The following is a 71,271-nucleotide window of genomic DNA, read 5'->3' as shown; positions in this document are numbered from 1 at the left end:
GTGCAATTTAAGTACCATTATCTATTAATTTTTTATTTTTTGTTAATATCAATATGTCATTGACTGTTTTCTGTACATGTCTCTCATGCTAACTGTTTTCTAGTATATATTAAAAAGTTCACATACTGCATCAGTGGCTCACATCTGTAATCCTAACTACTCAGGAGGCTGAAATCTGATGATCACGGTTCAAAGCTAGCTATCTCCAATTAACTACCAAAAAAGCTGGAAGTGGAGCTGTGGCTCCCATGGTAGAGTGCCAGGCCAGCTTTGAGCACAAAAGCTCAGGAACAGCACCTTGACCCTGAGTTTGAGCCCCAGCACCGGCACATACACACAAAAAAGTTCAATTACTCTGTTAGGGAGCATGCAGAGTTTACCTACTTTATTGCCAAGTCCCATTGTGTAACAAAATCCAATGCTTCACCCCCAAGCGGGGAGTGGGGGGGGTGTCCAACTGTTAACCAGCTCTTTTATCAAAATGTTACACATTTTCTAAACTAGGCACTGAGGGCTCACGTTGGTAATCCTAGCTATTCAGAAAGCTGAAACTTGGAAGATCCATGTTCAAAAGTAGCCTGGGAAGAAAAGTCTTCAAGACTCTACCTCCAATTAACTAACAAAAGTCTGGACTCAAGGCATGACTCAAGTAGTAGAGCATCTGCCCTAAGCAAGAAAGCTGAGAGTTTGAGGTCCAGAGTTCAAGCCTCATTACTGGCAAACACACGCAGACACACAAAATTCTAAGTATTTTTCAACTAATGGCAGCACATGGAAGCTCATTTTCATTTATGATCTTCTGACTTTTTTTATGCCCCTTGGCCACCCATGCCCATTCTTTTCTCCTAGTTTCTGTTTTTGTCATAGTTTTCTGTCCATTCTCACACGGGCTTCTTATTGATTTGGAATCCTAAATGTGCATCTTTTTCCAGTTACACATGTTGAAAACATTTCCTTCAGTACTTTTCTTTTCGATGTCTGTTATGATATTTTTAAATATCAATGAAGTTCATTTCTTGTATCATCATCATCATTATTATTTTGTAATCAGTTCTAGGCATTGAACCCAGAACCTTGTGCATGCTAGAAGAGTACACTACCATTTGACTATAACTCTCTGCCAGGAAGGAGAAAGATGAATTTGCCTCTGTAAATCAGTGAAATAGGGAAGTCAAAGTGTTTATACTGTTTTGTGTGTTGATATTTTGCTAGACACATGCTGTTAACACACAGAAATACACAATGGTATGCTTTGGTGGCTTACACTTGTAAATCCCCACGCACAAGAAGACTGAAGCAAGGAAGATCATGCGATTGAGGCCATCCTAGGCTTTATAATGAGGCCTTGTCTCGAAAAACAACAATAATACAAAGAGGTAATTATGGAAAGTGTGGGATCTGTTGCATTGCTTACCTGTAGTGATCACTGCCCTAGGCATGTTGAGTATCAGAACATGCTGTACCCCTCAAGTCCATGCAGCTACCTTGATAAAGGAGTCAATACAATTAATTCTGTTCTGGTGTTTTGGAAGCCTGAATTTAGCTGGCTTAAATATACATAGGCAAGAAAAGCTCCTGCATGAATTAATTGGGTCATTTGGGGGCTTGATCTTGGCACACTGAAGCTCACCTGTGTGTATGCTGCTGTTTCCTCTAGAAGAGATTAAGTAGAGGAGGGTGTGTGGACTTGGATATGTGTACTGTAACCTGGGTTCAGATCTGCCTCGGATCCATCTTAGAAATCTGCCTGGAAGCCGGGTGCTGGTGGCTCACGCCTAGCTACTCAGGAGGTTGAGATCTGAAGATTGCGGTCCAAAGCCAGCCCAGGCAGGAAAGACCCTGAGACTCCTATCTCCAGTAAACCACTAGAAAACCGGAAGTGGTGCATAGCTCAAGTGGTAGTGTGCTTGCCTTGAACTGAAGAGCTGAGGGGACAGCACCTAGGCCCCACGACTGACAAAAAAAACAAAAAAGAAATCTGCCTGGAGGCTGGTCACCGGTGACTCATGCCTGTAATCCTAGCCACTCAGAAGGCTAAGATCAGAGGATCACAGTTCGAAGTCAGCCTGAGTAGGAAAGTCAGTGAGACCCTTATCTCCAATTAACCACCAGAAAACCAGAAATGGTGCTGTAGCTCAAGTAATAGAGTACTTGCCTTGAGCTAAAGACTCAGGAACAGCACCCAGGCCCAGAGTTCAGGCCCCACAACTGACAAAAAGCAAGCAAGCAAGCAAGCAACAAGAAGAAAGAAAGAAAGAAAGAAAGAAAGAAAGAAAGAAAGAAAGAAAGAAAGAAAGAAAGAAAGAAAGAAAGAAAGAAAGAAAGAAAGAAAGAAAGAAAGAAAGAAAGAAGGGAGGGAGGGAGGGAGGGAGGGAGGGAGGGAGGGAAGGAAGGAAGGAAGGAAGGAAGGAGGAAGGAAGGAAGAAAGAAAAAAAGAAAGAAAGAAATCTGCCTTGAGCAAGAGACATAGCTTCTTTTTTTCTCAGTTCCCATATCTGTAAAACCAGAATGAGAATTGGTATCAAAATCACATGAGAGCCAGACGTCAGTGGCTCATGCCTATTACCCTAACTACTCAGGAGGCTGAGATATAAAGATCATAGTTTGAAGCCAACAAAGGCAGGAAAGTCTGTGAAAATCTTATCTCCAACTAATTACCAAACAGCCAGAAGTGGAGCTGTGGCTCAAGTGGTAAGAGTGCCAGCTTTGAGCAAAAAAAGCTAAGGAAGAGTTCTGAGGCCCTAAGTTCAAGCGCCAGTACCAGCACAAAATAAAGGAAAGAAAAAAGATTAAATAAGGAAACAAAGGTTCTGCAACACTTAAAAAACACTGATCCTCTTTTCCTCTTCCCTCACAGAACAAAAGACCTGGCATGGTTCATACGTTGTATACACAGAGTTCTTCTCCAGTGTATTATTTATTGTTCCAGGGTCACTGGCTCTCTTGAATTGGTGAAGTCTGATTTCTGGTTATGCACTCATTGTGGTAGAAGGTGAATGTGCTTTGGAAACTGCAACCTACTATACTATAATTACCAGTTTGGTCAATGTTTTTACATTCAGGAGTATTAGGAAAGCAAATAGAGGAAGTAAATTACTCAAATGATGAGCTATCTGCAGAAAGGTGACACCTTCCTATACAAAGATTAGCTCTGTCTGTTGTGTCTCACACAGGGCCCTCCAGCCTGTTATCACAGTGGTTTGCTTTGTTAATTATTCTCATTTCATTTAACAAATCAAATCACTTAAAAGGGCCACTGCACTGCTGGTTGATAGAATCATAAACAGAACAGCCCTTACCCCCGCAAAGCTGCAGAGCTCCAGAGAGTTTCTTCTCTGACTTCCTTTAGTGTGCTGAGCAACCTGCCCTAAGACTTCCCTTGTTCCAGGGTTTGGAGCAACTGACCCTTCCCTTCTCTTCCCTTCTCTTCTCTTCTCTTCTCTTCTCTTCTCTTCTCTTCTCTTCTCTTCTCTTCTCTTCTCTTCTCTTCTCTCCTCTTCTTTCTCTCTCTTTCTTCTCTTCTCTGCCTCTCATCTCCTCTTCTTTCCTTCCTTTCTTCTTTCTTTCTCCTAGCTCATTTTTTCTCTTGCCCCCCTTTTTTTTGGCCAGTCCTGAGCTTGAACTCGGGGACTGGGTACTGCCCCTGAGCTTCTTTTTGCTTAAGGCCAGCACTCTACCACTTGTGCTACAGTGCCAATTCCAGCCGCTACTGCCGCCCTCCTCCTCCTCGTCCTCGTCCTCCTCCTCCTCCTCCTCCTCCTCCTCCTCCTCCTCCTCCTCCTCTTCCTCCTCCGTCGGTTGTGGGACCTGAATTCTGGGCCTGGGTGCTGTCCCTCAGCTCTTCAGCTCAAGGCTAATGCTCTACCACTTGAACCACAGTGCCACTTCTGGCTACTTCTGCTTATGTGGTGCTGAGGAATCAAACCAAGGGTTTCATGCATTCTAGAAAAGCACTCTACCACTAAGCTTCATTCCCAACCCTCTCTCTCACTCTCTCTCTCCCCTCTCTCCCCTCCCCCTCTCTCTTTTTGTCATGGGGTTTGAACTCTGGGGCTGAGCACTGTCCCTCAGCTCTTCAGCTCGAGGCTAGCGCTCTACCACTTGAGCCACAGTGCCACTTCAGTTTTCTGAATCGTTTACTGGAGATAAGAGTCTCACAGACTTTCCTGCCCAGGCTGGATTTGAACCACGATCCTCAGATCTCAGCCTCCTGAGTAGCTAGGATTACAAGCATGAGCCACCGGCACCCAGCTTTCTTTCTTTTTCTTTCTCTGTCTGTCTCTCTCTGTGTGTCTCTGTCTCTCTCTGTCTCTGTCTGCCTGTCTTTCTCTGTCTCTCTTTCTGTCTCTGTCTCTCTTTCTTGTCGGTGATGGGCTTGAACTCTGGGCCTGGGCACTGATTCTGAGCTCTTCACCTCAAGGCTAGTGATCTATCACTTGAGCCACAGCGTCATTTCTGGTTTTCTGGTGGTTAATTGAAGATAAGAGCCTCATGGATGGGCTGGGAAGGTGGCTCAGTGGTAGAGTACTTGCCTTGCATGCATGAGGCCCTGGGTTCGATTCCTCAGCACCACATAAGCAAAAAGAAAAAAGCTGGAAGTGGAGCTGTGGCTCAAGTGGTAGAGCGCTAGCCTTGAACTGAAGAGCTGAGAGACAGTACCCAGGCCCAGAGTTCAGGCCCCACGACCGGACCCCCCCAAAAAAAAAAGTCTCATGGACTTTCGTGCACAGGCTAGCTTTGAACCGTGATCCTCAGGTCTCAGCCTCCTTATTAGCTAGGATTATAGGAGTGAGCCACTGGTGCCCAGCTTCCTCCTTCTTTCTTGTGCCTCCTGGGGCTTGAACTCAGGGTCTGGGTGCTGCCCCTGAGCATCATCTTTTTGTTGTTATTGCTCAAGTCCAGGACTCCACCATTTGAGCCACAGCTCCACTTCCAGCTTCTTGATGGTTAACTGGAAATAAGACTCTCACAAACTTTCCTGCCTGGGATGGCTTCCGACCGCAATCCTCAGATCTCAGCCTCTTGAGTGAGCTAGAATTACAGGTGTGAGCCACCAGGAGCACCTGTAGCCAGGGGCAACTGGCTACAACTGGCTTTTTCTTAATTATCTCATAAAGTTCCAGGAAAGACCAAAATCACACAGGACCCCTTTGAGGGTAGTGACAAACCCTGGAGAAAGGGCTCTGTGAAGACCTCAGGCACACCTGGAGAGTTCAAGATGCCGGAGACTGCGTGCCTGCCCCCAACCCATGCACATCACCTTGCTACAGAATGTGAATCTTTGCACCCACACACTTGTGGCTGCCAAACCTGGGTTGGATACATTGTGTCTCAGCTCCAGAAGATAAACAAGGCCTTGGGAAGATGTCTGCTGTGCTCAGAAATCCCCACTTCGGGGGCCAGGTGTGTGTGTGTGTGTCACAGGTGGCTTCCATGGGTGGCTGCTCTGTGACTCCCACACAGCCACACCCACATGCTGAACAGGGGGCATCAGGACCTGAGAGCAGTGGGTGCTGTCCACCCAGCGCTACTGCCGTGAGGGCACTGGGCACTGGGCACCAGGCCCAAAGCCATTGCATAAAGAGGAGGGCCCTAAGGCCAGCAAGTGCCACTAGCTCCACTGCGCCCTGCAGTGATAGCACAAGCCCCGCTCTGCCACCTTCTTGTAAGCACAGGGTTCCTGTCCCCCACCCCCCAGAACTTCCCACATAAACTCACAGCATTAACTTGGAAAAAAAGAAAATCACAGAGGCAACGGCCTCCAGTGAAGAAAGAATAGCCCCTTCAAGCTGGGCACCAGTGGCTCACACCTGGAATCCTAGGTATTGAGGAGGCTGAGATCTGAGAATTGAAGTTTGAAGCCAGGGCAGAAAAGTCTGTCAGATTCTACTCTCCAATTAACCAGCCAAAGGCCAGAAGTAGAGCCATGGATCAAATGGTACAGCCAGCACCAACCTTGAGTAAATAAAGCCAAGTAAGTGCATGGGGCTCCCCTGAATGGTCCAAAAGGCTAATATAACAGTGTACACTGTGCCATTCTTAGTAGAAAACTGGAGAAAATCTTCATAACCTTGGATTGAGAGATCAAAGAAAAAAATGAGGAAACTAGACTTAAACAAAGTTAAGAAAAACTTTGACAGTTTAGTGAAGTCAAAAGTCAGTCGATGAGTGAATATGTCTATGAATATTAGCAAATATGAATCTGAAAAGGTCTAATATCTATAAGATCCAGGTTGTCCACAGCTCTACTTGCAACTTGAAAGAGTCTCACAGACTTTCGGCCCAGGCTGGCTTTGAACTGTAAGCCATCAGCACACAGCTTTCAACTTGATTTTCTGATTCATCATGGTCCAAAACCAAGCTATCTCAGTAAAACTGTATTTTGTATTTTGAATTTTTTTTTTGCTAATTTTGGTTTGGTTTGCTTTGGTGCTAGGGATTGAACCTGGAGCACTTACTATGTGAACCACACATCCCTAGTCTCATGTTTTGAATTTTGATCTTTTTCCAGGCAGAAAATATGCCAAACACTATTCTCTAACAGTACAGGACAGTGGCCGTGAGTTATATTTCCTAGCAGCAAGATGAATGTGTTCTGTTGTTATTTAAAAGACAAAACAATTTGTTTAAACAGGTAAGCAATACCTTACAGTGTACTGTGTCCCTTAGCCATGACATTTGGTAGATTATTAAAGACATTTTCATTTGTTTTCTTTTCTTTTTTTGCCAGTCCCCCTGGTTTGAACTCAAGACCTGGGCAGTGTCCCTGAGCTTCTTTTTACTCATTACTTGCTCTCTACCACTTGAACCATAGCTTGAACTATGGCTTTTTCTGAGTTGTTTATGGGAGATAGGAGTCTCATGAACTTTCCTGTCCTTGCTGGCTTTGAACCACAATCCTCAGATCTCAGCCTCCTGAGTAGCGAGGATTACAAGCATGGACTCACACCAGATTCCAGGTGTTTTCTTCAAACTGGGTCTCACACTGTCTGTCTCAGCCTCCTGAGTGCTAGGATTACAGTTGTGCACCACCATGCCCAGCTCTTAGATGCATGTTTGACTTGTGATATTTTCAATTTATGATGACTTCATCTGGATATAATTTCATCGCCGGTTGAGGAGCATACATATGAGGCCTTTTCACAACATCACAAAACAAGCATCCACCGTGGTCCCCATCCAAAGCTCCTGTTGAAATGTCTTTGCCTTTGTCTCTGGGTGCTAGTGCACACCCTGAGCCTGTTCTCATGCAGGAGGGACTGCTGGCACCAACCTACTTCAGGAGCTGCGTCTGCTGAGTGCAGATAGCCAGCGATGCTTCAAGTGGAGAGCCCAATGCAAGGGACAGCAATGCCTGCTTCCTGTCAGAGTGGAATGGGCCTGGTCAAGAAATGAATGCTATTGATACAAAAATAACTGTGCTTACCTTTGTAGCGGTACTGAGGGCTGGCAACTGCAAGGCAATGAGGTCATGGGGGTGGGGCCGAAGCAGAAGCATGGCCAGCAGCCTCACCGTGGAGCGGGCGGTATGGAGGGGCGGGCTCTGGGAAAGGCACAAGCTCAGTCCCCTCTCCTCCCGGGTCTCTCAGGCTCAAATCCTCACTGTGATGTTCCCACAATGTCACCACACATCGCAGACACTGGCTCTGTGCTCTCAGCCTACCCGGCTTCCCCCACCAGGAGCCAAAGCAGCTCCTTATCTCTGTAAATCATGCTGTCTGGTGCCCTCTGTGATAGCAATGCCCAACACAAGCCAATCGATGCCAGACCAGAATAGACATTTTGCCAATGAACATGTGCAAATGGCCCCCAGGACATTCAAATATGCTTGGTATCATTAGTCATTAGGGAAATGCAAGCAAAACCCACCATGAGTTGCCCCTTCCTACCCATTAGAATTATGTGTTAAAGAAACACAGGCCATCCGGCTACTCAGGAGGCTGAGATCTCAGGATCATAGTTCAAAGCCAGCCTGAACAAAAAAGTCCGTGAGACTCTTATCTCCAATAAACTACTAGAAAACCAGAAGTGGCGCTGTGGCTCAAGTGGTAGAGCACACTCACCTTGAGCCGAAGAGAACAGGGACAGTGCTCAGGCCCAGAGTTCAAGCCTCAAGACCTACAAAAAAAAAAAAAAAGGAAGGAAGAAAAAAAAGAAACCTAAGTCAGGCACCAATGGCTTATGTCCGTAATCCTACCTACTCAGAAAGCTGAGTTCTGAGGATCTAGGTTCAAAGCCAGTCTGGACAGGAAAGTCTGTGAGACTCTTATGTCTAATGAACTACCAAAAGGCCAGAAGTCAGCTATGGCTCAAGTGGTAGAGCATTAGACAAGCATTAGACTTGAGCAAAAAAAGCTCAGGGACAGCACCATGGCCCTGAGAACTACCCCCAGAAGCAGCACCCAAAAAAAAAAAAAGAAAGTGGACAAATTGGAACCATTACAAATTACTGATATAATAGAAAGTAGCCTGGTGGCTGCTTCAAATGTGAAATGTGGAGAGGCTGGGAAGGTGGCTCAGCAATAATGTGCTTGCCTCCCGGGCATGAGGCCCTGGGTTCGATTCCTCAGCATCACATAAACAGAAAAGGCTGGAAGTGGCACTGTGGCTCAAGTGGTAGAGTGCTAGCCTTGAGCTGAAGAGCACAGGGACAGCACCCAGGCCTAGAATTCTAGCCCCACGACTGACCAAAGGAAAAAAAAAAGTGAAATGTAGAATTATCATATGACACTTCGATTCTACTCCTTGGTAAGAACCCAGTCAAACTGAGAACAGGTACCAAAGCAACTACATATACCTGTATGCTCTACCAGTATGGCAGCCAAACTGAGAACAGGTACCAAGGCAAGTACATATACCTGTATGCTCTAACAGTATGGCAGCCAAACTGAGAACAGGTACCAAGGCAAGTACATATACCTGTATGCTCTAACAGTATGGCAGCCAAACTGAGAACAGGTACCAAGGCAAGTACATATGCCGGTATGCTCTAACAGTATGACAACCAAACTGAGAACAGGTACCAAGGCAAGTACATATACCTGTATGCTCTAACAGTATGACAACCAAACTGAGAACAGGTACCAAGGCAAGTACATATACCTGTATGCTCTAACAGTATGGCAGGTGACCAACAGGTGGAAACAGCCCAATGTCCATTAGCCAATGAATGGACTGATAAGTTATGCATCTACCAACAACGAGGTATTTACTCAGCCATAAGAAAGTACTAATGCGTGCTACGGTGTAGATTAACCTGCAAAACATTATGCTAACAGGAAAAAAAAAAAACAGAAAAAGGTCACATTTTATAGGATTCTATTTTTATAAGCAATGTCCCAAATAAATGAATTCATAGAAACAGAAGTCAGACGTGGAGGATGGGGAAGGGAGAGCTGCTAGGGGAGAGGTAAGAGGGAAATATTTACATAGAGAAGCCTGCTTTGGAGTGATGGAAGTGTTTTGGAACTAAGCAGAAGTGGTCCTTGCAAAACATTGTTGTTTTCTACCATGAGAGCCACACCTCTACTTCTGGCTTTCTGCTAGCTAATTGGAAATAAGAATTTCTCAGAGTGGAGGTTCAAAGCCAGCCCAGGCAGACCACTGTGGATGCAGAGAAGCTGTCCCCTGATATCATCAGTCGTGTTTAAATCATTGCGGGGTTGGCTAAGCACTTTGCTGCCCTTCATTTTGTGAAAATCTGCAAATCGTTCCCAAAAGCCAAGTAAAAGTGAATGTGCTGCCAGCTGTGGCTGGCTCACACCTGTAATCCTACCTCCTCGGGACATTGAGATCTGGAGAGTGAGGTGCAAAGCCAACCTAGGCAGGAAAGTCCATGAGACTCTTAACTCCAACTAATCACCAAAAAGCTGGAAGTGGAGCTGTGGCTCAAGTGCTAGAGAGCTAGCTTTGAGTGAAAAAGCTCAAGGAGAGCACATAGAGTTCAAGCCCCAGGACCAGCACAAAGAAGAAAGAAGGAAAAGGGAAGAAGGAGGAGGAGAAGGAAGAAAGAGGAGGAAGAAGAGGAAGAAGGAGAAAAAAAGGAGAACACGAATCTGGCATCCACAGGACAGCCCTGAACTCTGCATCCTGATTGTGTGCAGTTCTTCCTCAATGGCGGTCCCCTTGGAACCATATCCCTCAGATTCTAAGAGTCTAGTGTATACTTAGTGCCACTGCTGTTCTCATTTAAAATGAGGTAATTTGTGTTATAGGAATTTCATTTCAGTACATGATTGCCTTTACAATCAGGAGAGGGACAAAGCTTCTGCTTAACAAACAAACACCCCAGCAATGTCAGGAGGTGAGCTTGCGCTCCAGATGACATTGGCTTTTCCTCATCTGGAAAGTGGAGAGGTTATGGTGAGTTTGCTTCCTTCAGCTGGTGGGAACATACATGAGTTAGTCCACATGAAGTACTTAGATCAGGATTACACTGATGAGTAATTTTTGCCCAAGAAAGTCACTAGAAAGCTTCCTCAACAAGTTCTGATATAATCACTTCCTCCATTCTTGAGAAGATTGTAAGAATCAACAGCCCTTTATTTGAAAGGAAAAGATACACTAAACGAACCTGAGTGTAAACTCCCCTGTGAGTGACGAGCCTGGGTGGAGACCCTTCCAGAGCTTGAAACACTACGCCACTCAGCTTCCACCTCTTGGGAGGGGGAAACAGTTCCATTTGGAAGCTGGGGAAACTGAGGTTCAAGAGGTTAAATAGCCTGACCCAAATCTAACAGCTAGTCAGTGGTAGATTCAGAATGCAAACCCACATCTTGTTTCTGAATCTCCCAAGTCCTGGCATGTTTTCTCTTTCTGAAATAAGATAGGGGCCACAGGTATGAGGGGCCACAGGTATGAGCAGGAGGTGGAGCAGGTCAAATAAAAGTCCCCCCTGGGGTACAAACCCCGCTGACAGAAAAACCTGCTGACTGATGGGTGTTCCTTACTCTACTTACTTTCTAAGCGGCTACATCCACACCTTTATTCCTTTTTGTTGTTGTTGGGCTTTTTTTGGGGGGAGGGGCAATCCTGGGGCTTGAACTCAGGGCCTAGGCACTGTCCCTAGGCATCTCTGTGCTCAAGGTTAGCACTCTACCATGTGAACTACAGCACCACTTCTGGCTTTTTCTGTTGATGTGGTACTGGCGAATCAAACCCAGGGCTTCATGCATGCTAGGCAAGTACTACTACTAAGCTACATTCCCAGCCCACCTTGATTCTTTTTCATGGTGTATTCATTCCATGTGCCAGACCAGGGCCAACTTGATGTCATCCTGTCTCTACATTAACCCACTTATTTGAAAGGCAAGTCTGAGACCTCTGTCTATGCTGCACACTCATCTCTGTCCTACTCATCTCTAAAGGAGAAGCAACCGCTGTATTCAAGTGGAAATCTCAATAGCATTTACTATATATGTGGGTATCTATTTAGGTCTGAAACATTTCTCTCACTCCAATGTAGACCTTCTTACCCAGCCATGGTGGATGAGGCAGAGGAAGGATCTGAAGACAGCTCTCAGGATTCTGTGCTTCCCACAAGGTAAGTGATGGACAATTGGGATACTCACTGCTCTTTGAGAGCATCAGAATCAATGCTTTTGTTCCTGCAGGATTAAGTTAGTAGTTCCCTGTGCTCAGATTTATTTGGAAGCCCTGGTTAAAGAACAAGAAGTGCCAGGTGCCCATGCCTTTTATTCATAGCTCCTCAGCAATTTGAGATCTGGGGATTGAGGTTCAAAGCTAACCGGGGTTGGAAAGTCCATGAGACTCTTATCTCCAATTAACTACCAGAAAACTGGAAGTGGCTCTGTGGCTTAAAGTGGTAGAGCACCAACCTTGAGCAAAAGAGCTCAAGGACAGCATCCAGGTCCTGAGTTCAAGCCCCACAACCATCACCACCACCACCACCACTCACAACAACAAAGAACAAGAAGAACACAAATGCCAGAAGGTCATTCCCATAGCCATCACAGTCTACCAATCTCTGCACAAACAGCCTGTGTCCCTCTAGTCCTGAGCTACTCATGATTCTCCTGGTTGCAAACTGAAACATGTGACTTGACCAAATTGTGAGTTTCACTACCTGCACCAGGACCAAGTCCAAATTCACCCAAGATAAAAATCATCTTTATCTCAATCACAGCTTTTCTCTCACCTACTCCTCCCCAGTCTTGCTTGGAGGACAATTCCTTGAGTGTCCTAAGGTGGTGTTGTCCCCCATTTCCCAGCCTTTGCGCCCTCCTCCCATGCCCAACACCGTCTATTTGCTTGCTGACAACTCAGATCTGCTGCTGTGCTGTGAGCCGTTGTGGGGTTGCTTTCTGTGCTCCCTTGTTCTTCCTCTGACTCCGGTCCTCTTATATCACCTTTTTAGAATCAATAAAAGTGTCTTTCCAATTCTTTTTTTTTTTTTTGGGGGGGGTCCAGTTGTGGGCCTGAACTCTGGGCCTGGGCACTGTCCCTCAGTTCTTCAGCTCAAGGCTAGCACTCAAGGCTACCACTTGAGCCACAGCGCCACTTCCAGCTTTTTTTTTCTGCTTATGTGGTGCTGAGGGCCTCATGCATGCAAGGCAAGTGCTCTACCACTGAGCCACCTTCCCAGCCCTGTCCAATTCTTTTCTAGCACCCAGCGCTGTGCTAAGAGATTGCATGCTAGAGATCAGTCAGTCCTGCACTCATTCCCTTGGGAGCAGGGAAACTATTTCCAGGGGGCATCTGATTGACTTCAAAAAAAATTTAGGGACAGGCTGGGCTCCAGTGTCTCACACCTATAATCCTAGCTTCTCAGGAGGCTGAGATCTGAGGATCACAGTTCAAAGCCAGCCCAGGCAGGAAAGTCCATAAGACTCTCTTCTCCCATGAACCATCAGAAAACCGGAAGTGGTGCTGTGGCTCAAGTGATAGAGTGCTAGCCTTGGGCTGAAGAGCTCAGGGACAGCACAGCGTCCAAGCCCAGAGTTCAAGCCCCATGACTGACAAAAAAAAAAAAAAAATAGGACTGGGGCATGATGTAAAGGCCTCAAGCCCCAGCAGCCCAAGTACATGCTGCCTGGGGTGGAGGACTTTAACCAGCCAGAAAACTTTCATCTCCCTGGCTTCTTTTATAGCCCTTAATTACCATCAAGTTTCCACTTGACTCACTGAGGAATTTGAACTCCAATGTGGGTCATCTTCAACTCTGGACTGTCAGAAAGGTAAACTGAGGCATGGTAAAATATTTATTTGCACAAACAATGTTTCATGAATCGGACCACTCTTAACCTGGTGATTCAGGGGCTCCACTGAAGGAAGCTAAGAGCACTTTGTAGGACCTGTGTAGGTGGGGTGTTTGCTTGGCTACTGTTATACAGTTGTCCTATTTGGTCTGCCCCATCAGAAAGTCCCTAGTGACATAAGTTGGTCCGCTCCTTCTGATTGAGCTGATACAAAGGACAAGTCCTATTTTTCTTCAGTGTAGACTTTTTTAAGGGGCTGAGGGGATAGCTCAGTGATAGCATGAATGAGGCCCTAGGTTCAGTCCCCAGTAACTAAGTAAACATATAGACAAACTAGCTCAAGTTGTATAAATGTGTGAGCCACTTAGGTCACTTACCCTAGACCTCCCTAGGTTTGTCTCCTAAGGACACTGATGACCTGGTCTCCCTTCTCATGGTGTAGATCATCCTCTCAACAAAGCTGAGAATTCAAATAATATGGCATGTATGCTGCAGGCACAGCTGGGAGGAAGTCAGGAGACATTATCAACAGTTCACTGGGGAGGTTATCACCTGCAAGGCCAAGCAGTGAACCCTTATCCAGAACCACAAGGTAATCGTTACCCCGAAGAACAAGACCGTTGACTTTTAATCCTGACGGCAATCAAACAATTCCCAGTACCTATCACTGGAAAGTGTTGATTCCTCTGAAAATAGGTAATCCACTAGGGATGGAACCACCATGACTTAAAGGAGAATAATGGGTCAAGAATGTAAAATTCCACTGGGTGTTGGTGGCTCACACCTGTAATTCTAGCTACTCAGGAGGCTGAGGTCTGGGGATTCAAGGCCAGCCAGGGCAGGAAAGTCCATGAGACCAATTAACTAGAAGTGGTACTGTAGCTCAAGTGGTAGAGAGCTGAAGAGCTCAGGGACTGTGCCCAGGCCCAGAGTTCAAGCCCCACAACCAACAAAAGTAAAAGAATGTAAAATTCCTCAGAGCAAAGAATAGCAGGAGAACCAAAGAACCAAAGAAATCAGTCAATGGAGGTGGGACTTGTCAGGTGAAAGATTTGCATTAAAGATCCATCAAATGCCATACATTATTTCTAATTATTAACATGGACACTACATATTTTACCAATAAGAGCACAGGAGTCTAAGTTGTTCATTTCAGATTGTATTGCTTGGCAAGAATTCAAGAAATCACTCTACAAAGAAGACAAAAGAAAGCCATTTGGGGTCTCCTTTCAGTCGAAAGGAAGGTTAGATGAGATTTTTAAATGTCCACGGAAGCATCTTTAGATGGTGTAATGAAGACAGGATACTGAGGCCTGATTGTGCTTCATTCTGAAAATCAAAGCAAGTATTCCTGCCCCATATTCCAGATGAGGAAACTGGACATGCAAAACATGAGCTACAGAATCTCAGTGATTCACATGTGAGCCAAAAGCCCTTATGTTCGCATTCAAAACTGGCATTGCACAATAATATAGATTCCTAATAATACCTTACATTTTAATGTTTCACTTAGCATAACACTCAAGAGCAGATTCCATGAAAAGTCAGGAAGGAAGAAAAAACAATACACTGAAGTAGGCCATAAATACACGTAGGACTTAGAGGTTCCACAGCTGTCCACGACGGCAGGTTGCAAAGTTAACTGAACAAAGAGAGCCTCTATTTTTATTCTTTGGTCAGCCGTGGGGCCTAAACTCTGGCCCTCAGCTCTTCAGCTCAAGGTTAGCACTCTACCACTTGAGCCACAGTGCCACTTCTGGCTTTTTCTGCTTACGTGGTGCTGAGGAATTGAACCCAGGGCCTCATGCATGCGAGGTAAGCATTCTACCACTGAGCCACCTTCCCAGCCTAGAGCTGTGCTTTCAGAAGGAGATCCATGAAGGCCCCTATATCCTTCTAAAGAAAAACAACTCGCTTGTCTGAGGTTTGATTCTTTTATTTCTCCCTTCCCACAACCAGTAAAAAAAAAAATACAAAACTGATACAAGGATCTCATTTTAAAAATCAGAGTGTAATGAAAGCCGCAGCCAATGCCTGGTTTTAACTTACATATTTACAGACGGGAGGAAGGCAAGATGGCTAAGGAGTCACATTTAAAAGGCAGCATTACAAATATACAGAGATGCTCTTTCACACAGGAGCCCTGCCTCATTTCCAAATGAGATACTAGGAAACAAATCACACTATTTACTATATAACTTATGAAAACTGCTGTACAGTTGCGTGACTATAAATATGGGGTAGAAACAGATGTGTTTGGGAATTGATATTTACATAGGGGTAGGGTCAGAAGGCTCAGCTGAGCACCCCACCCTGTTCAGATGGTGATGTTGAATGGGGGATGCATGGGATCTTTGGGGTCTAGCTGTCTCCTCCCTGCTTCCTAGGTAAGGCTGAGGCTCACCTGCTTGATGAGACAGGCGATGGTTGAGGCTGAGAAATGGTGTGAATGGGATTTTGAAGCCAGGTACCAGTGGTTCACGCCTGTCATCCTACCAACTCAGGAGGCTGAGATTGGAGGATCTAGGTTCAAAGCCAGCCCTGGCAAGGAAAGTCCATGAAATTCCTATTTCCAAGGAATCACCAGAGAAATAGAAGTGGAGCTGTAGCTCAAGTGGTAGAGCACAAAAGCTCAGGGACAGTGCCCAGGTTCTGAGTTCAAGTTCCAGGACTGGCACACACAAAAAAGGAAAACAAAATAGGGGATTCTAGAAAGTACCTGGGGTGCAGAACACATCCCCTTAACGACAGCTACCTGTGCATCCTGCTGAGCTGCACAATCACGGTTCAGTGGCCAGAACCCCATTTCATTCACACCATTTTTCGCCCTCAGCCAAGCCCTGGTCTCCTGCTCCTGGGGTATGTAAAACTTTCTTGGAGAATGCCTCGAGAGCTATCTCCCCAAATGCTCCCCACCCCACAAAGGAGGGCAACAGGGGTGCCAAACAGCCCAGGTGTGGCTCCCATTCCAGAAAGAAACCCAAGGATGCCAGGTGAGGAAACCCTGTGTGGGACTAGAGTGGGGAGCGCTGGAAATCAGGTGGGAAGCCCCACACCTTGTCCAGTCTCTCAACATCCAGTTTTCCCTGCTCAGCTGCTCGTGGGATCAGAGACCTTTGTACATATATATATACACCAACTCTTACAGAGGCCCTTGGAGAACCCTCCTTAATCCCTTGGTTTGGGCCTTTCCCTTCTAAGGAATATGCTGGAAGTTTAACAACAGATCTAGTGTGTCCTGGGGAGTGGACTTGGTCATCAGTCTGGCTGGGTTTGTGTTCTAATTCTCCCTATGCCTTCTGGGAGAGAAAGAGCAAGGGAGCGAGCGGTTGGGATGAGGCTGACCTACATACAAGCTGTCGTGCTGGGCCAGGGGAAAGACAATGAAAGTAGATGTCACCCCTGCTTCCTCACCCCTCAGCCGGCCTAGAAGGCGGTGCTGATCGTAATGGTTTTCATGTCCAGTGTTTCCACTTGGGCCTTGTCCTCATCCAGGGCCTCTCTGCTCATGGCTAAGTTGTCAAAGGCTTCGGGAGCCTTGACAGGGACTGCCTGGTCCTCGGGCCCCTCCTCCAGGTCCTCACAGCACTTGCTGCAGCGGCAGCACTTGTTACAGCCGCACACCATGCAGCACACGCGGCAGCACACGCGGCAGCAGCAGCAGCAGCGCCTCTGGAAGCAGGTGGTGGCCAGGGAGATGTAGCGGTCCCAGGGCTTCAGCGAGTGCATCCAAATGGGCAGGAAGTTCCAGTCCCGGAGCCTGAGCGGCAGGATGCGCGGGCAGCGAGATTGCAGCATGCGGAGGCAGACCACCAGCAGGATCAGCAGGATGATGGGCACCCCCACCCCCACCAGCACTGGCCAGCCGGCCAGGGACAGGCCGAACACCGCCAGCGGGGTCAGGAAGAAGAAGAAGATCAAGTAGAAGATGGCAAACCAGCGGTACTTGGCAGAGATGTTACCCAGGCCCTTGGCCAGGCGGATGGGCAGGCGGGTGAATGGGATTGGGTACCACAGCAAGATGCCGGAGATGTTGAAGAAAAAGTGGCACAGGGCGATCTGAAACACAGGAGGTTGGAGTTTTAGCGCTATTTCATTGTTTGTTGTTGTTTGTTCACTTTTTTCTAGGCTCCCAATAGCAGGCCACCACAGAGGAGAAGCAGCCCCGGGGGCCATAGTCCCTGTGTCAGGGCCACTGTAGCAAGCACTTTAGGGGAGATACTGAGTGACGGACACTTGTAAGGGATGAACAAGAGATCTAGTCCCCCATGCCCCTTAAGGTAAGGGAGACCATGAAGTAGGACTCAACCCAGGTCATCCTGTACTTGTCTACTTTCCATGGGCATCACCAGGCACCAGGTGTGGACTAGCTTTGTCATATATATTAGCTTCTAGCCACAAGATTGTTGAATACAACACTGATTGCCAACTTCTATATTAATTACATGTCAAGGTGATAAGGGGTTGTATCAAATGCATTATCAAAATAAATCTCACGGCTTTTTTCTTCTTAAAAATGGCCAGGCACATTAGAAATGACAAAAATAATGGCATTTGCAGGGAAATGGATGGAGCTAGAAGGAATCATATTGAGCGAGGTAAGCCAAGAGCAAAGAGACAAACGGTACATGGTCTCCCTGATAAGTGGATGCCAAATCCAAAATGTTAGGTGATAAGACAAAACTAACAAGACTTAAGAAACAAAGAACTCCCACTCATCTGGTCGAACCACTACTAAATATACCCATGCTGCTGATCACATGTATGGTGTATAACATGTGAACACCGTTATATATTACAGACTGTGATAGACAATTTGCTCCAGGAAAGTTAGAATGAACTTGTGACTTTAAATGAGCATCATTATTCCACAATACTGTGAAATTCAGAAAATTATGTAATCACTTAATCACAATCAAAAAAAAAAAAAGAACCTTGGGGAAGGTAGGGAGGGAAGGGATGGTAGGGGGAAAACAATGGAGGGGGTAACAATGTTCAATAGGAAGTGTACTCATTACCTCACTCATGTAACTGTAACCCTCTGTATAGCAGCTTTACAATAAAAAAAAATGGCCAAGCACCAATGGTTCACACTAGTAATCCTACCTACTAGAATCTGATGATCACAGTTCAAAGCCAGCCCAGGCAGGGAAGTCTGTGACACTCTTATCTCCAATTAGTCAAGGGGAGAGGTCTTTGAGGATTTACACTCTGAGCTTCTGTTCTATCTCCCTGTGGCTTCTCTCAGTCCCATCTTTTGGACAGAACATGGAAAGCCATAGATTTCACAAGACTACGGATGGGCTTGTATCTACCCTACCCACAGAACCCCAGCCCTGTGTCACAGGTCCTGACCTGGAGTGAACTCTTCAGTGTGTTGCCTGGGCTGGCTAAGGCAGCCAGGATGGCAGTGGTGGTGGTGCCAATGTTGGAGCCCAGCGTGAGTGGATAAGCCCGCTCGATGGTTATCACCCCAATACCTGAGGAGAAAAATCACAGGCAGGTGAGCATGCGCCATTGGCATGAGGGATGTCGGGACACAGCAGTGGTGGTGGGAGAGAGAAGCCAGGAGGAGCTCACCGATCAGTGGAGTCAGAGCAGACGTGAACACGGAGCTGCTCTGCACAATGAAGGTCATGCCGGCTCCCACGAGGATGGCCAGGTAGCCAGTCACCCATGCGAAGGGAAAGGGGAAATCTGGATGATAGAAGAGGAAAACATAAAAAGGAAATTTCATATTATTCAGAACAGGAATCCAAACAGCTCCTGAGAAGAAGTCCAGTCATATACATAGAAAACCTACAAGGGACATAGCCCAACTCCTGGCTGTCTAGAGTTGATCTGGCTTTCTTTTCTCGGGGCTTTGCCATCCTGCAATGGAAGCTGATGCCTCCTCCTACAGCCCACTCAGCACCCCCTGGACATTCTCCCAGCTTATCAGATCCAAGAAAGAAACACTATGGCTCAGAGGCCATTCAAAAGGAGGCCCAAAGAAGCCCCTCTGGGTTGTGCAGCACAGGTGGGAAGTGCACCTACCAGTGTTGAGGGTCTTCTTGATGACCACAGCCACCTGCCCTTTGAGCACAGAGCCCAGGAGCTTGACGATCATGATGAGGCAGCCGCAGAGGACCAGCAGGGAGATGGAGAGCAGGATGATGCCCACAGCAAGATCAGGGAGGTTGAAATTCACGAAAATGTGCTGGCCTAGAGACACAGAGAGTCTAACTAGGAGGTGGTAGGGGGCTGTCCCAGCTAAAGATTCTTCCTGGCTTAAATCAGGGTCATTTTTTTAGTATCTAGACCTACGGCAGCTCAGATTATGACCCATCCCACACTCTTTTGCAGTGGAGAACGCCACAGACTCTTGGCCTCATTCGGTGCCTTGCATGGGGCCTGCTATATACAGGACTCTCGGTGAATACCCACACATACGTATAAGTCATGCCCATCTTACACCCCTCTCTCCTGTCCTGGAGACCAGCTGGCTGAGTGCCACTCACATTTGGCAATGTTCTCCTTTTGAGTCACATTCTTGATGGTCCAGGTGTGGATGCCATCCGTCCAACAGAGGGACGCAGAAGTGCAGTTGACTGGTGAGGGGACAGTGACATTCATCTCCGTCTAAACAACAAACATGAGAAATGTCCGTGACACCCACTTCTGGTAGAGAAAGGTCAGCAATGAGGGGAGAAGGAAAAGCCCTGGGCACACAATGAGACTTTCTCATTGAGTCTCTTTCACATCTGGAGACTTCGTCTTCATTGGGAAAGTTCTTGGACCAGCTAGGACCAGCTGGTGTCTCGTGTGTGTGTGTGTGTGTGTGTGTGTGTGTGTGTGTGTGTGCGTGTGAGTTTCCAGTTTGGGGCACATAAGGAAAAGAAACATGAACATATGTACACCCTGGAATCAAGGAGAAGCCAAAACTCTACTGCATGGCAAAGAGAAGAAAGAATATTCTAGAAGAGTCTGGAAAGTAAGCGATTCTTCCTGGTCCCAGCACCTGTAACAGTGCAACAAACTCTTGCAAAACCAGAGCAGAGAGACAGACAAGGATAAATAAACCTCCAGGCAACAGGAACAGAAGGACAAGTCAGTTGTCTCTGTGGCCTAGGATAAGGCAAAGATGGCTGCTGGTCCCACTGCCCAAGCCCTCTTCCATATTTCTGTAAGAACTTGGTTGCCAAGATTCACCAGCCCAGGGGCTGGGAAGGTGGCTCAGTGATAGAGTGCTTGCCTTGCATGCATGAGGCCCTGAGTTCGATTCCTCAGCACCACATAACCAGAAGAAAGAAAAAAAGCTGGGAGTGGCGCTATGGCTTAAGTAGTAGAGTGCTAGCCTTGAGCTGAAGAGCTGAGGGACAGTGCCCAGGCCCAGAGTTCAGGCCCATGACCAGACCCCCCCCCCAAAAAAAAAGATTCACTAGCCCAGTAACATTTCTGAAAAGCTTACCACATTGGTCAACGTTTTACACCAAATCTTGATCAGACTCTTGTTTTGGGCTGAAGCATCATTCATTGCAATTTGGTGGATGACATTTTTATCCAGCTGGGGAAGACAATGGGTAGAAAGTCAGCATGCATGGCCTCAAAACTGGTTTAGGACAGAAGTGGAAGGGGGTGGCTAGGAGAGACCTCTGAGAGGAGCCTGAGCTCGATTCGCCTTAGTCAAATGTGCCCCTCCTTCCCTCAGTCCCTTCAGTGCAAGCCCCAGATATTAGCAGAGAGGCTCAAGAGATGAAGGGTTTTATGACAAGGACACTGGTATGGACCTCACTGTTTGAGTGACAGAGAAAACCGGAAGGTAATATTGAAAGCTCAGATCCCTTCTGTCTCTTTCTCCCTCTCTTTCTCTCCAGGGCAACATTTCTAATGGCTTTCATTTTGATATGGCCAAGAGATGGCTCCTGGCTGAAAGGGCAATAATCACTCTCCTTTGCTAGGTATTAGATAAGACAATCAGTGAGCCCAGAAAAAGTGGTCTCAAGTGTCTCGTCAAGCATGGACTCATCATACCTCGCCCCAAGCTGAAAAGCCACATATGGAAGCCAAGGCAGAGAATACTACCAAGTGTCCCTAAACTTCTGCCTCCCTTGGCCTTTGTCAGAGGCTACCCCTCAGCAATTCAGACGCTCATCTCTCCAGAGTCAGTGGAGATGGCACAGGGCAGGCGGACAGTCATCCTGGTCAATGGCTACCTGGATGATGAGCTTTGTGAAAGGATCTGTGATGACTTTCAGAAGGGCGGGGGCATCCTCTCCATTCTTGAAGTTGAAGGACTCCACCACCAGGTTGGTTAGGAGCTCCAGGTAGTGGGTGATGGCCTCCAAGGGCAGAAGCACCAACACAGACAGCCAGTTGAAGAAGTCGTGGACAGTGGCCCCTGCAAAGGCCCTGGGGAAACCCCAACAGCTAGATCAGCCAGTGCACAGGTGAGCATCACTGATCTACATGTACACAGGTGTGCAGTCGGGGGCGGGTGGGGGGAAGCACGGCATGGGCCCTGTGAGCAGGTTGAGGCTGGAATGCTCCTCCCCCTCCAGCTACTCCCTGAAGAATTATGACAAGGTTACTTTCAGTTGTGTGTATCTAGTGCTACCTGCCCTTGGAGATCAGGTAATAAATAGTAGGCAATAAATAGTCAAATTCCTCTACACCAGGGAATTCTTAACTATTAAAAAAATAAACCTGGCACTGGTGGCTCATGCCTGTTATCCTAGCTATTCAGGATCTAAGGATCATGGTTCAAAGCTAGCCTAGAAGGCTGAGATCTTGAGGATTGAGGTTCAAAGCCAGTTCTAGTAGTAAAGTCTGTGAGTGTCTTATCACTAATAAACCACTCAGAACCACAGATTTTCTCACTAGTAGGTAGCACACTTTATGAGCAATCATGGAATTCTGGGTTTGAGCCCTAGCATCCCCAAAAATGAAAAAAAAAAGTTGCTGTTTGGTGCCATATCTGAGGGTATTCAGAGCTGCTCCACCCTGTCCCGTTGCCAGGTGAAAAAATCCGGCTCTAGGTTCTTCCCCTGATACACAGATATATCATAGATGTCGACATAGCAGAAACCCCTTAAGACCAAATGGTTTGGGGGCAGAGAGAGAGTGAAAACACTTAACTTCGCTAGGAAAAGAAATACATTGAGAGTGCAAATTTCACTATTAGCTGGTGTTTCTTAAAAATACTGTAAACAACCCCTCCCACTCATCCCTTTTTCAATAAAAAGAAAAGTAAAAAAAATTATTGTTATTCTTCCTGAGACACTCATGCAAAGCTGCCATAGAACTATACTTCCTAGTCGTTTCCTAAGCAACACATACCCGTATGATGCAGTCATCATTATTCTAGAAATATAAGGAATAATAATCCAAAGCTCTACAGGAAAGATATGGGAAACACTGAAACATCCACATAGGATGAGCTAAACAAACTGCAGTCCTCCATAGCTATGTCCCCCAGGCTTTCCTGAGGCAAAGAAGGCAATCCATCTAAGAGTTATGAGAACCCCAAATCTGGAATGCAAATGCCTATCTGCAAGCCCTCAATGATGAGGTCACTTCATCTCCTTGAGTTTCAACATGGGTAAATTGGGGTGTAGGAAAGCCTACGTGGCTTCATGAGAATCAAATGAAGAGAACGCCCTGTTTAATGTGTACTGTTGTGGCCATCGGGACATTTCATCAGGGACCAAATGAATGGCTGATGCCGTCTGCTAACTACAAATTCACCAGCAGACAGCTGACGTCTCTGTCTTCCCCAAACCACACCATCGCATCACATTGACACATTGGGGGACACTTCTAGAAACTCTCCCAAGGATTAGAAGAGAACCCAGGAGTTCCGCTTCATTTTACATTAACTTTTCTCTCTCTTTTTTTTAAGAAGTATTCACACCACCTGGGTATATATTCCACCTGCTCTATTTTGAGGTCTTCTATGGCCACAAACTCTCTATTTGTTCTTTCATTGGCAGGCAAATGAAAAACAAAGAAAAAGTGGCACTGTTGCTCTTGGCCAAAAATAAATGTTTTAGGAAGTTATAATTATTTATGATTCATTGAGACATCAACTCATACCACCCAGCAGCTAGAGTCTAGCTGGAACTTGCCTTGTGTGAGGTGGACCAGGTGCCAGGCATTTTGCTAAATACCCACCTGCCTGCCTGGGTTTAATCCTTAAGATAACACAATGGTGATAGATACTGTTATTATCCTGCCTCTGCAGACTGGGAATCAGAGCTCTCGGCTTGGAGTCCATCCCTGCTGGACTCCCTGAGGTTTCCACAGAAGCTCTAGTTTAGGAGCCCTAAACCAAGATGGCCACTGGGGCAGGCTGACCCCCACCCCCCCAAGATCTCTCAGTTGCCAAGGAGATGTTGGTTCTGAATGTCCTACCTTCTGAACTCACTCCGGTCTCCTGCCTGCATGAGCGCCACAATGGTGTTGGTGATGGATGTCCCAATGTTGGCTCCCATGATGATGGGGATGGCGGCCCGCACGGTCAGCACTGAGGCGGTGGAGAAGAGCCAGTGACAAGTTTAAGAAGGGAGCCTGTCTCGGGCTGAATTCACCCACACTGCAGTCCTCTGAAGCAGCTGCTCTGAGCCTCCTTAGAGGTTAAATTGGCTCAACATAGAAATCTGAACGTGTCCTCTCAGTTTGGAGGTACCTATACAAGTCCCCCAAGGCTCCTCCTACAGACTGACCCCAATGCCTTTATTCCTCCCTGCTCCCTGTTAGGGGATGTAAGGCCAGCTTACAGGAGACCTAGAGCCAGCCAGTGTTTGGGGACGCAGGTCAGATGTATGTAGCATCAAGGCTCATATTAACATGCGTCATCCACCTGCTAGACATCAAACACTTGCACATTTATGAGACCAATTCCTGGCAGGAAATGGCTAACAAAAAAAATCTCTGCATTGCTGCAGTTTTGACATACAAAAGAGTAACATGCTTGGCTCAAGCCTGTAATCCTAGCTACTCAGGAGGCTGAGATCATGAGGATGCAGAAAAGCCCATGATATTCTCATTACCAATTACCAGCAAAAAGCCAGAAGGGGACTTGTGGCTCCACAAGATTTTGACCTAACCAACCCAAATATCAAGCAGCTAGGAGTTTGAACACTACCAGCTCCAGTTACCCCAACACCCATATGTGTGATGTGATTAGACATCTTCCACTGAAAGCCCTGATAGGTAAAGTTCCAAGGAAGCGCTCTAAATCAATGGAAGTGATCTGTATTGGTGTGGTTCTGTGGCACATGCAGATAGGGCAATGGAGGAACTACATTTATATTTGTAACTTTAATCAATTACAGATCAGTGAAATAAAACAGCCACTTTGTGGCTTGTGGCTGCTGGGCTGGGCAGGGCACTATTGATCTAAAGAATTCAGCAGGGTCATAAAACATCAGGATTCTTTTCAGACCCAGCCATCCACATGGAAGCAACAATGGATTGTTTCCCAGATGGACCAGATGGGCAGACCAAGGAAGTCTGGCCTGATAGGTCCAGAGAAGGTTTCAGGCTTTCAGGGAAGACAGAGGTGCTTGGAACAATTCCGGGGGACCCAGACTCACATGAGGAGGACACCATGCTGACAATGATGGACGAAGAGGTGCTGGAGCTCTGTACCATGACTGTCACCAGCACCCCAATCACCAGTCCTGCCACAGGGTTGGACATGATGGAGTTGTTGCTAAAGAACTGCCCAGCCATCTTTCCTGAAAGACAAAGCAATGGCCCGTGTTGAGGCCGGGGAGTGAGGTGGACAAGGGGTCCAGACCACTTCCCAAAGCCAGCTGGTTATGGGGAAGGAGCCCAGCGACTAGCCCTGCTTCTGTCTTCCCTCCACTGCCTTGATGAGCAGAGACTGTCCATGTGGGGCTCCTGGTTCCTTTTATCTCTTTACCCTTCAGTTCCCCCTCTTTCCCTGTCTAATCAGCAAGCCCTTTGGTGGCCTCTGATCACAGACCTGGCCTCAATTCGTGATATCCCAAGCCTTCTGCCTCTGCAATTTTCCCCATGCACCAAAAGACTGATTTTGCCTCCTGAGCAGATCTTATTCTTCTCTATCCACTCCTAGCTCCAGGCTGGCTTTGGTTCTAGCTTTGGTCTATGACAATAATATTCTTGGGTTTTTTTGTTGTTGTTGTTTTGTTTTGGATCCGGTCGTGGGGCCTGAACTCTGGGCCTGGGCGCTGTCCCTCAGCTCTTCAGCTCAAGGCCAGAGCTCTACCACTTGAGCCACAGCGCCACTTCCGGCTTTTTTTCTTTTTGCTTGTGTGGTGCTGGGGAATCGAACCCAGGGCCTCATGCATGCAAGGCAAGTGCTCCACCACTGAGCCACCTTCCCAGCCCTATGACAATATTCTTTCTTCTCTCATCATCTTCAGGCAGAAAAGATGAGACAGCAGGGACTCTTCAGAGAATAGAGGGTTAAACTAGTTTCCTGGATCATGTGAACAAAGGCAAGAGGCTGATAGCTTAGAATGGGTTCCAGACCTGGCTTGTGGCCTACCTTAGACACTTAGGTGTCTATATTTATAGACCTGTGTCCTCTTGGAGGGTGTAGACTTTGCAAGATGGATTCTAATCCTACGATCCTCTACAAACACTTGAAAACATTCTGTGGCTTCAGAGGGCTTGTAAGATGGGACCAGCTGAACACAATCTGCTTATGACATCCACAACCCCTTGGCCGCAGCCCCAGAGCCTTGAGTCCTTACCTCCAACCAACTGGAAAGCACTGCTGAGGACATCCAGGGAGCACACAAACAAGTAGAGAAAGCCCAGGAGCAGAATGAATTTCCCAATTCCTTGCAAGATACAGAGAATCTTCCCTCTGGTGTCCCTCTCTGCAGAGAAGAGTCAGGAAAGGGGTTTTAGTGGGTGCAACTCTGATTAGACTAGCAGTGAGCTCCTGGTTGCTCCCTTCCCTCCCCTCCCTCCCCTCCCCTGCCAGGGCCATGCAGTGTTTATGGGTCTAAAGAGCCTGGATGGGCTGTGTCCACTGCTGCAGCTTAAGTTGCTTTATTGAATCTCCACTCCCACCCTGCCCATTTCTAAAGAAGAAATGCTCTGGGAAGAATGCTCTGGGCTCCAGGACACAAACAGCAGACCAGACTCCACGCTCAGTTGAACCACAGTGTCGTGGTGGGGGAGGAGATAGGGGAGCAGTTTAGAGCACTTACCATCTCTAAGTACAGGGTCAACACTAATGGCTACAAAGCACTTTCTAGGAGACTATAGTGATCACAGGCATCCTTGGTGGAGCCATACTGTTGGTCTCCATGCATCCTTGGCTGTTGTTTTCTCTGCTTCCCTTCAAACTGATTCTTGCCTCCTCATCCTCCCACTGACCACCCCCCACTACCTCCTGCTTGCTAGATTTCTGGTTTGCAGGCTGGGGTGCTTCTAGCCAATGCCTGGGAAAGAGAGGGGCATTTTCTCACATGCCAACTAGTCTTGCTGAACCTTCTCTGCTTCAGAAGGCTGAGACCTGAAAAATCATGGTTCAAAGCCAGCCCAGGCAGGAAAGTCCATGAACTCTATCTCCAACCAACATGAAGCCAGAAGTGGAGCTGTGGCTCAAGTGGTAGAGTGCCAACCTTGAGCAAAAAAGCTCAAGGATAGCACTCAAGCCCTGAATTCAAGCCCCAGTACTGACCAACAAAAGAGGAAAGAGAGAAAGAGAAAAAGAAAGGAAAGGGAAGGAAAGGAAGGGAAGGGAAGGAAAGGAAGATGGATGAAGAGGAAGGAAAGGAAGGAGGGAGGAGTGGGAAGGAGAGGGGAGGGGAGGGGAAGTCTTGTTACTACAATAGTGACTTGGTCAAGACTCCAGGACCTGGCACATTGGTTGAATCAGATAACAACAAAATGTCTCAATTGTCGAATACTTGAGAGTCTCAAAGAGTGACACACAGGAGATGAGGGATGTGGCCCCCACTGGCTCCCACTGGCCTCCAGCTTACCTGACCACTTGATCCCAGTGTCTCGGAGCTCCGGCATATCCCAGGGGTCCACGTCAGTGGTCTCCTCCACCAGAGTCGCCGTGGAGTAGGAAGGCAATAGTTCAATCTTGGGTACTGGAGTCTCACTGCCATCTGCCCAAAAGAAGCAACGAGGCCGGCTGAGTAAGCAGACCTAGGTCTCAGGCCTCAGACCCAGGGAGACTCAGTCCCTGTTGGGAGGAAGAGGGGGGTGCATGGGACTTACTTTTGATGATGTCTTTGGCTGCGGAGGCTGACTGTGGATTTGAACCCCCTTCGATGTATTTATTGGGGTTTGGCTGGGCATTTTCCAACTCTGGCCAAGGAGCCATGGTCTGTGGATAGGAAGACAGAACTTAAAGGAGCAGTTGACAGTTTCAAAGCTTCTACTCTGGGAGCAGAGGGAAGAGCACTGTGCTTCATCCTGCTAAGTGGGAACACCACATTTTGCTGCTTAGAGTCCTTCCTGGAAGTCCGAAAGCTGTTACTAAATGGAGACCATTCTATCTACTCTCAAATCTAGAAGTACAACACTGTCTCTCTTGGGTTTGTTTAAGTCCTGTCTGTCTCACCTGGGCTGATTTAGACAATGATCCATATCATTTCATGGTAAGATCAGGTCCTTAAGATCCCTCCCCAACTGTTCAGATCATATACAGGTCACTGTTGATTTGCCCGGCTCAGTGTACAGAACCAGTGTTACTTACCGCACAGTACACATAATCTATGCTAGTTCAACCTATCATCTGGGCCTTTGGTGACACCAGTGGCATGTCGGGCCTGGTTTAAAATCCTGCCGTAGGTGCATAGGCAGGCTAGATCCTTTTATCCTTGAGTAAAGGGTATTACTTTCCCATTTGTAAGATGGTTATGAGATTAATGATGAGATTAAGGGCCTGGGAAGTGTCTGGCATGAAGCCTGCTTTAGATTAATAGCAATTATTATTGTGCCATGCTGCCAGGGTTAATAACCCTTTATCAGAACACTGTCTTCCGCAAGCTTCTAGACTTCCTTGTCTTTTCCACAATGCCTCTCTCAGTGAGCCTGGCTCTTGACACACTTGAAGTTCACTCTGTGCAGTCCCTGTCCTTCAACAGGTTCAGACAAAGCAATTCAAAGAACAGAAAGTCTCAGAATTGTACTGGCTAAAATTCAAGGGTTCAGTCCGGCATATGCAAATTGAGATTGACAAGTATCCCGAGTGCCAGTAAAACTATTTTTTCAAAATAATGATACACTGTGCTGGAGAAGATGTGATGAGATGAACATTTCTGGAAGATCTAAAAACAGTTGGCAAGTGCCCACCATATCTTACATTCATTCATCCTGGCACTCTGCCCGACTCGTTTCACTACTAAGAACTGGGAAGCCAGGAATAGTAACTCTCAGAAGATCAGAAATGTTGTTCAGATCAATTTGGAGAGGACTTCCCAGAATCTGGGTCAGTCTCCTTTCCTCTTCCTGTATTAGTCTATTTCCTGCCTACCAGAGTACAAGCACTACCAAGAATGGGACTTTGTCTCATTTTTGTTGCTGTGCCTCAGGGTCTGGAAGGTAGAGACAATGCCCAACAAATACTTATTGAAGGTATGGAAGCATGGCTCAAGTGGTAGAGTGCCTAGGACCTGAGTTCAAACCCCAGTATCACCACAAACAACCACAAAAACTAATTGAAAATGAGTGCAACCCAGACCAAAGGATATTTGTGTGCCATTCAAAGATTCTAAGGGGGCTGGGAATGTGGCTTAGTGGTAGAGTGCTTGCTTACCATCCATGAAGCCCTGGGTTCTATTCCTCAGTACCACATAAACAGAAGAAGCTGTAAGTAGTGCTATGGCTCAAGTGGTAAGGTGCTATACCCTTAAGCAAAATGTTCAGGGACAGTGCCCAGGCCCTGAGTTTAAGCCCCAGTACTGGCAAAAAACAAAGTAATTAAATAAATAAAAATAAAAAGATTCTAAGAAAAATACTCTAGACTACAAAGAGAAGACATTTTTGCCCCTGTCTCCGCATAATCTCAACAAAGTAAACAGGAGCCAAAACTGTTCCGCAGGTAAGTGGAAAAATGATAGCTGCCTTTTTCCTGCTGGGATTTCCAGATTTAACCATGACAGCAGCTGCCACAGTGCTCTCCCCATCCTAAGCCTAACTGAGCTCCCCACATATTCCTCAAATGCTTACTTCTCTGGGGATTCCTGCCATCAATCATGGTGACTGACTGCCTGCAAATTCCACCAGCTCCACCTGGGAGCCTCTCCACACCATGCAGCTCCTGCTCAGGTGAGCCAAGTACCTACTTTGGCCAGATCTCACAGGCAAGCTTTGATGCAAATGAGTCTGACTCCCATTCCCTTCTTTCCCATCCATTCCCTTTCCCTCCATTCCCTTCTTCTCCAGACACACTTTCCTAAACACAGAAGGCCCACTGAGGGTCCCGTATCTGCCCACCACAGTGGGCTTAACATAGGTCCTCCTCTTCTCTGCTCTGCCACTATGAGATTCGCCTGACACTACCATGACCTGCTGTGACATATCTCCATTGACTTCTAACCCAATCTACCATAGCATCGAAGAACTTGCCAGGTGCCACGCTGGTGCTTGGCATACAGCATCTCCCTCAGTCTCTATGCAGGAAAAAGTGTCTGAGAATCACAACTGCAAAAGAAGGTCAAGAAAAAAAGGCAGGTGTCTGGCAGAAGAGAGCCAGTTCTGAAGTGTAGCTCTGTCAATGAGGCTAGGGTCTTGCTTGGAGTCCTGGGCTGTGATAATAACGTGACTCACCTTCCCCCAGCACTGATTTTGCTCATGGAATTGGGGAGAGGGAATGTAAGTTGTTTGGCTGGTAGATGATTTACACTTGAGATACAGTGTTTACATGGTGCAAGCTGATCTTCACCTTGACACTGACCTCTGAGGTCAGAAAGTTGGGGGCACAGATGTTGTGGTTATTTAGAAGCCTCCTTATACTGTCTCTCCCAGGACACTCCCCGCCTCTAGCTCAGACAACCAGACACTGCTCTAAAGGCCCAAGAGCATCTATTTCAGAGGCTAAAGAACCTTCACTAATAGATTCTAATTCTGTCTCAAAAGCTCAAGTTTGTCTTTGTGACCCTAAGCTGGCCTCCTTGCCTTTATCAACAATCTTACTAAAATAAGCATGATGTACAGAGGGATTCCAGTCACAGAAGTTAAGTAATGAGTGCATTTCTTTTTTTTATTGTGAAAACACTGTACAGAGCGGTTACAATTACATGGGCAAGAGAATGAGTACATTTCTTATCAAGCATTGTGGCCTCCTCCATGAGTGCATTTCTTTTTGGACACTGTCACCCTATCTCTCACTTTCTTCCTGTATTTCCCTCCTGCCTCCATCCACAAGCTGTATGGTTCACTTTCAACATAGTGTCTAGTAAGCACCATTGCTACATTTGTTCACCCTTTCCGTGTCCCCTCTTCCAAAGACAGATAAATGAACAAGCAAGACAAAAGACCAAGTTTTAAACCAAGCATGGTGGCACACATCTAAAATTGCAGCACTTTGAAAGGCTGAGGCAATAGGACCAGGAGCTCATCCAGGTCCCGCCTGTCACCATAGTGACAGCCTCAAAAATACTAAGCAGGTCTGCAATGAGCTATTCCAGCTAATCATGGACCTCTGAGGTTCACATACCTGCCTCTGTGAAGGAAGAATCTAAAAGTACCACCCTTGGGACTGGGAAGGTGGCTTCAGTGGTAGAGCGCTTGCCTTGCATGCATGAGGCCCTGGGTTCGATTCCTCAGTACCACATGAGCAGAAAAAAAACAGAAGTGGTGCTATGGCTCAAGTGGTAGAGGGCTAGCCTTGAGCTGAAGAGCTGAGGGACAGCACCCAGGCCCAGAGTTCAGGCCCCATGATGAGCAAAAAAATAAATAAAAGTACCACCTTTTAATACCTCTCTTTTTCCCATAATTGTAACTAAACCTCTAGGATTATTAGCATTTTACTGCTTCCCTCACTATAAGTTCTCAGGATACAGAAACCCAGTTATAATTTTCCTTCCAGGGCCTCATGGAATAAACACAATATACATAATCATATAGAGATAGATAGATAGATAGATAGATAGATAGATAGACAGATAGAACTGGAATTTGAACTCAAGGGCTCATGCTGGCTAGGCAGGTGCTCTGCCCTTCCTCCCCAGAGCCACACCCCCAGCCCAACACTTATCTTTGAAGGAAGGAGTCAGGTTGGTTTACTGAAGGACACCCTTGCCCATGTTGATTATGATGACCAACTCAACCTGAACCTTCCTCATCACCATGTATATGCAAATCGGATTGGCCTACATTGGTGAGATGGAGCAACTGGGTCAGGAAACTGCAAGCTGGATGTGAGGGCCATCCCAATGGGGAAACTCACCAGCAGTAAACAAGGACATTGACAAAGATTAAACAAAGAGTGAACAGACTTGCCCGGGATCCACTGTCCCTAATCTACAATACTATGAGCAATGGGTGGCGTTGCACCTGTGTACAAGCTGTACAGAAAGGAACAGGACGTGATGGCATGGAACCCATCCAGCAAGAATGTCCTCAAGGTCTCTGTGAGAGGCCTGCAGTGCCTGTATCCACCTCCAGAGAACTCTTTTAGCCTAAGCCAACACCATGGGAAAGAAAGCAGAGCACACTGGCTCTACTCCTACCTCTTGGGAATCCTCATATTCCCTATTCTCAGTCCAGGGATTTGTTACAAGTTTCCTCTTTAACAGACACTTACTCCAATGTGGCACTAACCTCCCTCACTCAGTATTTGCTTAAATCAGTTTCCTTCATCTTCCCCATCACTTTTGGGTTCACTGTGCTGGATGTAGAAGATCAGGAAGGAAACAGGTATCCCAGAGAACATTAGCCCTGCCAGCCCCTCCCTTCTTGCCCTCACCACCCCCATAGCTCTCTGCATCCAGATGTGTGGAAATATAGGGCACCTGGCATCCACCCAACCAACTCTACTCTCTGCAGCTCAGGTATGCAGGCTCTTTGCCCTCATCCCATCCAGTGGAGCTCCAGTTCAATGCAGGCTGACCCACATCCCAGAAAGCAGAGAGATTGCAGCTAAGGGCTCCACAGTTAAAGGCAGAACCTGAACGTAGGCAGCCTCCTCAGCCACGGGAATGGATGACAGTCATTTCAGGGGACCTTGGGGTCCCAGGCTATGCCAGTCTTACTCAGAAGACAGTGTCTGCCACATAGTAAAAAGCATCACTTGATAGATGAGAGGCCCGGGTTTTGCTGTATGTGAACCTGTGAATCTCCAGACTTCTGTTTCATCTGGGACAATACTCTGTCCATCAATCACAATGTGTAGGTGAAGTCCAAGCCCAGTTCCTGGCAGAACAACCACCAGAACTTCTGACATGCATTCAAAGAGCAGGAACTCATCTGTACTCTACTTTGCCCTACCATTCCCAGCTCATCTTTAGGACTTAGCACAGTAGCAGACACAATCAATGAGCCAAAAGTAGAAAGAGAAAGGCATAACCATTCACCTTCTGACAGAGCAATGCTGTGACCTCGGTCTTATTAGCAAGAAAGGGCTTCTTTTCCAGAATCCAGATAGTGAAGGAAACAAAGGCAGAGAGAAATGAAGGAACTTGCCTATAAAGTCACACAGCTGTCAGGATTTGAACCCAGAAGCCTTTCCAGAACTGGGGTCAGTGAGGAGAGATGCAGGGAAGGAATACTCCAACTCCATCAAGCTATGGGACACACGGGGCTTGGATGCAGCTCAACAGAGGCCTTGGGGGGGGCAGGGGGGTAGAAGGTGGGGGGGGGGGTGACTGACCAGTTCATAGAGGTCATTCCTGTGTAGTCATGCACTTGGCCAAATACGCCAGCCAAGAATGCTGTAATGACAGGCTACGGAGTCCCACAAAGGCTCTGAGCATACCAGAGTGCTGGACTCAGCAAACCTCAGTCTTTTAGGAATCTCTACTGCTCAGGAAGACAGTACTGAATAAGGTGGACGGAAAATGCCACCTGAATTTGAGCTCAGGGCCTGACCTGCTTCCTGAAGGAAAGGGCTCTGGGCACCTTTTCTCTCTCCCTGTCTCCCTATCTCCTGAGGACCACAACGCAATGCATTCTTGCCACCAGCCAGAAGCAACAGGACAAGAGGGGGTAAGGGGGAGCATGTTGCTCATGCCCAGGAGAGAGGGCGGCAGCTACACTGTGGCCCCCAGGCTGAGTGGTCACACCTATTCCCCTGCCCCTGCCCCATCTTTACAAATGACTGCATGTGGCTCACCTTGTGGCTCTGTTTCTCGCTTCCATACAAGCATTCAAGGGCAAGATAAACTCTCATTCTTCCTTGTGGGCTCTTCTGGGACTTGGGAAGCAGGGAAATAACGAATGCCTAGCAGTCACCCAACCCCTGCACCTTGCATTGGTCCAGCCTCTTCAGCCAGGACCTGTATAGCGCTGTCATCCATACTTAAAGCAGCAGCCAGGGCCACCCAAAGAAATGAGGCAGTGAGTTATTCTGCATTCTCTGGCCACATATACAAGGGACAACGCACATACTAACCAACCAAATATTTATCAACCAAACATCAGGTACTTTCTGTCAGGTAGAGGTAAATCTTGGACACAAATCATGTAGCCTCACAAGAAACTTCAAGTAGTTATCTTTTAGCACCAACCCTATTCTGCAGAAGCACAGACTGACTGTATTTATCCTTTTGTTTTTGTTTCTGGTACTAAGGTTTGAAATCATGGCCTCTTGCTGCTATTTGGCTTTTTTTCCCCTCCAGCCTGACACTTTACTACTTGAACCACACTTCCACTTCTAGCTATTTGCTGGTTAATCCATAAGAGTCTCATGGAATTTTTTGTCCAGGCTGGTTTTGAACCTTGATCTTCAGATCTTAGCTTCCTAAGTAGCTAGGATCACAAGTATCAACCACTAGCACCTGGTATTTAGCTTTAAGCACTAGCTTTACCAGTATTTTAGGTTGGGGGGGGAGGAGAACTGAGGCCTGGTGGAATTAATTACTAAAATCACATAGATATGATGTCTTCATATATAACTCACACGCATGCAGTCCAGTTCTCAGGAGGTCCGGGGAACTCTCCAGTACTTTGAAGAAGTCTGCTCCCTTTAGATGGGAAATAATGCCTAAGGGCATGGTGGTGGTGTTCTAGGAGTGGGTGGTCAATGTTAAAACCATGAAGATAAGAGCAAGCCTTAATAGGAGACAACTGCCCTAGGCTTCACACTGGGGAGTGGCTTCAGAAGGATCCTAGTTGGACATTGTATCTGAGTGCTTTAACTGGGCTCAGTTACCAAACAAGCACTCATATTTATGATGCTTAAAAATAAATCCAGGGCTGGGCATGTGGCTTAGTGGTAGAGTGCTTCCCTAGCATGCATCATGCCCTGGGTTTGATTCCTCAGTACCACATAAACAGATAAAGCCAGAAGTGGTGCTGTGGCTTAAGTGGTAGAGTGCTAGCCTTGAGCAGGCGTAGCTAAGGGACAGTGCCCAGGCCCTGAGTTCACAAACCACGGGACTGGGGAAAAAAATCCAATGTGGGCATGGGAGTCTACATCTGGAGTCCCGAGGGCTCAGAAGGCCGGAGCAGCAGTCTTTAAGGCCAGCTTGTGCTACATAGCTAGCAAGTTCCAGGTCAGACTTAGCCCCACAGTAAAGCTGTCTCAAAAAGAAATTAACAAAAAAACCCACCTAGAACAGATCAATGATGGCTCACACCTGTAATCCTAGCTACTTAGGAGGTTGAGATCTGAAGATCATAGTTCAGAGCTAGCTAGACTAAAAGCTGGAAGCGGAGCTGTGGATCAAATAATAGTCTTGAGCAAAAAAAGCTGAGGAATAGCCTCAGGATTAGTGCATATGCATATACACATCCACATCCACACAAGAACTGGGGATGTAGCTCAGTGGTAGAGTGCTTGCCTAGCGTGTATTTTATTAATACACAGTAAAATCTTGTAATGATCACACATGTCATTACAGTAAGGGGTTTGAAAGGGGGCAAAATTGCAAATCAGAAGCATCTTGCTGTCTTTTATTTTTAATTGAAATCCTCTATTCAAACCATTGGTCGTCAGAGGCTCCCTATCTGAATGAAGTCAGGCTATTTGTGGTTCTACTTTGTATCTAACAGTGACAATCCCGTCACCTGTCCTCCCACTGGGCACTGGTCCCCTGAGTTTCAGTGAGAGGGCTGAATGATTTCGGAGGGGGGGAATTTGTTTAACATTCAAAACTATCACAAAGCATGCCTTTCTTGTCACCCATTTACAAGCTTACAAAAAAAAAAAAAAAACAGTAAAGGTCATTATCAACTGGGCCAGCACAAAAGCTTCAGTCTCCAGCTACAACAGCCACTTCTATGACCACAGCTTGGGAAGGGCTGTCCAATACCCAACAAGCCACAGGCCAGCCAGCTCAGGGGCGGAATGGGGAAAAGCAGGACAGACAAATAGGGCCTGATGTTTGGAACGCTTGCACCTGGTCAGGCAAACAACGAGATAGTCTCCTCTTTCCTCACCCTTGGGCCAGCGGCCCCCTGGTGTGTGTGTGTCTCTACGGACACATGGACTCATGCAAAGTCATCAAATCCCTGTCTGCTACCTGTTCACTCTTCAAACAGAAATCCTGGGCTCCTGTCTCTCCTGGGACCAGTACTGGAAAAGTGACAGACTTTACTGACCGCAGCCAGCCCTGTGGGAACAGATCGCTTGCAGTTATCTTAGATCAGAGACTGCAGACTAGCACGTGCCGGTCACTCTGGGGGCATTGCGTCTTGCACAAAACTTAACTTCTAGAGAAACAAGGGAGACAATGCTAGTCCGGGGAAGGAAAAGTCCATGAGACACCAAAACAAAGCCAATGAGTCCTATGGTAGAGCCTTAGCCTCGAGGAAAAAGAAAATAAAGCTTAAAGACAGATCCTGAGTTCAAGCCTCAGTACTGGCAGAAGGAGAAAGAAGCAAGAAAAAAGGAAAGAAAGAAGAAGGAGGGAGAAAGAAAAGGAAGGAAGAAGAAAAGGAAGCAAGGAAGAAGAAATGGAAGCAAGGAAGAAAAGAAAGAAAGAAAGAAAGAAAGAAAGAAAGAAAGAAAGAAAGAAAGAAAGAAAAGAAGCAGAAAGACAAGAAAAGAAAGAAAGGAGGAAGGAAGGAAGGAAGGAAGGAAGGAAGGAAGGAAGGAAGGAAGGAAGGAAGGAAGGAAGGAAGGAAGGAAGGAAGGAAGGGACTGGATATTTGGGAGAGGCCTCTCTCCTGTGTTCTCTTCCGCAGCCCAAAGCAGCCTGGCTTCCGGAGTTCGACTCAGCATCCAGTACTAAGAGAAGAACCGCGAAAGTCGAAGTGAGCGGGCGGGCGCCGGGGCGGGCGGGCGCCGGGGCCGCGGCGGGCGGGCGGGAGGAGAGCGGCGCGGTACTCACCAGCGCTCCCTTCGCAGGTGCGGGGCCGCCGGAGGCGCGCAGGTGGAGCGCAGCGGCGCCCCGGCCGTATATATGGCGAAGGTGTTGCGCAAAGAGGCCGGCGGCCGTCGTTGTCATCACGCCCCTCGCACATTCCAGGACCGCCCGCCGCCGCCGCCGCCGTCGGGGCACTGCCTACCTGGCGTCTCGTGGAGCCCATGGTGACCTCCCCGGGCTGAGCACAGGGAGGGGGGGGGTGGAGGGGGGGGGGGACGAGGCCGGCGGCCGGCCCCGGGCTGCGGGGAGGAACCTCAGACACAGTGCGGCCACCCGAACGACCTGCGCCCCGGCGGCACCCCGCGCGCCCCGGCGGCACCCCGCGCGCCCCGGCGGCACCCCGCGCGCCCCGGCCCCGGCGGCACCCCGCGCGCCCCGGCGGCACCCCGCGCGCCCCGGCCCCGGCCCCGGCCGGCCGCCAGCTGCTGCGCTCCCTGCCCGCGCCCCCCCACCCCCCCCACCTCCCGCCGGCCTCCTTCTCTCCCTGGGAGTCTGGATCTTCTAGTCACCCTCCCCCGGGGCTTCAGAGAGGTCACAGACGCTGGACACAGATAAAAGCCAACTAGAAACTCAGGGACAGATTCACAACAAAGCTGAGATTGTTCCAGATGCCTCTTCTTCTCTCCCTGTAGAGTCCGCACTCGGCAGCTGGACCCTAGTGGGCCAGCCTGACTCTGGAGGGCTCGGTTGGAAAAGGCCCAGGAAGGTGGGATGATGGGGGGAGAGGGGGCTGCTGATGGATGGGCTTCCAATGTTCTGGGGCCGGGGGCCTGGCTTTGCCATGACCCTTTGAGTCCTGCTCTGCCCTGTGCCTTTCCCGTGTGCAAACGTCTCCTCCCAGCCCGCCACAGATCTGCCCTGGGAGTCTGTGTGCGGGGGAGGGGGGACTGGTGGATGGGGTCCCAGGTACACCTCAATGCTCGCGCCAGCCCTCAGACCCTTCCTCTCCCCTTGCTGCCCTGGTTTTATATAGCCAGGGGAAGTGGGGCTTAGCCTGTTCTGCCAGTTGCCCGGCTGCCTGTAGCTAATAGTGAAAGAGCCTATTGGGGACCAGCTGGTGTCACTCTAAAGCCTAGAGCTCAGAACCTGGGCTTCTAGGAACCCGCAGAGCTGGAGGCTGGAGAGTGGGTGGGTTTAGCCAGGTGGCTGTGGGGTGGGAGGGGCCTAGGGCCTGCAATGAATTCCCTGTTCTGCCCCCAGGCTTTCCCTGACTCTGGTGTAAAAATGGGATGAAAGGTCCCTTAGACTAGAGGTAACAATCTAACCCAGACCAGCGCCTGGCCCACAATGATAGGCAAAGTGTGGACCATGCTAGTGTTTCACAGGTGCTGGTGACTGGCATCTGGAAGCTCAGGACTCAGTGCCTGCAAGGTAGGCAATGAAGGCAGACATCTAACCCGCCTGGGAGGCTCTGTGAGAGAGAATGATTTGTCCTAGTGGGAGGACATGCAAGACATCCTCAGGGACAGAGCCTGACTAGCCCCTCTCCAGCCAGTGGCTTGTGAAACAGTCAGCTTGTGACAGGAAGCCACCCACGTGGACAGAGCTCAGCCCTGCTTATAGTGTGAGCAAGGCAGGCTACAGACACCACTGGAATGCGAATCCTACAGCCTGCCCCAGTAGCTGTGAGGTCTACAGTCACTTCCCCAAACCTCAAAATGCTCTTGCTGTTATGTTCCAATAGCAAGAAGGCTTCAATGATTACCTTTGTACAGTGCAGAGGAAAGGCACGGGATATTTCCGTGTCTCATCCTCCAGTGGCATAGGGTTTGGGTGAAAAGCATTTCCCTGTTTTCATTTCACCTCAGACACTGAATACTGTCACCATTTAGTTAGTGCCTTAAGCCTACAGCCTGTGTTTGCATGCAAGCAAAAGCAGTTTGTCAGAAATATAGACCCTTACCCGCCTCCCTATGGGCCATAGCGTTCTTTATGACTGTTGCTGTGCTCTGTGGTAGAATTTGGTAGATCAAATGGTGTCATTAATGTGGAAATTTAGACTCAAAAAGCCAGGAGTCTTGCCCAGGGCTACTCTGCTCTGAGGAGTTAAATATATAATCCTGTGTAGCTGGTTCAGCTCCTGGAACCAGAAGAGTTTCAGAACTTAGAAGTCCATTGAAGTAGGGCTTAGAAAGCACTCTGAAATCATAAACATGGGGGTTTTTTTAACTGTAAAAATGTATAGACATTGAAAAATGAAAATCATTGGATTTTCTGTATTATGGTTAAAGTTTGACATCAAATGAGTTTGTGACCTATGTTCAATTGCTTACCCAGTGAAACTTTGCTCTAAAATTTCTCAAATTTGTTCTAAAACTAGAGGTACAAAGGAAATGGCACTCTGGCTCAAAGTGGTGGAGCACTAGCCTTGAATGAGAAAGCTCAGGGACAGTGCCCAGGTCCTGAGTTTAAGCTCCAAGACTGACAAAAACAAAACAAACAAAACTAGATATATAAGACCAGAAACAGGGGCCCCAAAGGAGGTGAACAAATTTAACCCAATGTCACAGGAATAGGAACCTGAACTTTTTTGGGGGGTCCCGTCATGGGGCCTGAACTCTGGGCCTGGACACTGTCCCTAAGCTCTTCAGCTCAAGGCTAGCACTCTACCACTTGAGCCACAGTACCACTTCCGGCTTTTTTTTTCTGTTTATGTGGTGCTGAGGAATCAAACCCAGGGCCTCATGCATGCAAGGCAAGCGCTCTACCACTGAGCCACATTCCCAGTCCCCGGAACCTGGAACCTGAACTTACTGTACATACATAGTCTATATCAAAGCCAAAGAATAGAACTTCTAGAAGAAATATAGGCAAGTAGTTTCAAACTCAAAATATAAAATTTCTTACATAAAGAACAAATTGCAGCAACCATAACATAAAAGGACAATCCAGAATGGAGATACTGGCATTCATTCCTAGTCATATACCCAGGAGAAGAAATGAACACATGTTCACTGAGAGAATGCCTTGAACAGCACAGGTCTAGACAACAGCTTAGATAGCCATTTTCATGACTAGACTGGAATATTAAATGAGAAAACATCATACTTAAGTGTCACTAAATGTTTAATCTATTATACTGTACTAGAATATGCTACCTGGCACTAAATGAATGTGTCTCACCAACCTACGGTTAAGTCAAAGAAGAAGCCAATCATTAAAGATTTCAGTGTTTGATTGCATTTAAATGAAATTCCAAACCAAGCCCAAACTAAATCTTAGCATTCAGGATTGCATTAAGCAATCTTAGGAAGGCTCCACTAGAGCCACTGTCCCACCCTGAGCAGATTGGCTGAAACCCTCACTGAACAAACCTGGCTGGCTGTAGTTATTGGCTTTGTGGTAAATCTACGATTATACTAATTCTATGTACTGTTTATTTGTTTGGAGTCAGAGTCTCACACTGGAGCCCAGGCCTCCTTGGTTTCCTGAGAGCAGATTATTACAGGGTGCTATGATTCCCAGTTTGTCATTTTTTTCAAATGAATTATCTCAAAAATGAAAAAACATGAAAGTCTCCAATGAAAATCCCATGGGGCTGGGGTGATGGTACAACCAGAGCCTGCTTAACATAATAAACTTCCTCTGAATTTAAAAAATGTAATGGCTTGGTGGTTGGGGAAGAGTTCTGAAGAGAGGTCCTGGATCACTCCCTGGAGCCTGGATCCTTTTTGAAGTCAATGGGTTTTGAAACAGTTCCATGCGCATCCAAATAGGTGGTGACATTTACAGCTTGCTCACTCTGCACAAAATAGTAAGTGCTTCTCCCAAACTGACTCATTTATTCCATGACATACATTATTGCCATTTTATTGATGAGCAAACTGAGATACAGATTAGATATCCTGCCCAAGGCCACAGGTGAGTAACTGGACCAGAATTAAGTCTGATAGCCTGGGCCCAGCAGTTGTACTTTCACCTAAAATCCGGTTTGTTCCTCAGTGTCACTAAGTGCTTAACCAATCAAAAACTTCAAAAAGCTGAGCAAACACCTATTGGTGCCACCATTTGGAGACTGAGGAAGGAGGATCACCTGAGCGGTTGAGGCCACCCTGGGCATCACAGCTGGACCCTGATTGCAAAAACAAAATAGAAAGCACACATTTTTGCCAAGTGCTGGTGGCTCACACCTGTAATCCTTACTATTCAGGAGGCTGAGACCTGAGGAACAGTTCAAAGCCAGCCCAGGAAAGGCCATGCAATTCTTTTTTTTTTTTTTTTTTTGGGGGGGGGGAGGGTGGTCCGGGCGTGGGGCCTGAACTGTGGGCCTAGGCGCTGTCCCTCAGCTCTTCAGCTCAAGGCTAGCGCTCTACCACTTGAGCCACAGAGCCACTTCCGGCTTTTTTTTTCTTTTTGCTTATGTGGTGCTGGGGAATCGAACCCAGGGCCTCATGCATGCAAGGCAAGCACTCTACCACTGAGCTACCTCCCAGCCCAAGCCATGAAATTCTTATCTCCAATGAAGCACCAGAAAACCAGAAGTGGTGCTGTGGATCAAAGTGATAGAACCCTAGCCTTGGGCAAAAGACCTTAGGGACAGAAATCAGGCCCACAACAATCAAAAAAACCAAAACACTGAAATGGAACAACTTCCTGATGACTTACAATAATTCCACAAAACCAAACACAATCTGAGAATTCCTTCAGTATCTCAGAGTTCATACTCTAAATAGCTGCAGGCAAGCAGCAATACTTTGTAAAAGTTTCTGGTGTTTATGTGTCTAGAGAAACTTTTTCTGCCCCCTCAGCTGCTTGCTTTAGCCATGGCTAAAGCCTTAGTGGTCATGTCTGCATCTGTGTGTGATGATCAACCCCGCCCCCCCCCTTTCTTTACCAATAATCGCAGTAGCTTCTCCTCCCAGATTTGATGAGGATACTCCTTACCGCTAAAGGGAGAGCTGCACAGGGCACTGCTGTTCTTTCCTCTGTCTTCCAGAGATGATGACGCCCAATTTAACTCCAAAGAAATCGGCATCTCACCTGCTCTCCACTGAGTCTAATCCACCTGCCCTAAGGAGAGAAATGAGTGAATTCCATGGCCCTAAGTGTGCACAGGAAGATCTCTCCTGTAGGGAATCCACCATGTAAAACAGCCAACTAAAATGTTATAGACCTCCACTTCAGCTATAGTTATGGAAAATAAAAAGGGTGAGTAGTGACTGTTTTTGTGTGTGTGTGTGTGTGTGTGTGTGTGCTTTCAAAGGAAAAGAAATGGTCTTCCATTAAATCTTAGTTCCTGGAGTACCGAACAGCCATCTTCCAAAAGCAATAAATTTACATGTTGCCAAAGGATTATGAAAGGAATTTAAATGGGGCTGGGAAGGTGGCTCAGTGGTAGAGCACTAGCCTTGCATGCATGAGGCCCTGGGTTGGATTCCTCAGCACTACATAAGCAAAGAGAAAAAAGCCGGAAGTGGCACAAATGAACTTCAAATTTCACACATATATACATATATGTTTATGTGTTTCTTTTTGCTGACATTTAATCCCCAGGAGATAGAAAGAGTGAGGACTTGAGATAATCAGGGCTCTGCCCTGAGGAATTCATCTATGCACTGAATGGATTCCCAGTTAATGAGTTTCATCCAGCTTGGGTCTGCATGGAAAGCCAGATTGTCTGGGCACCCTTGCACTTCTGGTCTCTGTCCTGCTCCTCCTGTGGACTCCCTGGAAGGCCATCAGAGGTGGCAGTCCCAGCCTTTACTTAAGGTAGCATCAGTGGAATGTGAGGGATGAGTGTGAACGTGGGAGGGAGACAGCAGGACACTAGGGAAGCACCTCATCACTACCTAAACAGTGCTGCTAGCTATGGAGCCTCAACTCTATCCCACTGAGCAGATAGAAAGTTAGGAACAGTTGCCTGAGTAGGGCAGGCAACAAAAGGCAGGGGTAGAGGTATAGGTTAAGTGGTAAAATACCAGCCTTGAGTGAGAAAGCCAAGTAGGAGTGAGAGGCCGGGACGACACAGAAATGGACTGGGGTTGTAGCTCAATGGTAGAGTACTTGCCTAGAGAACGTGCAAGGCCCTGAATTCTGTCCTCAGAATAAGTCGACAACCAAGACTGCTCATCTTGACTCAGATGTCTCAGGTCTACATGGACCCTGGCCTGCTGCCCTTTGAACCAGCATCTATGGACTCTGTGCTTTACAAAGTGGAACTGACAGAGATTCCACTGGGGAGGGATGACACTCCTAGGAGATGACTGTGTTGAGATGAGAGAAAGGCCACCAATAGTCCAGGCTCTTGTTTCTCTACCCCCACTCCACCCTCTGAGTCATCAGGCCCTGGGAAAACCCAGGCATTGAGCCTAATGGGAAAGCCCAGCCTTGCTCTATTCATTCTAAACTCCTAGCAGAAAACTGCAGCCAGGTATGAAGTCAGACAAGAGGTAAGGATGGCTAATGCCAGCCTGCCAGGGTGCAGCTGTACTCTGGGCCCACCTGCTCAGGCCCCCAGTTCTGAGGCCTCTGGGCAAACCACTTGGATATTTTCTTTCTTGGCTTCAGCAAGAAAGAGGCTTAAAGTGCATTGCATCATAAAAGCCTGAGACAGAGGCTCCAAAAATAACACCTGAACAAAACCACTTTGAACTTTTACATTGGGGGGAGGATTTGGGGTGTGCCTATTACAGTGCTGAGAGAAAAGGCTGATTGGCCAAGCCCACTAATGTGGAATCTATTCATATTGAGATGGCCAGAATTCAAGAAATGTCAAATAATGCCAAGTTACATTGTCCTGAAAGACTTGACTTCAAAGAATCAAGGCTAAATGAAAAAAAAAATTGAAAGGGAGAGAACACAGGACTGGCATAATTATAGGCCATTTTCAACCTTGCTTAGATGTTTATAAATATGCAGAGAGCACCATCAAGCAATGCACAAAAGCCTTCTTGCAGTTTTCTCTGGTAGTGAGCAAGTTTTATCCACTGCTCCAAAATGGATTTTAGTCAGCTTACAAAGCAATAAAGTTGATTGATAAAATAAGAATGTACAGCAAAGAAAAAGGCAGGAAATGAGACCAGCTTAAGTCCAAATACAGCTTTTTTCTGACAGCTTCAAAAAAAAAAAAAAACTTCCAAGAATGTATTTCCTCCTCCGCCCTCAGTTTTTTGTTTTCTTTTTGGTGATACTCAGGGCCACACATGCTAGGTAGGAGTTTTACCATTTGAGCCACACCCCTAGCCTACAATCCCAAATTTAAATACTTAGAGAAACTGGCCCTGCTCTTCAGTCTCTACCTTTGAGAGGTAGGGCTGTTTCACCCCATTTCTTGTTTAACAAGGAAAAAAATTGACTGCTTCACACACCTTCAAAGGTGATTGGAAAAAAAGTTGATTGGAAAAAAAAATTGGGAAATGGAGAGAGATCTGGCTCAAGTGGTAAAGCACCTGGCTTGAGCAAAAAAAAAAAAAAAAAAGCCGGGTGCTGCTGGCTCACGCCTATAATCCTAGCTACTCAGGAGGCTAAGAACTAAGTATCTCGGTTCAAAGCCAGCCTGGGCAGGAAAGGCTGTGAGACTCTTATCTCCACTCAAGCACCAGAAAACCGGAAGTGGCGCTGTGACTCTAGTGCTGGAGCGCTTGCCTTGAGCTGAAGAGCTGAGGGACAGCGCCCAGGCCAGAGTCCAAGCCCCAGACTAACAAAAAAATAAACATAAATAAAAAGCTAAGAGTGTGAGGTCCTGAGTTTAAATCCCAGCACCAGCACAAAAATAAAAATAAATGCATAATTCATACATACATACACATACATAAATGTAATTCAAAGTGTGTTTCCCCTTGAATGTGTATTAAAGTCTCACTATCCTGAGCCAGAAATCCCAAATGGAAACACTGAAGTTCAGACATGAGGGGAACAGCAGTGTCCCTCACCCCTTCCTGTACCCCCAATCGGCAAAAAGTATCTAACTCAGACAACTCAGTTGACATTAGTGGAGCGAGCAACCGGCTCAGGACTGCCTTAGGCCACCTGACCTGTCTCTCCCAATTTCCTTTCCCAGAATCCACCTAGCTATAGATACAGCCTTCTCCCACCCCATATTTCCAATGAGTGGGTTCTACTGCCCCAGCACAGACACAGTTGGGGGTGAGGGGGGTTGGAGCATTCAGAGCTCCATGGGCTGGGACCATAGCCAGGTAACAGGAACAATAGGAGCTCTTGATCTTAAAGGAAACTCCATAAAATTGCCAGGGTCCTCATGCCTAGCTAGAGCAGTTATAGCCCCCAAAGAAGGCCAAATGGCAGTGACACTGTTGTCCCTTCATTCTTCCTCATCTGCAGGGGGTAAGATCCTTAAGGTGAGCCGTGGGAACGTTCTCAGGGACCCACAATGAAGTAAACAAGCTCATCTCATCTGCTTTCAGGAAGTGAGCCCTTCCCCATTTGGGTTCACTGAACAAGTCTTAGTGTCTCTCCTTTATCATCATAAATCGGATCAAATTCTATCTTGTTCTAGAAGTTTCTCAGGTTATCCCCTTTGGACTCAGGCACTGTGCATCTACTACCTCCTTTCCAGGACCCCACCAAAACACAATCCCCCACCCCCCCCCCATTGAAGGTATCATTCTGTGGAAATCTTTAGATAAAATCACAGAGTGCTGCAATCTTTGAGGATTTATAGGTAACTCAAACACAGAATGTTTACGTTGGACTGAGCCTTGGAAATCACATGACCCAGTGATTGGTTGAGGGCAGAAAGCTCAAATGCTTGGCTTGACCCTCCAGCTCTTACCCCCTCCCCCGCTGCTCCGGGACAGAGGTTTGGGAGGAGACTCCAAGAAGTGTTCAGAAAGCCGGAAGGATTCCTGACTTGTAGTTTGACAATCTAATCCAATCCTTTAACCTGGAGGTTAGGAGTCGTATTTGCTAACATTTCTATGACAGAAGTTAGGGTCAGTGTAGAAATTCTGAAGTTTCCCAAAAAGGGCCAGTTACTACTGAATAGCCATTATTACAGTTTTTTTTTTTATTGTGAAAATACTGTACAGAGGGGTTACAATTACATGGGCAAGATAATGAATACATTTCTTATCAAGCATTGTAGGCTCCTCCTTTGTTTCCCCTTCCCATCCTCCCCCCCCCCCCCCCCATTATTACAGTTTTTATGGCTTTCTGTGAAGCTGTACCCTATCAAAGGCAGACTTTTTTTCCCCCTGAATCCACAGACACTGCTCTTGTGGCCCTGAAATGTTTCATAGTTATTGGTTTCAATCCCTACCCAGCTGGCTTTACTATTGGAAACCACACTCACCCTTTCTGATAGCCTCAGGTTTTGGTGTGGTTGAGTTTAAGTGTCAGATTTCCCCTTTCCTCAATGGCTCAAACATTTGTGCAAAATTACACTGACTGACCTGTCCCCACTTCTGAGATGACTCCCTGACCACCGGGAAGCTGCCCACTCCCTCTGGAATGTTTTCCTTCTCTTTAAGCCTCCTGAATTGTCTGTTCCTTGAAAGGGATCTGCAAGCTCAAGCCTGGTTCACCATAGGTGCTCAGTATGTGTGGATTCCAGCCATGGACCTCAGATACCGTGGAATGGCCTGATAGGGGCTGCCCGGGAAATGTGGGGCTTGGGGCACAAAGACCCTTTCCTCCCCCTAAATAACATTCAAGGTCACCTGTAAACCCAAGCTAATCTAATCGAAATCATCACCGAATTAAGAACCGAAAGCCACTTGTGGAGTGAAGTGTGCAGATTTACAACCTTCAGAAGGACTTTGAGCCTGAGACCTTCCTTGCTAAACAAATTGGAAACTTGAAGTTCAAACCTCAGTGACTCACCCAAGTTAACCCTGCAAATGGGAACCAAGTCCCCTGATCCAGGCATCAGCTAGACTACTGAAATGAGACCACATACTTCCAGCAAGGGTGATAGGATTATGTTAATTTACACACACTTCTACACCTCCCACCAGAGGATGAATTCTCTGCCCAGAGCCAGAGCTGGCTTTTCTTGAAGCCAAGTCACTAATCTAACTCATTCCATGGGTTTCCTATTCTTGGGCTGCTCCTCTGCTGGGAGAATCTGCACTTGATGCATTACTTAACCCTGGCCGTGGGTAGGACCTTGCAAACACAGGCTACTTGGGTACTGCTGGCATGCAAATGGGAGCCTGTGGATATGCAAATCTAATGACTACTATTTCTTACATAATTTGGGTCACTCTATGTCCCTTTGTGTTACACTAAGCATTACCATTTGAAGCTATTATTGACCCCATAACTTGCAACTGCATTCCTGTCCTGTTTGACAGCTCCTGCCACCTTTGTCCCTCCCACTCCTCTCTTCTCTCTGACATCACCCAAAGACATTTTTTTTTGGGGGGGGTGTCAGTTGTAGGGCCTGTACTCTGAGCCTGGGCAGTGTCCCTGAGCTCTTCAGCTCAAGGCAAGTGTTCTACCACTTGAGCCACAGAGCCACAGTAGTTAATTGGAGATAAGAATCTCATGGGACTTTCCTTGCCCAGGCTGGCTTTGAACCAGGATCCTCAAATCTCAGTCTAAGTAGCTAGGATTACAGGCATGAGCCACAGCACTTGGCCAAAGAAAATTCTTTATGGGACCTCTAAGCTTGATGATTCTCTCCTGCACAAATAGGGTCTTGTGGATGCCTCTAGCTGAGGTGGTCCTATCACAAGGGAGGGGTCTCTTGACATACTAAGTTCCCAGAAGCTTGAGGGGGAAAAAAGTAGCTACCTACTTAACTTAGTGGCAAGTCCATGGGCTCCAAAAGCCCCAATTCCCCACTCACCAGTTTGGAGAAGATAGAGTGGAAAGCTATTATTATTATTTTGGTGGGTCGTGGGGCTTGAACTCTGGGCCTGGGTGCTGTCCCTCAGCTCTTCAGCTCAAGGCAAGCACTCTACCACTTGATCCACCACGCTACTTCTGGTTTTCTGGTGGTTAATTGGAGAGACGAGTCTCTCAGACTTTCCTGCCTTGGCTGACTTTGAACCGCGATCCTCGGCTCTCAGCCTCCTGAGTAGCTAGGATTACAGGCATGAGCCACCGGCACCTGGCTTGCAAACCATTTTTACTTGCCAAAGGCAGAGTACCACAGGGCAGCTAGGGGTACATTCACTTTGTGTCACCTTTGTTTTTTTTTGGGTCCGGCCGTGGGGCCTGAACTCTGGGCCTGGGCGCTGTCCCTCAGCTCTTCAGCTCAAGGCTAGCACTCTACCACTTGAGCCACAGCGCCACTTCTGGCTTTTTTCTTTTTGCTTATGTGGTGCTGAGGAATCGAACCTAGGGCCTCATGCATGCAAGGCAAGCGCTGTACCACTGAGCCACCTTCCCAGCCCTTTGTGTCACCTTTGATCTTCAATCATCCATGAGGTTCACACCCTCAGCACTCTCGTTTCCAGACTCCCTGGAGGCCAGAGCCTTGGTCTGCTCAATTTCTACCACCCAGAATCATATTTAACTTCCAGAACTGTAAAACTATGGGTTGACTCTGCATGCATGAGTGTATGCATGCATGCTGGTACTGGGACTTGAACTCAGGACCTCCCATTCTTTCTTTGCTTTTTCTGTGTTTTCCCACGTGAACCGCTCCTCCACACTCTCAGCTTTATGCTGGTTGACCTGTATGGCCTCCCATATTGCCAATGAGGAAGGAGCTCAGGCTCAGACAATCCAATATTTTACCTGGTTCTCAGCCTCCTAATTACAAGTTTCCAGTAGTCACCAGAACTCGCCTATCCATGCCCATCCTTCCACAGACCTCCGCTAGTCCATCTGTAGATCATTCTACCAATAGTAAGTACCCTGAAACAGACGATCTACACTCCCCAGACCCACTGTAGTCTCCATACCTGGGAAAGAAGCAATGAAGAACCGCTGGGTACTGCTGGGTACTGCTGGGTACTGCTGAGTACTGCTGGGTACTGCTGGGTCCTGCTGGGTCCTGCTGGGAACTACTGGAAGCTTCTGGGAGCCGCTGGAAGTGGTTACTGACTGGGACAGAGAAGACACTAGGTTTTATACCTGTGAGCCAAGACATAATTCTCTGCACCCAGGTCTCGAGCCTTGCTAATCCACTCAATGTGGGTACCACCCTAGAACTGAAATGCCTTCCCCCAGGCCAGCACCCTCCTTAAATCTACTCCGACCCCTACGGCTGGTTTAATCCTTTTTTGTTGTTGTTGGTTTTGGGGTTAGTTTAATCCTTTTTTGTTGTTGTTGGTTTTGTGTGTGTGTGTGTGTGTGTGTGTGTGTGTGTGTGTGTGTGTGTGTGTGTGTGTGTGTGTGTGTGTGTGTGTGTGTGTGTGTGTGCTTCTAGGATTGGAGCTCAGGACCTGGGTTTTGGTGAAGACTCTGAACTAGTATTCGTGAAAGAATTGTATGTACCATACCTATGTCCGGGAATATGTGAGGTCCTTGATCAGTTCTGACCCTGGAAGCTTTTTCATGCTCGCTCTCCTGTTTTGCACAGGAAGCCCCTTGGAGAGAGGCTAGGAGTGTCCAAGATCCTAGAGGAAATGAATTCATTTGGGATTCACTCCCTGTCCCCCAAAGCTAGCCTGTCCGTGGCCTCTTAGTGGCTCTGGAAGGTTCCTAGCATGGCTAGATTTAAGGATCAATATATTGCAACCAAGAGTTTATTTGAAACAAAATTCCTCACATCACCAACTTGTGTTTGTTGGGCAGGTTCTCCCCCAGAGGAAGTCTGGCCAACATTACCCCTTACCACGGGCTGCACGAGAGGTCAAGGAGAGGGTGCTTTCCTCTCCATACCTTTGTGTACTTGGAGCCCTTAGAATAATTTTATTACCCATTCAAAAAGAATTTGGGGCTGGGAATGTGGCTTAGTGGTAGAGTGCTTGCCTAGCATGCATGAAACCTTGGGTCAGATTCCTTAGTACCACATACACAGAAAAAGGCAGAAGTAGTGCTGTGGTTCAAGTGGTAGAGTGCTAGCCTTGAGCAGAAAGCAGCTCTAGGGGCAATGCTAAGGCCCTGAGGTCAAGCCCCAGGACTAGCAAAAAAGAGAGAGAGAGAGAGAGAGAGAGAGAGAGAGAGAGAGAAAACTTTGGACAGGTGAAGCCAGAGGATAAGTTAAGGTCGGGAGCTGAGGGCCCGCTGGAGCATGTGTGAGATATGCTAATATTAACGTTTCATTTTTTAAGAAGTTTTTTTGAAATCCCTATTATGAAGGTGATGTACAGAGGGGTTACAGGTTAAAGTTTAAATTTTTTTTTAAGAAAAGAAAGACGTGAGTTAGAAAGGCCGTGATTGGCCATCAGAAGGATGCTCGAGTGAAAGAGCCACAAATGTTGCTAGTTTCCACGGGAGCCCAGATCGGACGTGTGCGTGCACCGCGTATGTCCCAGTGAGAGGTACTCCGGTCCACAGTCCCAGCAGCAAGGACACCTCGGGCCCTGCAATCTACATCTGCTCAAGTGTGCCTTCCTGCTGGCCCCACCTGGTCTCAGAGAAACACTGGGCCTAGAAAGTTTTACTTCAAGCCGGTTACTAGCTACTCAGGAGGCTGAGATCTGAGGATTATGGTTCAAACCCAGCCTGGGCAGGGAAGTCCATGAGACTCTTATCTCCAATAAATTACTCAGGAAAAAGCCAGCAGAGGCATTGTGGCTCAAGTTGTAGAGCACTAGTCTTGTAGCCCAAAGAGGCTCAGGGACAGTGCCCAGGCCCTGAGTTCAATCCCCCGGATGCACCAAAAAAAAAAAAAAAAAAGTTTCTACTTCAGGGCTCCAAAAGGTACAGACCTAAGAGCAAGTTTTTCATGGGGCAAGTCCTGAGAATGTGCTGGGAAGGTGTGTCCAGCCTGTCGAACCCCTATAATCCCTTCTCGGTCCACTGGAGGGGTAAAAGGTGGGGAGGGTACTGGGGGAGCTGGTGCAGCCAGTTGCTCCAATTTGGGATTACTGTGGAATCCAAGGGGGGAAGGAACGCACAGCCTCCCTCCCTCCAGGCTGAGTCACCAAATTCAGATTAAACTATTTCTTCTAGAAAGGAAACTCAGGATAAGAGCGTAGGGTTGGGCATCACCAAAAGACTCCAAAGCTCAGAGCACAGGCCCCAGGTCTATCCCCAGAGGGTAGCATTCTGGTGGCTGATAAGGTCCCCAGTGAAATAAGGATAAAGTTGGGGGCAGGGGGCAAAACTCGTCTTCCTGAGCTCTAATACCCTGTCCTGGGCTTGTCCTTCCTTCCTTCTTCTCTGGCTCCCCAGGTTTGGGGGCTTTTTTGTTTGCTTGTTTTGTTTTTTCCAATCATGGAGCTTGAACTCGGGGCTGTCCTGGAACTTCTTTGTGCTCTAAGACTAGTGCTCTATCATGTGAGCCACAGTACCACTTTGGACTTTTTCTGGGTAGTTTATTGGAGATAAGAGTCTCATGAACTTCCCTGCCTGGGGTTGGCTTGGAACTGTGATCCTCAGATCTCAGCCTTCTGAGTAGCTAGGATTACAGCTGTGAGCCACCAGCACCCAGCTCCCCAGTTCACTGGCAGCACGCTGGTCGCCATTGCCTTTCCCTGTCAGCAGGAAGCGCTCATCCTAGGCCACAGTCATGAGATGCATTCGAACACTGGGGAATAGACGACACTGGCTGGTCATGAAAGGATTCACCTTTCCACTACACCAGTCTGGATCCCAGGCTGCCTCCTCCCAGCTAAAGGCTCCTTGTCTCTAAGGGCCATCAGCAGCTTCCCTGAGCCAAGAAGAATAAACATAGTCCTTTGCCAACGAGTAAATGCCAGAGTAAACACCAGAGTCCCCATTTCTAGAAGGAAGTTTCTGTAGGGCCTAGCAGTAATCAGAAGGCTGTGCTCAGGGGGTCCAGTGACCACGTCAAAAATGGGGTGGAACTGCTTGTGGAAACCTGGCTCTGCACCCCAGATTTAGCTAACTGAAGGCTCTGCCTGGTGTGCAAATAATAACGGTCACTAATTCAGCAGGTTTGCAGCTGGGTTAGCCCCGAAGTGCTACACCCAGTCATCTAAAATGGCACCCAGTCATCTAAAGTAGTCACTTTGACAGTAGGCTGAGTGACAAGAAGTCTTAGAAATTGTCCCGTTGGCTCCAAAGTACGGCCTGAAACCCCAGTTAAGCCTCTTTTGCAGGCTACACAGTGCATTTGAATGCCCAGCATTTTCCCCTAAAGTTTGGTTAAAAAACTTCTACCTGCTTCCGGCAAAGGGGCTGGAACAGATTCCTGTTTCACTTGACATGCCACAGGAATGTGAACAATCCCATTTACCAAAATGCTTAACTTTCCAGAACCCAAGTCAAGTTGGTCATTCTTCATTCCCCAGAGCATCGCCTGTCATGAAAGGGAAATGTGTCTGCATCAACTGCTTATCCAGAGAAGATTCTGGTTCTGCTGGTTCTGTGCACATCAGAGTACATGCCTACAAGAATTCATAACAATATAATTTTTTCAAGTCTTTCCATTTCCTAACAAATGGGACAATGTCATTCTTTCTGATGGAGGCATAGAATTCCATTGTGTATATATACCAATTTCTTGATCCATTCATCTCCTGAGGGGCGTCTGGGTTGCTTCCATATCTTAGCTATGGTAAATAATGCTGCAATAAACTGTTGTGCTGGTAGCTTTAATATGGTCTTGTTTGTGATCATTTGGGTAAATACCCAAAAGTGGGATTACTGGGTCATAGGGGAGCTCCATGTGGAGTCTTTTGAGGAATCTCCATACTGCTTTCCAAATTGGTTGAACAAGTTTACACTCCCACCAACAATGCAGTAGGGCTCCCTTCTGTCCACATCCCCTCCAGCATCTGTTGTTATTAGAATTCTTGATTATAGCCATTCTAACTGGGGTGAGGTGGTATCTCAATGTTGTTGTTGTTGAGGGGGGGTGCTGTCGTGGGACCTGAACTCTGGGCCTGGGTGCTGTCCCTCAACTCTTCAGCTGAAGACTAGCACTCTACCACTTGAGCCACAGTGCCACTTCTGGCTTTTTCTGCTTATGTGGTGCTGAGGAATTGCACCCAGGGCCTCATGCATGCAAGGCAAGCACTCTACCACTGAGCCACGTTCCCAGACCTCAATATTGTTTTGATTTGCATTTCTTTTATGGCTAGGGAGGTTGAACATTTCTTCATGTGTCTATTAGCCATCCTTCTTTCCTCTTCAGAGAAGTTTCTCTGTAAGTCTTTAGCCCACTTATTTATTGGACAGTTGTTTCTTTGAGGATTTGTTGTTGGGGGATTTAATTTTTTGAGTTACAGGTATATTTTAGATATGAGACCTTTGTCCATTGTATGGCTAGTGAAGATCTTCTGCCAATCTGTGGGCTTTCTATTGATCTTGTTAGCTATGTCCTTTGCCATGCAGAAGCTCTGCAATTTCATGCAATCCCATTTGTCCAACCTTTCTTTGATTTGTTATGTTTCTATTAAGAAAATCTTGGCCTGTGCCAAGGAGACCTAGGGTTTCTCCTATTCCATCCTGTAATGAAGTAAGCCAGGCCCAAAGAACATAGGCCCCATAGTTTCCCTTATTTGCAATAGCTAGTATATGTCTGAGACAAGTAGAAATGGTCAGATAAGTTGATGTCAGGCAAAAATGAACCCCAAGATAAGGACTCAGATTGTTTTTCTTTCTTGCTATTGTTTCTAACATATTTATAAGATGATTTCTTTGTTGCTTTGAATGTCCCTCCCCCATGGTATAACTCCTGTTTTCACTGTATTTGATGTTGGTATAATTTGGGGAGGGGAAGGGAAAAAATACCGTTTAAATAGGGATAAAGGTGGACCCACTGCAACAATGAGATGTATAAGATGTTATGTCAAAAATGAACTTTACAACTTTGGTGCTGGAGGGGGGTAGAGGAGGCAGGAGGGGGGGCTGGGGGGGAGATGGGAAGGAGAAACAAAGAGGAGGCAACAATGCTTGATAAGAAATGTACTCATTACCTTGCTCATGTAATTGTAACCCCTCTGTACGGTATTTTCACAATAAAAAAAAAAAAGAAAAGCATGTATGAAAGAAGGTAGGAAAAAAAAAAAAAAGAATTCATAACTGAGCTGAGAACCAGTGGCTTATGCCTGTAATCTTAGCTACTTGGGAGACTGAGACTAAGGATCATGGTTCAAAGCCATCCTGGACAGGAAAGTCTATGAGACTTTTATCTCCAATTAACTACCCAAAAAGTTGGAAGTCAAGCTGTGGCTCAAGTGGTGGAGTGAAAACCCAAGCCCCTGAGCTTAAACCACACACACACATACACACACACACACACAAAATATTATATGTAAAATTCCCACAAATGAATGTACCTGAAGCTAGCTGGGATCCCTCGGCCTTCTGGGAGCACATAGCTGGCCTTGGACAAAAGTCAGTGTCCTCAAGACAGAGAGGACTGAGAGGAACTATAATCTGGTGGCTCATTGTGTAATCATTATCCAGTGTTCTATCTTGCAGGTGGCAGGACTCAAAGCCCAATTTCACTGCACAGTTAACTCTCATTGAATGAATTGCTATGAAAATGGTCTTTGGGGCTGAAGACGTGGCTCATCGGTGCAGTTCTTGCCTATTATGCTTGGTACCCTGGATTCACCCCCAACACTGCCATAGATAGATAGATAGATAGATAGATAGATAGATAGATAGATAGATAGATAGATAGATAGATAGATAGATAGATAGATAGATAGATAGATAGATAGATAGATAGATAGATAGATAGATAGACAGATAGATAGACAGACAGACAGATATTATCAACCTCTTTTGCTTTTTCCCCACCAACAGCAGCTCCTTTTCCCAGGAAGCTAAGAAAGGAAGAAGCTGATCAGCAGCCAGCTCAGAGATGGAGGAATCTTAGTCATTGGTTTCTTGCTTCCCAACCCAGCCAAGAAAAGCACATGGTTTCATAGATAGCAACAAAAGTGAGCTCATCTTCACTCAACATGGAAAGCAGTGAAAGAGATAGTTGTAAGACGAGTGCTGGGTCATGTGAACACTGGTGACTATTTCAACTGGGAATTTCCACCCAGGCGCCAGTGACTCACACCTGTAATCAGCTTCTCAGGAGTCTGAGATCTGGAGGATGACAATTCAAAGCTATCCAAGGCAGAAAAATCTGAGGTGATTCTGTCTTTAAAATAACCAGCAAAAAGTGGGCCTGGAGGTGTGGCTCAAGTGGTAGAGCAACGTATAAGAAAACAATCTAAGTATATACCAGCCCTGAGTTCAAACCCTAGCACCACCATCACCAACAACAATGAATAAATAAACAAATAAAACCAGAACGCTAAGTTCTTTAAGAGAACTATTTCCCAATGTGATGTGGCATTTATGAATACTAAACAGCTCTCCCCATTACTGCTCGAGTAGAACTAATCGGGCTATAAAGTGTGAAGTGAAAAATGGACTCGGTGTGGTTTAATGCTAATTACTGCCCAGGTGACTGGCTGGGGCTCCCCAATCTGGGGAGCTCTGGAGATCAGAATCTGATTAGGAACTATTTTAAGACTGCAAGGTAGGAGTCTGTCCCAGGGCTTTCTAAATAGAGAGTCTGCAGTCTGCCCCACAGACCTGTTCCTCCCACGAACGGCTCCAAGGACTCGGGTGATAGATGCAAGGTAGCTAGTGAGCAATAAAACCTTTAAGGGCATTTTTAAAATTTCAAAATGGAGCCAGAAAAGTGCTATGGCTCAAAATAGTCAAGCACCAGCCTTGAGCCAAAAGAGCTCAGGGACAGTGCCCAGACCCAAGTTCAAGCCCCACAACCCAGATAGACAGACAGACAGACAGACAGACAGACAGACAGACAGACAGACAGACAGACAGACAGACAGATAGATAGATAGATAGATAGATAGATAGATAGATAGATTTTAAGGGGCTGGGAATGTGGCTTAGTGGTAGAGTGCTTGTCTACCTTGCATGAAGCTCTAGGTTTGATTCCTCAGTGCCACATAAACAAAAAAAGCACTCTCTCTCTCTTTTTTTTTTTGTCGGTTGTGGGGCGTGAACTCTGGGCCTGGGTGCTCTTCCTCAGCTCTTCAGTTCAAGGGTAGCCCTCTACCACTTGAGTCACTGCACCACTTCTGGTTTTCTGAGTAGTTTATTGGTGATAAGAGACTCACGGCCCGGTGCTGGGAAGGTGGCTCAGTGGTAGAGCGCTTGCCTTGCATGCATGAGTTCCTGGGTTCGATTCCCCAGCACCACATAAGCAAAAACAAAAAAAGCCGGAAGTGGCACTGTGGCTCAAGTGGTAGAGCGCTAGCCTTGAGCTGAAGAGCTGAGGGACAACGCCCAGGCCCAGAGTTCAGGCCCCACGACCGGACCACCCCCCCCCAAAAAAAAAACAAAAGAATTTCATGGCCTTTCCTGCCCAAGCTGGCTTTGAACTACGATCCTCCGATCTCAGCCTCTTGAATAGCTAGGATTACAGGCATAAGCCACCACACCGGCTTGTACTCAGGGCCTGGGCACTGTCCCTGAGTTCCTTTGCTCAAGGCTGGTACTCTACCCACTTTGAGCTGCAGCTCCACTTCAGCTTTTTCTGTGTATGTGGTACTGAGGAATCAAACCCAGGGCTTCATGCAAGCACTCTACCACTGAGCCACATTCCCAGCTCGCTCTTTTCTTTCTTTCTTTCTTCCTTCCTTTCTTTCTTCCTTCCTTCCTTCCTTCCTTTCTTTCTTCCTTTCTTTTTTCCTTCCTTCCCTTCCCTTCCTTCCTTCTTTCTTTCTTTCTTCCTTCCTTTCTTTCTTTTTTCCTTCCTTCCTTCCCTTCCTTCCTTCCTTCCTTCCTTCCTTCTTTCTAGACAAAGTCTGTCTGTGTAACCTGGGTGGACATCAAACTCATAGTATTCCTGCTTCAGCTTCCTAAATGCTGGGATTACAGGAGTGATGACAGTGCTTGGTTTATTACAAGCATCTTGAAGCTGGAAAGCATGTCTTGCCCAAGGCATACACACCAAGGAAATGCTCAATGAAACCATGTAGGAAGAAGAGGAGACAGGAGTTTTGATTGTTGTGGTTCTCTGCCTATAGAGAACTGCATAGCTCTACCTATAGAGAACTGCTAACACTCTGCTGGCTAACTTCTCAGAACAAAGAAAGGGGGATTCCACTGAGCACTAGTGGCTCATGCCGGTAATCTTAAGGACTCAGAAGGATGAGATCTGAGGATCGCAGTTCAAAGCCAGACAGGGAAGGACAGAAAGTCGGTGAGACTCTCATCTCTCATTGACTACCAGATAACTGGAAGTGTCGCTGTGTCGCAAAGTGGTAGAGCGCCAGCCTTGAGCAAAAAAGCTCAGGGACAGCACCCAGGCTGAGTTCAAGCCACAGGACCGCCAAAAATAATAATAATAAAATGAAATAAAACAAGGAGTGGGGATTCCTAGAGTGTGGCCATTGCTGAACATATAAGCTTTGTGTTATTTATTATTTATTTATTTATTTATCAGCCCTGGGCCTGGGCGCTGTCCCTGAGCTCTTCAGCTCAAGGCCAACACTCTAACACTTGAGCCACTGCACCACTTCCAGTCTTCTGGTAGTTAATTGGAGATAAGAGTCCCATAGACTTTCCTGCCCGGGCTGGCTTTGAACCACAATCCTCAGATCTCAGCCTTCTGAGCAGGATTACAGGTGTGAGCCACCGAAGCCTGGCTTACTTTCAACTTTTTCTGAGTTGTTATTGGAGACAAGAGTCTCATGGACTTTCCTGCCTGGGCTGGTTTTGAATTGCAATCCTCAATTCTCAGCCTCCTGAGTAGCTAGGATTACAGGCGTGAGCCACTGGCATCCGGTTTAGCTTTGTTTTATTTTGAAACAGGAAGTCTTATTCCTACAGAATTGTACAAATCAAAATTACTTTCTGAGCTGAGCATTAGGAAGAGGTGAGCAGAAGGACCCAGAGCGCAAGGCCAAACTAGGTTCTACAGCAAAGACTTCACCTCAAAGTACCCAGACCGCCAAAAAGAGAAAACAATGCCCAAACCCAAACCGCTGTGCTCTTCCCAACAAGCTCTACCTTTGCCTTATCCCACATCTGCACTATAGGTAGGGCCATTCCTCTGTGGGTTGTTCATCTCTGCCTTTGGGGACCAGCCCTGCTAGCCAGTAGTCCCGAGCCTTTTTGTCATAACTTCTTGTCATTGACTGGATGGGCTATTGCTTTTGAGTCTCTCTTCCCGGCCTCCAACCCCTCCTTACCCTATCCCGCCCCTCTGCTGCAGCTAGAATGAACAACTGAAATAGCTACAATCTCACCAGCTGCCCCGCTGGCCTGAGCCCTCCTTTTTCTCAGGAAGGACACCATGTCTTCACAGCTGTCCGAAGCCAAGCCAGTTCTTCTCTTTCCTTTTCCTTTTTGGAGACAAAGTCTCAATGCTGAGATCCTCCTGTCTCTACCAGGATTACAAATGTGAACTTCCACACGAGGCTCTGTGCTTCCTCCATCCAATATGAATCTCCTCTTCGTACCAGCAAGGATTTCTGTCTTGAAATACCCATGCAAGCCAGGAACTGGTGGCTCATGCCTGTAAGCCTAGTAACTCAGCAGGCTGAGATCTGAAGATCAAGGTTCAAAGCCAGCCAGGGCAGGAAAGTCTGTGAGAGTCTTATCTCCAATTAACCAGTAAGAGACCCGAAGTGGAGTTGTGGCTCAAGTGGTAGCACACTGATCTTGAGCCAAAAGGTCAAGAGTGAGAGGTCCTGATTTCAAACCCCAATTCCACATACACACACACACACACACACACACACACACACACACACACAGAATATGCGTGTGTTTATTTTATATAACTTTACATCAAATACACATGATTTTGCATGCCTCTACAACTTACATTTTTGTTCAATGGTTTTTTTTTTAAATTTGTTCCAGTCTTGGGGCTTGAACTTAGAGCGTAGACACTGTCCCTGAGTTTTTTTTTGCTCAAGGCTGGAACTCTACCACTTGAGCCACGGCTTCAATTCTGGCTTTTTGGTAATTAACTGGAGATTAATTATATAGATCTCCTAGCTGTGCTGGCTTTAAACTGTCTTTGAACTCAGACCTCAGTCTCCTGAGTAGCTAGATTACCAGTGCCCTGCTCTTTGTCAAGGAGGGACACAGTTACACCTCCTGGATCCACGGAGGATGGCATTTCCAATGACCTCAGGGTAGACAGGCGAAGGGACTGTGTGAAAGGCTCTGGAGAATGACAATAGTGGCCTGGCCCTTGGTGCTCAAGGCCCTCTGGGCTCCATCTTCCAACACGTTGAAGCAGCCTGGCAGGGCTCCAGCTGGACACACGCTGCTGAGTCTGCTCAGACCAAGCCGGATCAGCACCAGGACAGGGGAAATCCCAGTGGGAGGGGGACTGGCTTTGGATCACAGCAGCTTGGCCCCCCAATACCACACCACCCATTCTGGGAAGATGCAGACAGGCTCCCTCCCCAGCCATGGAAGCTGTCTATGCCCTTTGCCAGGAAGTCCAGATGAAACGCATAACTTAGCTCAAACAATGCAGGAGAGGTTGTCTGTCACCAAGGGCTTAACATTCGTTACTCTGTCACTGACCCTTTGCTATGGGCCAGTTCCAGTCAGTGGAACTTTCCTGAACTCTGGACACAGCTATTGAGGAAAGCCAAAAAAATAGCTTTACAGTCAGGCACTCCACTCCTCCAGGTTGTATGCAAGTGACCTTGCACCCAGAGCTTCTCCTAGCTATGCTTGGCTTCTCTGGTCTCTAAGTGGGAAATAAAATAGAATTCGAGACTGGCGCCGGTGGCTCATGCCTATAATCCTAGCTACCCAAGAGGTTGAGATCTGAGGATCATGATTTGAAGCCAGCCCAGACAGGAAAGTCTATAAGACTCTTACCTCCAATAAACTACTCCGAAAAAGCTGAAAGTAAGCTGAGCCTTAGTGGCTCATACTTGTAATCCTAGCTACTCAGGAGGCTGAGATATGAGGATTGCAGTTCAAAACCAGCCTGGTCAGGAAAGTCCAAGAGACTCATCCCCAATAAGCCATCCAGATAAGAAAACCAGAAGTGGGGCTGTAGCTCAAATGGTAGAACACTCGCCTTGAGCACACAGAGGCTCAGAGACCTCTCCCAGGACCACCTCCCCCCCCCAAAAAAATAGAATTTGGGACACCCAGATGTTCCTCTTCCTCACCCCTCTCCCCCCCTCTCCCCCTCCCCCGGAGCTCATACACTTTGGGTGGCATTGCCACCACCCATAGGAGTACAGGTGATATGGGACCCCTGCTTAGCCACCCAAGCATGGGCTCCGAGGCAAGCTTACTATACAGTCCGGACCAGTTATTAGAATGAGATGCACATGGGAACATCTGGAGTTCTTTCCTGATAAACTTGAACTTGGGAGGGTATGAGTCCAGGCCTGGAGGAGTCTCCAAGTTTAGCCAAGAATGAAGACATTGCTGCCAAGACATACTGGCATTACTGAATTCCAGGATCACGTTAAGCTGAAGGCCAAGACTCACTTCTCCCTCCCTTCCTTCCCGCTTCCCTCCCTCCCTCCATCTCTCCCTCCTTCCCTCCCTCCCTCCATCCCTTCCTTCCTTCCTTCCTACCTTCCTTCCTTTTGTCTTTCTTCCTTCTCTCTTCCTTCCATTTTTTCTTTTTTCCTTCCTTCTGTCTTCCCTTCCTCTCTTCCTTCCTTCCTTTCTTCCTTCTTTCCTCCCTTCCCTCTTTTCTCTCTCACATGGACATCACTTCCCAGAGTAGCCTCCACCTCTCAATCCTCCTGCCTCTGCCTCCCATGTGCTGGAATTACAGGCACGCACCATATCTGGCTCTGAAAAACAAAAACAACCACAAAAAAATCTGAGCAACTTGAATATACAAATTTTTACAAACATGATGAAACAGTGAAATGTTTATTCCTAGCTTTAGTTTGCCACATAATGTTCCCCAAGTAAGGCAAGATATAAAACTTCAAATATAGTCCCATCCAAAATATGATTTAACCATAGATACCTAGAGGCAAAGAAAAAAATGAAAAGAATATATTAGATTAAGTCCATCTGTGAATTTCAGATGCATGTTTCTCTCTCTCTCTCTCTCTCTCTCTCTTTCTCTCTCTCTCTCTCTCTTTTTGGTTGGTCATGGGCCCTGAACTCTGGGCCTGGGGGCTGTGCCTCAGCAATTCAGCTCAAGGCTAGCACTCTACCACTTGAGCCACAGTGCCACTTCTGGCTTTTTCTACTTATATGGTGCTCAGGAATCGAACTCAGGGCCTCATGCATGCAAGGCAAGCACTCTACCACTGAGCCACCTTCCCAGCCCCTGTTTCTCTTTTTTATATCCTATATATTTTTTAAATTAATTAATTTATTTAATTTTTTTTTTTGTCAGTCGTGGGGCTTAAACTCTAGGCCTGGGCACTGTCCCTCAGCTCTTCAGCTCAAGACAAGCACTCTATCACTTTGAGCCACAGTGCCACTTCCAGTTTTCTGGTGGTTTATTGGAGATAGGAGTCTCATGGAGGAAATGGTACTGTGGCTCAAGTGGTAGAGCACACTAGCCTTGAGCTGAAGAGCTCAGGGATAGCGCCCAGGCCTAGAGTTCAAGCACCATGACTGACAAAAACAAACAAACAAAAAACAAAAACAAAAAAAGGGGCTGGGAAGGTGGCTCAGTGGTAGAGCGCTTGCCTTGCAGGCATGACGCCCTGGGTTCGATTCCTCAGCACCATATAAGTAGAAAAAGCCGGAAGTGGCGCTGTGGCTCAAGTGGTAGAGCATTAGCCTTGAGCTGAAGAGCTGAGGGACAGCGCCCAGGCCCAGAGTTCAAGTCTCACGACTGACAGAAAAAAAAAAGTCTCATAGGCTTTCCTGCCTGGGCTGGCTTTGAACCACGATCCTCAGACTTCAGCTTCCTGAGTAGCTAGGATTACAGGCGTGAGCCACCAGTGTCCAGCTATTTATTTGTTTTATATGTATTTGTTTGCTTGCTTGTTTATTTCTGTCAGTACTGGAGTTTGAACACAGGATCTAGGTTCTGTCTCTTACCTTTTTTGTTTGTTTGTTTGTTTTTGGCTCAAGGCTAGTGCCCTCACTGGAGCCACAGCTCCACTTCCAGCTTTGGTGGTTTATTGGAGATAAGAGTCTCACACAGACTTCCTGCTTGAGCTGGCTTCAAACCAAGATCCTCAGATGTCAGCCCCCGAGTACTTAAAAGTATAGGCATAAACCACTAGGGCCCAGGATAAATAACTTTTTTTTTTTTTTGGCCAGTCCTAGGGCTTGAACTTAGGGCCTGGGCACTGTCCCTGAGCTTCTTTTGTTCAAGGCTAGCACTCTACCACTTGAGCCACAATGCCACTTCCAACTTTTTCTGTTTATGTGGTACTGAGGAATCAAAACCAAGACTTCATGCATGCTACGCAAGCACTCTACCACTAAGTCACATTCCCAACCCCCAGGATGAATACCTTTTATCATCAGAACAAAAAGAACAGGTTATAGAAATAATGGTCTCAGCCAGACGCTGGGGGCTCATGCCACCTAGTTACTCAGGAGGCTGAGATCTAAGGATTGCGGTTCAAAGCCAGCTTGGGCAGGAAAGGCCTTGAAATTCTTATCTCCAGTTAACCACCAGAAAACAAGAAGTGGCGCTGTGGCTCAAGTGGTAGAACACTAGCCTTGAGCTGAAGAGCTGAGGGACTGTGCTCAGGTCCAGAGTTCAAGACCCATGATGGACAAAAATAAAAAGGTCTGACATTGATGAAAATGAATTAAGCAACTCAAGGGTGGTGATGGGAGGAAGAAAATGAGAAAGAAAGAGGGAACAGCTGATACTAAGCAAAAGGAAAAAAATGTGCATATCACCCAATTTTTTTTTTTTCTGGTTGGTCGTGGGGCTTGAACTCTGGGCCTCGATGCTATCCCTCAGCTCTTCAGCTCAAGGCACGCGCTGAGCTTGAGCTTGAGCCACAGCGCCACTTCCCATATTACCTAATTTGTAAAATATAGTTTTATTGTTAAAGGTCATGGAGTTCATAAGCAATGTACATTAAGATAATGATGATTTTGAAGATTAAAAAGTGTGACTTTAGCTAAGTACAACAATGGGTATTATGAAATTTATGTAGTCATATAATCTCAATAAAGAAATATTTGGGGGAAAAAAGAACAACAACAAAAAAAAATAAAGGTCTGAGTCTTAGGTTATAGTATAAGCCACTCTTGGGGGCAGAGGTGTAACTAAAGCGTTAGAGAGCCTATTTAGTAAGTGTGAGGCCCTGAGTTCAAACCCCAGTACTGATAAATATAAATAAATATGCACAATTCCAGCTACTAGAAAGTTTATGACATGTAGTTAGTTTGGGGGGGGGGGGTTGTTTTTGTTTTTTGTCAGTCGTGGGGCCTGAACTCTGGGCCTGGGCGCTATCCCTCAGCTCTTTAGCTCAAGGTTAGTGCTCTACCATTTGAGCCACAGCACAACTTCAGCTTTTTCTGCTTAATGTGCTGAGGAATCAAACTCAGGGCCTCATGCATACAAGCAAGCACTATACCACTGAGCCACCTTCCCAGCCCCCAGGACATGTAGTTAGAATCAGGTTATATTCTTGGTGGGCAAAATCATTAGAGATCACATAAATAACAGAAGTGGCCAATTATATTGTGAGAGAATATAGCAGGGATTGTGGCAAATGGAGGAAATCTTCTCCCTTCAGACAGGGCAGCCAGACATATATTGTCAACAGCTTTGGTCCTGGATATTTGTGTAAATCTCTCTCTCTCTCTCTCTCTCTCTCTCTCTCTCTCTCTCTCTCTCTCTCTCTCTCTCCCCCCTTCTCTCTCTCTCTCTCTCTCCCCTCTCTCTCTCTCTCTCTCTCCCTCCCCACTCCAGATTGCTCTTCCAATCCAGCCTCCATATTGAACCAGACCACGCCCCTCTGCTTCAATACCCTTCCAGGTGACTGTCCTTTGCTTGCCAGTTCCTGATTAGATCTCAGCTCTCCAATCACCTCCTCTGGCTAGCCCTCTCGGGCTTCAATGCCTTGAGGGTGCCATGCCCTCTTCCTTCTAGTAGTTCTGCATTTGCTGTTTCCTTTCCTTTGCCGTGACCTCTGTTCCTCACCCCCTTTCTCCCCACCCAGGCTTCTGATCTTCCTCCCAAGATGCTCATCTCTGAGTAAGGTCCTCACAGCATAGAGAACTCCCTGATCAAAGCACTCAGCCTTCTGATGATCACCGCCTTCACTCACCACCAATGGAATAATGACCTTAGTGCATGCACAAGGACTCCTTCCACACCCACCAAGGGGGGGGGGGGCATGTAGCAGGTGGACAAGAAATCATTTATGAATAAATGAAAGGATGAAAATGGGCTGGGAAGGTGGCTCAGTGGTAGAGCGCTTGGCTTGTAATGCATGAGGCCCCGGGTTCGATTCCTCAGCACCGCATAAGAAAAAAGCCGGAAGTGGCGCTGTGGCTCAAGTGGTAGAGCGCTAGCCTTGAGCTGAAGAGCTGAGCGACAGCGCCCAGGCCCAGAGTTCAGGCCCCACGACCGGACCCAAAAAAAAAAAAAAAAAAGGATGAAAATGAACGTGCAACTTGACTCATTTAAATGGTAGCATTTTAGCTAGTTGTTATCTGGCTTCTCCTAGCCATTACTAATTTTTTTTTTTTTTTTTTTTTTGCCTGTCCTGGGCTTCAACTCACGGCCTGGGCACTGTCCCTGAGTTTATTTTCCTCAAGGCTAGCACTTTACTACTTGAGCCACAGCACCACTTCTGGCTTTTTCTGTGTATGTGGTACTGAGGAATTGAACCCAGGGCTTCTTGCATACTAGGCAAGCACTCTATCACTAAGTCACATTCCCAGCCACTTATTTTTTTTCTCTGACTGAATATCACAATGTGGATGCCAGCTAGGTCACAAGCACCCTCCCCCACCCTTTACAGAACATGCTATCTACAGCATTCCATATTTCTGCAGAATTTTTCATATAGCTTCCTAGCTTGCATTGATCAAGGTTCCATTGAATAAAGATCTTTCCATGTTCAAACTCTGGGTTCCCAGCTTCTAGCTGGACAACTTCACTGTGTCCACCATCTGGTACCAGAGAGAAGGGAAATGGATTTGGCATTCATGTGAGATGCATTCACGGAAAACCAACTCTGCAGCCAAGACAGACACTGTGTCTAGCCATCTGGGGCTCTTGGAACTATGGAACCTGAGATCCAATCTCTCTGGACAGCTTTGAGTTGAAACAGCCAGATGCTGAATCACCTCAGATCCCCGCACTGGGGAAAGCCCACTCCGGTACACAGGTGTGGTTAGAATACAGGACACCTAAGTTCAATTTAACATAGATCTTTACTTTTTGTGTGGGTACTGAGGCTTGAACTCAGGGCCTCGTACTTTTCTTAACTTTTTCATTCAAGGCTGGTGCTCTATTGCTTGAGCCACAGTTCTAATTCTGTTTTTTGCAGATCAACTGGAAATAAGAAGCTCACAGACTTTGAATCACAATCCCTAGATCTCAGCCTCCTGAGTAAGTAGAATTACAGGCATGAATCATCAGTCCTTTGCTTCAATTTAAAATAAAAATTTAGCACATATATCCTACCAATTGATTTTTTTTTTTTTTTTTTTGCCAGTCTTGGAGCTTGAACGCAGCCTGGGCACTGTCCCCGAGCTTCTTTTGCTCAAGGTTAGCACTCTGCCACTTGAGCCACAGCACCACTTGTAGTTTTTCTGTTTATGCGCTACTGAGGATTAGAATCCAGGGCCTCATGCATGCTAGGCAAGCACTCTCCCACTAAGCCACATCACCAGCCCATATATCTTACCACTTGAAATGATACGTACATATACTAAAGGATCTTTTGTTCTTTATCTGAAATTCAGATTTAATTGGACATCCTTTGTCTTTTTCTTTTTTACATCTGGCAATCCTAAGAATGCAAGTTGGGTTTTTGTTGTTTGGTTTGGCTTTTTGTTGCTGTTTTAGCAGTACTAGGTGGATTTGAACTCAGGGCCTTGTGTTTGTTAGGCAAGTGCTCTATACCTTGAGCTGCTCCACCAGCCTAATGCTCTATTCCCTCAAGGCAGCTGCTTGCTATGGAGTCCAAGCTGGTCTCAAATTCATGATCCTTCTGTCCCCAACCTCCCAAGTACAAGGATATAGGTGTGTGTTACCACACCTAGTTTGGGATTATGAGAGATCTTGTTTTCCAGCAGGCATCTGCACTGCACAGGGGATAAGGGACCACGATGCAGGCCTGTGAGGAGGCATGGGAGTGGTCAGACTCTGCCTCCTCTTAGAGCACAAGGTGCCATTTAGTCCTGGAGACCGAGAGACGCTGTGGCCTCTGCTGTGTGTTGGGATCAGATTCTAGGTCTCGAAGCACAAGTCGTGCCTAGATCAGTTGGAAAGAATGTCTGGGACTGGGAAGTAGGCTTCTATGACTTTGTTCTGAAGATTTATTTATTTGCTTATTTATTTATTTAGGACATGAACTCGGCCTGGGAACTGTCCTTGAGCTTTTCTCCTCAAGGCTAGTACACTACCATTTAAGCCACAGTTCCACATCTGGCTTTTTTTGATTTATTGGAGATCAGAGTCCTACAGACTTCCCTGTCTGAGCTTTGAGTGGTAATCCTCAGATCTCTGCTTCCTGAGTAGCTAGGATTACAGGTGTGAGCTACCGGCACCTGGTTGAAGATTGATTTAATTTTTTCATTAAATAGCCCAACCTTACAAAGGGGAATGGGTTCATTGTGACATTTCCATATACCCATCCAGTATGCCCCAAGCAAACTCACTCCCGCATCTCTCTCCATCATTCCACCTCCCCCTTAAAGCAGTTTCTGGAAGTTGAGCTGCAGCTCAAGTGGTAGAGCTCCAGCCTTGAGCTAAAAACCTAAAAGACAGCACCCAGGCCGAGTTCAAGTCCTACTACTGGCACACATACAACAACACTTTTATAAGGCATTATAGTTCCATTTTCAGACAGTCATATAAAATATTTCCACCAGGCTGAGGATGTGCCTTAGTGGTAGACTGCTTGCCTAGCGTGCATGAAGCCCTGGGTTTGATTCCTCAATATTACATACACAGAAAAGCTCATGGACAGTGGCTAGGCCAGTTCAAGCCCCAGGACTGGCAAAAAAATTTTTTTTCACCATATTTTCCCTCTCTATTGGCCCTCCCCACTCCTGATTTACTTCCCTATTATTTACTTATTATTTGTCAGTTGTAGGGTGTGAACTCTGGGCTTGGGCGCTGTCCCTCAGCTCTTCAGCTCAAGACTAGTGCTCTACCATTTGAACCACAGCACCACTTCTGGTTTTCTGGTGGTTAATTGGAGATAGAGTCTCACAGACTTTCCTGCCCGGGCTGGCTTTGAACCAGAATCCTCAGATCTCAGCCTCCTGAGTAGCTAGGACGATAGGCGTGAGCCACCAGCACCTGGCTTCTTTCACTTTTTTAAAGCATAAAAAGGAATTTCGCCATGGTAACCCAGTCCTCACCTGATACTCTTTTCCCATTCCTCTGCCCCCTGTATTTTTCCCTAGAAGCTTCTATCTTAGAGGAAAGGTTGGGCACACTCACTCAGAGTCTCTCCTCCCTGGTCACAAGCTAACCACCTCCCTGTCTGGCAAAGTGAGGAAAACTCATTCAACTAGCAAGCACTTATGGAGACTCGTGACTTGAATCAGGGCAGCCTGGCCTCTGATGCTAGGAGGGCACCGCATGGTGGCCTGCTCTGGGGTTGGAGGTACATTAAAGTCGGAGGCACCCTAAGATGCAGATTTGGACTCAGTGGGCCTTGGGCTGGGGCCAAGGACCAATAGGCAATGAGGTTTCTGGTGATGGCAAGGCTGCAGGTTGAGATAGCACTGGAACAGTGACTCATGACACACTGCCACCGGAGTCATCCAATCCAAATCCAGGGTTGACTCCTTCCCCTTCCTCTCTCCTTCCCCTCTTCTCTCCTCCCTCCCCCCTTATCCTCTCCTCTCCCTTCCTCTCTCCTCTGGGACTTCAAGGTGACAAGGGCAGGGCACTGCTGCACTGGCCCTAGTAATGAGTGTGCAGAATCCTTTGTGCCCAGCAGATGAAAGACTAGCATTTCCCCATCTGTAAAATGGGTTTTAATGAGGCGACTTGTTTACAAAGCTGCAGAGATGAAAAGGTTTGGGCAGGAAGGAAAGGGCGGATGCCCAGGAGCCCTGGGGACCAGCTCCACCTGGTGGGGACTCAGCCCTCCCATCCCGGCTCACCTGCCAGTCACATGGTGCTGAACGGCCAAACAGGAGCCTGAGCCACCCGAACTGGGTGGGTACAGAGAGAAGGGAAAGGGCTGATGCCTCCCACTCCCCCAAGGAGAATCAGGAAGGAAGGAGAGTTGTGGGCAGAGAGGAGGGTTAGGCCTATGTGTAGGGGTGTGTGTGTGTGTGTTTACCAAGAAGAACTGATAGGATCCTAGCCTTGAGGATAGGAAGGAACCCAGGCCTCCCCTCCCAAATTCCAAGAACTCCAGATTAAAAGGGCTATACACCTATCTTTTTTATTCTTATTATATAGGTGATGTACAAAGAAGTTACAGGTATATATATAAGTCTAGTAAAGAGTACATTTCTGCTTGGTGCCAGTGGCTCATACCTATAATCCTAGCTACTCAGGAGGCTGAGATCTGAGGATCAAGGTTCAAAGCAGCCCAGGCAGGAAAGTCCAAGAGACTCTTATCTCCAATGAACCACCAGAAAACCAGAAGTGGCACTGTGGCTCAAGTGGTAGAGCGCTTGCCTTGAGCTGAAGAGTTGAGGGACAGCCCCCAGGCCCAGAGTTCAAGGCCCATGACCAACCAAAAAAAAGAAAAAAAAGAAAAAAGAATACATTTCTTTTTCTTTTTTTTTTCTGTGCGGTTGTGGAGCTTGAACTCAAGGCCTGTGCATTATCCAGGTGTGAGCCCCCGGTGCCCAGCTAGGGATGTTATTTTTGTTGTTGGTGGTGGTGGTGGTCATGGGGCCTGAACTCTGGGCCTGGGCGCTGTCCCTCAGCTCTTCAGTTCAAAGCTAGCGCTCTACCACTTGAGCCACAGTGCCACTTCCGGCTTTTTCTGCTTATGTGGTGCTGAGGAATCGAACCCAGGGCCTCATGCATGAGAGGCAAGTGCTCTACCACTAAGCCACCTTCCCAGCCCCAGGATGTTATTTTTTGAAACAGTGTTTTGTGGATAACCCAGACTGGCCACACACTCTTTGTTCTCCTTTCTCAGCCTTCCAGGTGTGGGGGATTATCCGTGTGAGCCCTGTTGCTAGGCTCATAGATCTTAACAACCCTCTAGATGGATAATATATGCAGACTAGTTGTACAGGAAGGTCTACAGAGGCAGATTTCTTGTAGGGCAGACAGGTGAGGCTCCCTAGAGACGGCCTTCTCTACCCTTCTGGCACCAGCCCTAGACCATAAGATAAAGGTAGAATGTGAGCCAGAGTAATTCAGGTGTGGGCCTGAGGGCTTCCTGGAGAAGGGGCAGGAAGCAGTAGAGTTTGATCTATCACAGCCTGAGATTTGGAGTAGATCCATTTGATTTCATTAAAGCACATCACAAGCTATATGGCTTTGTGTAAATCACTTAACTTCTCTGAGCGCTCAGGACCCCATTCATAAAGTGATCGTCATTGAAGAATCACCTGGGGAATTTACAATAAACACCAGGGGATCATGTGCATAGTATGCTCACATGGTATAGTAGCCAATAGAACACGATCCCCTGTCTTTCTGGACCCATCAAAACTGAGGGTACCAACAGGGACAGTACTTCTCTCTTTTTTTTTTTTTTGCCAGTCCTGGGGCCTGAACTCAGGGCCTGGGCACTGTCCTTGAGCTTCTTGTGCTCAAGCTAGCACTCCACCACTTGAGCCACAGCGCCACTTCCAGCTTTTTCTGAGTATGTGGTACTGAGGAATGGAACCCAGGGCTTCATGCATGCTAGGCAAGCACTCTATCACTAAGCCACATCCAAAGCCAGGACAGGACTTCTTGATGGATAGTTTAGTGGGTGCTGGTAGCTCATGCCTATAATCCTAGCTACTCAGCAGGCTGAGATCTGAGGATCACAGTTGGAAGCCAGCTCAGGCAGGAAAACCCTTGAGACTCTGACCTCCCATTAATCACCAAAAAAGCTAGAAGTGGAGCTGTGGCTCAAGTGGTAGAGCCCCAGTCTTTTTTTTTTTTTCTATGTAAAAACAGCTTTATATTTTATTTCTTGAAATATGCTCATCAGTTGAGTTGAAGGTTTAGCTGGTCCAACTTGCTCTGGCATAAATCTGAACAGACCCCCCCCCCCCCAATTCTTGTCAAATGAATGCTTTTAAAGATTGGCTTATCATTTTGTACTTAAGACAATTCATTCATCAGAGCAGATGCTTAACAACAATGTAACTTCAAAAACAATCCCGCAAGAAAAGGTTTCTATGGGTAAAACAGATTTGTACCAAATTGGTGTAGCATATACTTAAAATTACATATTTACAAAAAGGGAAAGAAATTAAAATGCACTGATATATATACATATATTCTTTTTTTTTTATCCCCCCCCCCCCCACCAAAGTTGTAAAGTTCGTTTTCGACATGACAACTTATACTTCTCATTGTTGCAACGGGTCCACCTGTATCCTTATTTAAACGATATGTTTTTGCCCTTCCCCTCCACAAATTATACCGACATCAAATACAGTGAAAGCAGGGGTTATACTAGAGCCCCAGTCTTGAGCAAAAAATAGCTCAAGGACAGTGCTCAGACCCTGAACTCAAGCCTCAAGACTAGCACAGAAAAGACCAAAAAAAAAAAAAAAGCTTGCCAGAGCTGATTCACAACTACAGTTCTATCTATGTGGGTGGCTGAAATCTGAGGATCACAGTTCAAAGCCAGGTTAGGGAAGACAAACCTGAGAGACTCCTCTTCAGTTCACCAACAAAAGGCCAGAAGTAGAAGCATGGCTCAAGTGGTAGAATGCTAGCCTTGAGTGAAAAAGCTAACAGACAGCACCTTGGCCCTGAGTTCAGACCCCAGTACTAGCACACACATGAACAAAAAGACAGTTGCAAGTTGAGTGTGGTAAGGTGTGCCTGTAGTCCAGCTCCAAGGGAGGCTGAGGCAGGAAGACTGCTCATGTCTGGGAGTTCAAGACCAACCAGAGTCTTGAGGCCTTGCAGACTCCCTCTATTTGGGAAATGAAGAACAGGAACACAGCCGGGCGACGGTGGCTCACACCTGTCATCCTAGCTACTCAGGAGGCTGAGATCTGAGGATCGCATTCAAAGCCATCCCAAGCAGAAAAGTCCATAAGACTCATCTCCAATTAGCCACCAGAAAAACCGGAAGTGGTGCTGTGCTTCAAGTGGTAGAGTGCTCATCTTGAGCTGAAGAGTGCAGGTCTAGAGTTCAAGTCCCACCACTGATAAAAAAAAGAAGAGGAGCATGCCGCATCCACCTTCGGGTGAGGTGTGCCGTGCTGTTCCATCTCCAGCTGAACCCCACTTTCCACGTGAGTCTCGGGTGTCCGTGCCTCTCTAAAGGAGTCATACACTTGGCAAAAGTAGATTCAAACCGGGCTTGGGAAGGCGGAGCTGGCAGGCTGGGATTAAGCTTCAT

The 71,271-nt window shown here is 47.0% G+C and overlaps 1 protein-coding gene across 2 annotated transcripts; it reads right to left on the bottom strand.

The window, feature by feature from the left end:
• Positions 1-15,156: 15,156 nt before the first annotated feature.
• Slc34a2 (solute carrier family 34 member 2) lies at positions 15,157-41,591 on the bottom strand. 2 transcript variants are annotated; one of them, XM_042674821.1, is made up of 13 exons: positions 41,573-41,591; positions 27,432-27,540; positions 27,188-27,319; positions 25,943-26,071; positions 24,794-24,937; positions 23,610-23,721; positions 21,413-21,608; positions 20,668-20,763; positions 19,718-19,838; positions 19,254-19,421; positions 18,798-18,914; positions 18,573-18,697; positions 15,157-17,276 (listed from the first exon to the last, which is right to left on the bottom strand). In XM_042674821.1, exons 2-13 carry the CDS (start codon positions 27,535-27,537, stop codon positions 16,644-16,646), a joined length of 2,079 nt encoding a protein of 692 aa, XP_042530755.1. In that variant the 5' UTR covers positions 27,538-27,540; positions 41,573-41,591; the 3' UTR covers positions 15,157-16,643. The 2 variants fall into 2 exon arrangements, with proteins under 2 accessions (XP_042530755.1, XP_042530754.1); XM_042674820.1 differs by lacking the exon at positions 41,573-41,591 and adding an exon at positions 36,653-36,803.
• Between the last annotated feature and the right edge of the window lie 29,680 nt (positions 41,592-71,271).

Source organism: Dipodomys spectabilis, unplaced genomic scaffold, assembly GCF_019054845.1.
Source record: "Dipodomys spectabilis isolate Male_0828 unplaced genomic scaffold, ASM1905484v1 ptg000021l, whole genome shotgun sequence".
Classification (NCBI taxonomy): domain Eukaryota; kingdom Metazoa; phylum Chordata; class Mammalia; order Rodentia; family Heteromyidae; genus Dipodomys; species Dipodomys spectabilis.
This window is presented reverse-complemented; position numbering and strand designations above follow the sequence as displayed.

Coding starts and splice junctions, on each gene's coding strand:
- Slc34a2 (XM_042674820.1), bottom strand. CDS start 36,769: ATGACAACGACGGCCGCCGGCCTCTTTGCGCAACACCTTCGCCATATA. Junction 19,839..20,667: donor GTAAAACGTTGACCAATGTG/GTAAGCTTTTCA, acceptor TTTGTTGTTTAG/ACGGAGATGAATGTCACTGT. Junction 19,422..19,717: donor AAAGGAGAACATTGCCAAAT/GTGAGTGGCACT, acceptor CTGTGTCTCTAG/GCCAGCACATTTTCGTGAAT.